At 31.9% G+C, this 72,089-nt stretch overlaps 4 long non-coding RNA genes across 4 annotated transcripts in view; all 4 read left to right on the top strand.

Annotated features, from left to right (window-relative positions):
* The window catches only part of LOC117691767 (uncharacterized), a 9,108-nt gene extending 6,257 nt beyond the window's left edge, over nt 1-2,851 (top strand). Inside the window, exons 2-3 of the long non-coding RNA XR_010709856.1 lie at nt 1,327-1,385; nt 1,882-2,851. This is a non-coding gene — a long non-coding RNA (uncharacterized lncRNA). The remainder of the gene's footprint in view (nt 1-1,326; nt 1,386-1,881) is intronic.
* A 2,542-nt stretch (nt 2,852-5,393) lies between these two features.
* LOC136271167 (uncharacterized) lies at nt 5,394-6,692 on the top strand. The gene is made up of 3 exons (XR_010709027.1): nt 5,394-5,577; nt 5,690-5,768; nt 5,870-6,692. It is a non-coding gene; the product is annotated as an uncharacterized lncRNA (long non-coding RNA).
* Nucleotides 6,693-34,532: 27,840 nt separating this feature from the next.
* LOC117691768 (uncharacterized) lies at nt 34,533-38,230 on the top strand. The gene is made up of 3 exons (XR_004603418.2): nt 34,533-34,929; nt 37,188-37,246; nt 37,748-38,230. It is a non-coding gene; the product is annotated as an uncharacterized lncRNA (long non-coding RNA).
* A 7,695-nt stretch (nt 38,231-45,925) lies between these two features.
* Nucleotides 45,926-46,584, top strand: LOC136271302 (uncharacterized). Its single transcript, XR_010709218.1, has 3 exons — nt 45,926-46,165; nt 46,267-46,325; nt 46,443-46,584. It is a non-coding gene; the product is annotated as an uncharacterized lncRNA (long non-coding RNA).
* The last annotated feature ends 25,505 nt before the right edge of the window (nt 46,585-72,089 follow it).

Below are 72,089 nucleotides of genomic sequence, written 5' to 3' on the forward strand. Positions count from 1 at the left end.
ATATGTAAGCATTTATACTTATTTTTCAATTCGCCGAGAAATATATTAAATGCGTAAAAGCATAATTTTTGAAGAGCTTCCGGTGACGAACGGAAGTTACGACGAACAAAACAAAATAGTTTAAACACATCTACAACTATAGGTCTATCATCCCTCAAAGTTTGGAGGTTCAAGTCTTTATCGTTTCTGAGATCTCATTGTCCATAGCTTTTTGTCGCGGGACAGGAAACGGACGACAGGAAGTGAATTTTGAAAAAATGAAAAAAACGCCTAGAGATATTATCATTTTCTATCAGTCCTAAAAATTTCAAGAGAATCTATCTAGCCATCTCTGAGAAATCTTGTGGACAAAAAACGGACAAAAAAAAAAAAAAAATAATAATAATAATAAGAAACATTACAATCACTATAAGGTCTTCCGTTTCCAACGGAAGACCTTAATAAGAAACATTACAATCACTATAAGGTCTTCCGTTGGAAACGGTAGACCTTAATAAAATGCATATTAAGAATGCATTAAAGACTGCATATACTGCCAAATAAATACAGTAAAACACGGTTATAGCGAACACGCTTATAATGAATTGACGCTTACAGCGAAGTGAACTTCATTCCCCAAGTCTCTATTTCATGTTGTAAACTTGACGGATATAACGAATTACGCTTATAACGAAGTTAAATTGGCCGTCCCTGGGACTTCGTTATAAGCGTGTTTTACTGTATCTAAGTAGATTCCATCTTAACTGAGGCAGTAGTTTTAATTGTAGGTTGGAACTCTAACCGTCATTTATAGAGAATAAATAAATGTCGATTCTTTAGAATACATTTATAAGTTATCATCTCACCAAGGGTACCCTTTCCATACCTTTTGGTTTCTTTTCTTTTTACATAAACACACCTGCAACTTCATTAAAAAAACAAGTTAAATCAACATGCATATGTAGCTTAAACTTAGATATATCTTCCTTTAACACATTTTATCTTTATACTAGAAAAAATTAACAAGAGAAAAATGATTTCTCAATTAAACCAGCTAAAAATCTGACGAGTTACATATCCGGGGATTCTCGGGACTCCATGTAACAATAAAAACTTTGAACAATGTATAGTGATGCTTTAGCAAACGATGGTAGAGAATGTAAAAAACAACAAACTTATAGGGTGCACGTTAGTTCTTTATTAACTCTTTGTAATGTATACTTCTTTAAATGAACACTAGGTATACAATTACCCCTGGTCTACGACTATTCGAAAAGAGACAAGGAGAGGAGGTGTTTCGTCGTGTTCCTTTTGTTTGCATATAAACTTTACATTGAGCTTTTGCAGATATCCTTTTGAGTGTTGTCCTGGCTACATGTGGAATTATAACAGCAATGTATGCGAACGTAAGTCTAGTATGAATAAACTCAATTTATTTACTGCAGACAAAATAAGTAACGATTCTGAAATCATTTAACAACAAAACTTGGTTGTATGTGCTTATTATTCATTATTGGGTGAATTGTTTTACTATAGTAATCCAACTACAGCGATGTCGTCCATGACATAGAATTCCATATCAAGATTATGTTTAGATCATTTTTCATTACACAGAAATTTACAAAAGTATACAATTACTGATATTCATGTTTACATTAATGTAATCTGACTCCAGTAGCCTGAATGGATGCATGTTCGTATGAGTTGTTCAAATTTACGCAAACTGTTGAAGCTGTATTTTATTTATGGAATTAATAAAAGAAAAAAGACAGTTTTAGAGAAGACGGCATTATGCAGTAGAAAAGCTTTTCAAAAAAATATTCAGACCTACCCTAAATTGTTACTTATTGTGTACGTTTTATAAACAAGCAGTCATATTGGTATATTTTTATTGTTTTGCAGAATGCATGGCAGGTTATATTGGAAGAAACTGTACAAGTGAATGTCCTTTTCCTTTTTACGGAGTAGAATGTCAGCAGAAATGTAACTGTAACCAGTCCTTATGTAATATATCCACTGGATGTATAGCGGCTGCAATGCCTTCTGGTGTCGGTACATGTAAGTACTGTGATATTAGTAGATGTGTACTTACAGTGTTTTGTGTTCTTGTGCTTGCGCCAAGGGTGCATTTTTTCACCTGAGTGAAGTTTCAAAAAGAAAAACAAAACTGAAATAGGCTTATGGCGGCAAAATTAAATATCTTAATTCGAAAGTGAGACATATTAAAATTGTACGTGTTATGGTCTATATTTGACTTTCTAACAACATGGGACTTTAAGTGTGAAAATCCTGCACAGTACTTACTACATAATTGTTATGTTCTTTATTTTCATTATGTTCAACAATAAACAATTTTAGACAACTTACTCTTTTCTTAAATACAGTTAGGGTTATGTTTATACAATGTTTATATTTAAATTTACAGTTAAAATGTTTTTAAAATGAATTTTCTACACGAAATCTAGACATGATGATACATATTGACACGGATATGGTTAAAGAAAAATCTGCATTTCATATATTTGTATGCACCATGTGCGGATTGTCGTTGAATGTAGAATTGAAAAGTCGCATTTTTAAATTGTGTTATGCAATAACTGGTCTTTACACCAGAAAGAACCTTCACTGCATACAATGCCGACAGTATATATGTGAAGCAGCAATGTTTGACCTTTCCTACAGTTATGTAGATGTCTGCTGAAGCATCAATTACTGAAGAAAAATCAAAATTGTTAAAATTCAGTTCACCTTTAAATGTACGTTTAGCTTGCACTTAACCGAAATGTTAGGCAGAAATCTTTGTTGAAAAAACGATAAATCACATGATATCATGTTTCATAACATACATAGTTATTAATACAGGTACATTATTTATGACATTACACGTTTAAATAGCAAATGAATATAAACGTAATTATATTTTGATATCACTTTAAAAAAATAAAATATCAATATGTGATTTTCGTTCCTTGTCTGCGTTGGCAAACAACACATCAAACAAATTAATGGCTAGGGTTATAACTGGAAAGGAACCTTAATCGTGTTTTTTTTTATTGTTGACCGATGCAAGGTAGGTTGCCAGTTTTTAAAACTTTTTTTTAATTAGCTTGCATGGTTTTATTTTTTTTAGATCGAAGGAAAACATTGCTAGTATAATTATATTTGATTAGTTGTATTTTATTTTGCGAGTTATGTTACAGTTTTTTATTAACCGTGTATTCATTAACTTTAATTAATAGATCCTGTACCTTTTGGTTAACTCTTAAAGTTTTATTTGGAGATCTATATATGTAAAAAGTGCAGATAAAGAACATACATGTACAAAGACAGAATTCAACATTGAATGGTAAGTTAGTGCGATTTTAGTACATCTGTAAAATTATCCTTAAACCTTTTTTACCACTGAATTTAAAGTGCTACAGAGCTATATTGGTCACCAATCCTAGTAAAAATAACGACAAAACTCTGTGACTAGATCGACTTCATTATATTAGAATTTTAAAGATACATATATACATGTACGACGCAGTTATATCGAAAAAATTACTTATTCAAATTCTGATCTATTTATCTACAACGCGCAGTTTTATTCTTACATCTTCTATTGATCCTACCTGGTCAGTGCTAGTGCAATTATCCTACCTGGTCAGTGCTAGTGAAATAATCCTACCTGGTCAGTGCTAGTGCAATAATCCTACCTGGTCAGAGCTAGTGAAATAATCCTACCTGGTCAGAGCTAGTGAAATAATCCTACCTGGTCAGTGCTAGTGAAATATTCCTACCCGGTCAGTGCAATAATCCGACCTGATCGATGCTAATGCAATAATCCTTCTTGGTCAGTGCAAGTGCAATAATCCAACCTGGTCAGTGCTAGTGAAATAGTCCTACCTGGTCATTGGTAGTGAAATAGTCCTACCTGGTCATTGCTAGTGCAATAATCCGACCTGATCAATGCTAATGCAATAATCCTTCCTGGTCAGTGCTAGTGCAATAACCCGACCTGATCAATGCTAATGCAATAATCCTTCCTGGTTAGTGCTAGTGCAATAATCCTACCTGGTCAGTGCTAGTGAAATAATCCTACCTGGTCAGTGCTAATGCAATAATCCTACCTGGTCAGTGCTTATGCAATAATCCTTCCGGGTTAGTGCTAGTGCAATAATCCTACCTTGTCAGTGCTAGAGCAATAATCCTACCTGGTCAGTGTTAGTGAAATAATCCTACCTGGCCAGTGCTAGTGCAATAATCCTAACTGGTCAGTGCTTGTGCAATAACCCCACCTGTAGATTTGAATCATAACAAACATATGAACAGAACGGCTATGTCTGGTTGAGCATACGTTCACTATATTTCTTCAATAGAGTACTTTTGATCTTTCTATTTCATATTTTGTTTTTTTTTTAAATTTGTCCGATTTTGTCTGTAAAAAATGACGTTTATTTATTAATATTTTTTTTTTAAATGCAATGTTAATTTTCTGTATGCGTCTTGGACTCTTCACAACTTTTTCTATTCATGTATTGCCATTTATATTTGAAAAAAACTCAACCCCCGGCCCATAAAAAAAGTAAAATAAAAAAACAACCCCCCCCCCTTTATAAAAAAAGACAAAACAAACAAACAAGTACCTATTGTTTGAACGGTTGAAATGGAAAAAGGAAGTCTAACCAATCAGCTATATATTCAATTTTAAAAATCGGCATTAGGTTTAGATTGAACAGTACACGGGAAATCAAGTGATACATACTTTTTCAGTGCTTTGAACGTTTTATAGAGTTCTTTCAGTTATCTCAGCAGCTGAGTTTTTAGAATATCGTTCTTGGTAAGAATGCTATTCATTGTTTTTGTATGTTTGTTTTGTTGTTGTTTCTAATTTAAAAGCAGGGCTCGGTTTAAATGGGTTCTTTAAGTTGAAAAAAAATCTCCAATATGCTTTTCCCTCGTTTTGAATGACAAACGTTTTATTACATGTTTTAAAATATCCGAAATAATGATTGTTTGAAAAATATTCCTGATATTCACGTCCTTTTTAAAAGTAGTATACAGTGTTTTTACAATTTGTTTAAAAGAACAAATTGAAAGTTATGTAAATATTGATGAATTGTTTTTAATTTAATGTAAATAAGTCAACCTTTTGTGAAGACTGGAAACCTTAGTAATGACGGATGATATATTACAGTGCTATCATATTGAATTTTTAAAAATTATAACTTTTAGCTTTGAAATTTACATTAAGATAAAAATAGGAATGTCAATCTTGTATGATATTTTATTAATTAATCTACTTAATCAAACAGCTCTGTACAGTTAAATAAATTTAGAAATATTTTAGTGCATAAATTAACCAACATGACTTTGTTTAATTGCAACTTCTTTTTACTTTCTAAGAAGAGCCATTGGATTCTCAATACATAAGCATTCTTATTGGGTTTTTTTAATCTGTTTTAGTAACCTCTGATAAGTCTATTATAGAAAACGTAATACATGTACCATGTTTGGAATTGAATTGCAACAAAGATTCATCTCTATCTGGGTAATATCAACAATATCATTAATCACCTTAAGCAGGACTGCTGAATCGCGAGGAACTTGTACAGAGTAAGAAATTAATCAATAGGAAATTTAAAAAAGAAGCAGTTGGCACAATATCAATTTTGCTTTTTTATTATTAATATACTTGAAGGTTTTTACACTTTTTGTATATTTACAGGAAAATGGGCGGATGTTGTTTCGGTTATTGAAGGAGTTTAACGACCAACACGGACAAGAGCTCGTTAAAATCATTAAAAGTATAAATTCGAATTATTGAATGTCTAAAACGTTATATTTGGTACAGTTGTTGAGATATAATGCATATACTTATAGTGAAGTTATGTACATTATTTTACAGAATGTATGCCAGGGTACACCGGACTCAATTGTTTACAAAATGTCCTTATCCTACAGATGTCAGGGATAATGTGGTTGTAGCAATGACACATGCAATATGTTTTTTGGATGTATAGAGATAACAACAAGTGCATGCATGTTCCTAGATATAAAGTTCTTTAAGAAAAAAAGATTAAAGCAATTATATGAAAGCGAACACTAAAAAAACCGCTTCCAGATGTTCCTGCTTTTAGATTTTCAGAACCAGATTTGATTGGTAAAACTTCCCCTGCATAAAAAAAAAATAAATATGTAACGATTGCTTATTCAGACTAATTGCATAATATACTTGTATTATCTAATCTAAGTAAATCTACAAATGTTTAATTTTTGATATATTTCATACGGAATCAAATTGATTACGTTGACTTTAACGATAATTTTATTACATGAAATACAGATATCATCAACGGAATAATAAAACCACGTACAAATACATTAAGGAAATACTTTTAACTAAATCAAGAAGAGGTCTCAATGACAAATTTGCATTTTATTTAAAATTCGAGTTATACAACTTCACTTGGGTCATTAACTATATATAAGATTAGATCTAATCCAATATTACAATACAGATAAGAAATAAAATCCATACCATCTTCAACATCTATCATACTACAGACTCCGGGCTTCACACCTTTATCAAGTAGGATCCATTACTCATCTGAATCTATCTGAGGGAAACAGACCGCTGGAAAACCCCGGCTCTTAGGAGTATATCATTTATTTCTTTGTAGTGAGTCAGTCCTGGAGCAGTATCTATGTACACAAGAACATCACTATATTTTTACTCTTGAGACGATTATTTAACTTTTGTAAGAATGATGCATGTTAACACTTATTTTTCTTCGAATTCATTGTTTGTATGTTAATTATTTATTAGAATATGACCAAACGAAAGATAATTGCGTTGTTTTGTGTTGTAATGCGATATCACTTTGAATTTGAAAATAAAGTATTGCATAAAACACTTCATACATACTACAGTAGGTAAATGTAACCATTTATCTGTTGTATGATACCACATACATCAAAACATCAATTACATGTAAATGCAAACACTAAATAGTAATTGTTTTATTTTTTCGAAATTATTTTATAATATATTTTTTAAAAATAGGAAAATGATAACAAATAGCCCATATTTTTATTCTTAAAGTAAAAACAATTCTAAAAATGCATTGCATCTAAATAAGGAGAGGGTTAAATTCGTTTTCACCCCCGGGATACATAATCATTTACTCTGATTGTGTTTTGTTTAGCAAGCTCTAATCTGTAGTCATTACATATTCATTATCTCCGATTTTTAATGAAGATGTAATGATCAGTGTGCCTGATAGTTAATTATATGATAATTTGTTTACATATGTTTGTGTCAGTTACAAAATATAGACTATTAATGTACGCATATTTAAAACGTGCGAAACTTAATAATGATACATACATGGTAGATTATATATATCAGGATTACATTTGAGAATTGAGTGTATATTACTATGAATTCAGATTTGTACATTTTTTTTACCCAAAATATTTGATAATATTAATTTTCAGAGTCTTCAATGTGCAGGCATCATCATCAAACGCGCAATATCACTAAAACGACACTTTTGGATATGCTATTCTGTCCATTTTTTTTTTGAATTCAGCTTAAAAAGATGAATATATAGATGATAAAGTAATATCATTCTTATCATTCCTATGATTCAAAAGACAAAGACATTTCCATAGTGGTAAACTTTACATCAGATCTTTTATTTCATTCTTTCCAAGTCTTCCCTAGTCAATAGTTCCTGATCTTCTCTGCTCTACATTAACCATTGACCGAACAGAATAATTATATGCGGATCTACAATTGCACCATCTATTAAAAGTACACACTGTGGAACTTTCTGCCAAACCAAAAAAAAAAAAAAAAAAAAAAAGAGAAGAAGAATGTATCTTTAACAGAAAAACTACAACAATATGTTTGCGTCATAAACAATTTTTTTTTTCAGTTAAGGCTGTCAATAAATTCCGTTCAGACTTAAACTACGGGACATGTGGAGTATGACATCTCAGTATATTATAAACCTCGAAAGTGATTATCGATTTATTAATGAGCAAACTTAATTAATACTAATCTTTAAATTGAAAACAACAAATGCTATTACTTACAATATTGATGTCTGTTATATCGTACACACTGAAATATAAGCGTAATGTCGTTCTCGCTGTGCTACAAAATATGACGTCATATGCTTCAAATTGACGCATACAGTTAAGTCATTAAAGGCTATCATGCAGTTGTTAGAAAAGAAAAATAAATGTCATAGATTAACGGAATATTATAAATGAATATTTTTTTTAACATTATTATTACTAGAATCAGTAGAATGCTACCTATATAGTTTTTTTTCATTTTGTTATAAGCATGCATCGTATAAAGAGGCAACTTCGGTTTTGAAAAAAATAGAGTATATCTTAAAGCTGAGTACCTTAATAAGTCACTTAATTGCAAGGCCATACACTTACCTGATCCTGACAAAGTTTTACATGTGAATTTGAAATATGCTATGTAACTTAAAAACTTCTAAGATTCTTATAAAATCTTACAAATTAATTATTTTTTTCAATGAAATTAACCCTGTGACCTTCAAATTATTCAACATATGCCTTATACATTACGGTTTCTACTAACAAATAATCTCATCTTAAACAGTTCGCATCATTTTTCAAAATATACGATATAACATCAAGTTGTGAATTTTGACATGATTATACTCTTGCATTATTGAATTGTTAAATGACTTCAAAACAACAAATACATCTGCTTGTACGATGTGCCTGCCAGAACACGTGACCCCAATGAACATAAAATATTGTACTGTTATATGTGTTTATTAGAAATATATTACATTTGAGTGACTGTTCTTGATTTTAAAAATGATATGCCAATGGAATGGTGGCATAGATCTGCCACCACTTGTCAGATAATTATGTTAACTTCTCATATAATAATATCGACTTGTCAGATATTGATGTCATCTTGTCTGATCTTTATGTTGACTTGTCAGAAAATAACCATAGCGACTAGAGACTCAATATTTGTTGTCAAAGCGTGTTAGTGCCACCAACTGCCATTTACGTGTCATAATAAAATCATATAAGTCGACACAAATATCTGACAAGTCTAAATAATCATCTAGCAAGTCGACATAAAGATCTGACAAGTTAACATAATTATCTGTCAAGTCGACATAAAGATCTGACAAGTTAACATCATTATCTGACAGAAATACCCACTAGTTTAAAGAAAATTATCATTTATACTGTAAGTCGACTAGTCAGATAATGATGTCGACTTGTTAGATGCTATGTCAACTTGTCAAATAGTTATATCGACTTAAAAGATGATTATGTCGACTTGTCAGATCCTTATGTCGACTTGTCAGAAAATATTATTTCAAATGGAAGGCACAAGTTGGGCGTGGAAAGGTTAAAATGTTGAATTCTTAAACACGTGAATAAGTGAAAAGTCGACTTAAAGAACTGACAAGGGAACATAGCCATCTGACAAGTCGACATAATTATATGAAAAATGGTGGCAGATCGATGCCACCTTAGCAAATAGCTGAGATGAATATTATTAAACACACCACACGTATTATAGTTAACAGTTTATTTAAAAATTTGGTTAAAATCACAATACAATAATTCGAAAGAAAGTATTTTCAATCCAGATATTTTTCGCCTGTAAAGTGTGTTAAAAGCTACGGCAGTTATAACACTGTAATGCACACAGGGTACTCAAAGGTTAAAATGACAAGTTTTATTATGATGTCACAAACGTTGAACGCTGTTAACTGCAACGTCACAGGCGAAAATCAAAGTTTGCGGCTGTTACTGTGGCTCTTCAATTAATATGAACTTACCCTTAGAATAAGATAGGACTTTTAAGGTATAAATCATATTTTCAGACAAGGCCTAAAGTTTAAATAATGAATATATAAGCATTAAATCATGATTTTTTGAAGTATACAGTCTCATAACTGCAGCGATGCTTGCATACACATTTTCATAGCGCGCTAACCGCGTTACTCAATTTGAATGCACACACCGCTGCAGTTATGAGACTGTATACTTCAAAAAATCATAATTCAATGCAACATTGTAAATGTATGCTTTTTCATATTTCAACATTCATGTATATTTTTTTTGTTATTTTAATAGTATTCCTTGATGACAACAGTGTTTGTAGTAATGAATTAGAAGTGGAAAAAAACTATTTGATTTAAAGACACTCGATTTTTTTATTGATTAGATTTTTTTATTTCTTGCAAGTAAATATATAAAAAGCAAAGTGTTATGATTATTTCAAATACACTTTTACCCTATTTATATATTATTTGTACAAAGAAAACTTTTGGAATCATTACTAAGAGAGAATATTTCATTTATGCAAGATAAACGTTTTGACAAAACATGTCTGTCTAACTTTTAAAAACGCTCGTTTTCAAAACAAGGAGATATTTGATACTTCTGAATAAATGTTTAAAGGAACCTATCCCAGTGATCACGGAAATCTGAGTTGGATACTATTCATCAGCTTTATTAACATTCAACCTTTGCACGATGCCATTTCCTCATTACATCGATTATTTCAATTGAATAAGGGTAAGCATTTTTGATTGATTTTTATTGGTTTACTCATTTAGATAAATAATATAAACAAGGTATGAATTAACATACAGCGCGCAAACTTCTTGACATTAAAGTTCAATATATATGTTTTCTCCAAAAGTAGCCATTAATATAGTTTTGACATTATGACCAAGATTTAAAAGTAAATTCATTGTTTTATCAATGTCGAAAAAAATTGTATACACATTAATTTTTATGCATTTTAAATAATAAAACGGCAAGATATGCATACCCTGGTATAAACCTCTTCATGATAAAACTCTTTCGTTTGGTCAACTTAATGATAACTAAAAGGTGATTGAATGGCAAAGATCTGCCATTAAGTCACCATTCCATACTTTCATGTGATTGAATTGTAGAGTTTTATCCTATGAAATACAAAATAAACATTAAGAAACGTCACACTGCTCTAATTCAGTTTCTTTAAAAAAAAATTCGCGAACAAGCTTTTGAATCCAAAGAACATTGTTTACGGTGTAGTTGTTCTGTTTTTATATCTTGTTAAACTTAATCAACTTTTTGTAGTCTTTTACTACGTGTACATGTTCTTATAATACTAATTCTACAATGCTGATCGATATAATTGAATTCAAATATTTTTTTTTCATTTTATGCATAAAACATATGTTAACAATGATATCTTGTTAAATAATAACTAAAAAAGAAAATATCCTGTCAAAGCAATGTGCTCTGATTTATACTTTTATATATCAGTAATGAGCTACTTCTATTCCATAACAAATCATAACGAACTACAAATTAAAGCACTATTAGACGTACAAATTATAGTCTACAAACATCCAGTATTGATCAGACCCAACCTTACTGAAAGTAAACCCCAACTAAACGTTATGCTTACTTTTGTGTTTACTTGCGGTTTACTCAGGGTTTATTAGAGAGGACCCAGAGTAAACCCAGAGTGGACACAGAGAGTAAACCCCATTAAGAAGTATACTCCAGAAAGCAGACGCTATGTGTGCATTCGAAATATGCAAGGGACAAGAATAACAGGTATTATAATGGTAAAACATAGGGCAGGTCTTCTTCAAATTTCTGTGTTTAAAGTAGACCCCAAATGCAAACCCCAAATAAACCCAGAGTAGACCCCAAGTACATGCAAATGATCAAAACACAGACCCAGAGTAAACTTCAAGTAGACACAAATTTTCAAAAAGCAAAACCTGAGTGAACCCCGAGTAGACGAAAATTTTCAAAACACGGACACAGAATAAACTCCAAGTTAATCCAAAAATGTAAATCTGGGGTTTAGTCGGGGCTTACCATGGTGATTGGTTTGTTATGGTCGGTACTGACGTCTTACGTGTCATTCCGGCAGGTTAACACATACTTTCTGATAAGAGATTGTAACCTAATTTTACGTTTAAAGGTAATTTTTTCTGCAATTTTAAAACAGATTAAGTAGTAATTTTTTTCACAATGATCAACAAAAAGCCTAATATGTTCCATAAAACTCTTTGTCTTTCTAAGCTTCTTTTTGAATTATAACAATAAGAAAATAGTATGTGTGTTTGCATAGACATACCAGGAAATAAATCATCAGTGTACACGGAACTACAATGTACAATGTACCTCTTTAAAGATTCAAGTTAGAATTATGAAGTCATATGAAGTGTATGTTTCCTGTTATTGTTTATGCATGTAATAAGCAGAGAACAAAAATTTTAATGTAATTTTTGTTTAATTTTAGCAGACATAGCTACAATAAAATTCATAATATGTCTTAAATTTGTGATTTTTTATCGATTCATAACATTTTTAGATTTACAAAAGATAAAGACACATATCCGTTTCTTAAAAACTATTAATATTTAACCAGATGCCGACGCGAACCCCTTTAATTGAATTTGACTAATTCATACAAAACTGAAAAGTAAAAAACATATGTTTTGACGAATACTATTCTTTCTTTCAAATCGGCAACAAAGGAAGAGGGAAGTTTTACTTTCAGTACCACATTCATTACACTATGGTTTTCCAAACTGACTGTATTCATTAATACATTGCATTCGAGGAAAACGCAAACAATGTTGTTTTTTGTCAGTGATTTGTATTTCCAATCAAGATGCACATGTAGCTGGATGATATTAGCATTTAATTTTTCCAAATTCAACTTTGTCGTTGTATCGCAGTCAATATGCAATGAGTAAGCCAATAGTTTTTTTATTATTTTTTTTCTATAGATAATGGCGAGGTGCTTTTTTGCACTTCTTTTTTTATTTCTCTATTTCTCTTTCTCTTTGAGTTTAGCACTATCGATGGGTGTTGTATAGGTTACTTTAGGAATCCCAAGAACAACATATGCGAGAGTAAGTTATTTTATTTAAACTTTAAAATATATGAGGAATCATATTTAAACGAATATATAAATTGCAGTTGTTATCAACAAGTTTGATTTATTTATTACTTTGTATTTAAAATTTAAGAATGTATGCCTGGATATTATGGACTCAATTGTTCTGAGAAATGCCCTTTTCCGTTCTACGGAGATAAATGTAAGGAACGGTGTCATTGCAGCAATGAGACATGTGATGTTTCTACAGGCTGTAGATATCTCACAATACTCACAGCTGTCACAACGGGTAAGTGATTCCGAATTATTAGTTGAATGACTGTTACAGATGCGTAAAAATTATAGATAAGTATCTTTATTGCAATATTTTGTTTACAATGTTTTGACGTTTTAAAGATAGGAATATGTCCAACTTTAAAATAAGAAAATTATTAATAACTAGAACAAAATTATGTATCATAATTCATAATATGAAATTTTAATTTAGGGGCATGTTTAGGAACAAATAAACCAATTACAAAACAACCAAGAACAAATAAAATGTTGCTTCTCTTTATACGAATTATTGGATATACTGTATATCACATTTTTTCCGCGTGTATCCAATTTCCGCTTTCTTCGCGACGATTTTCGAATCGCGGATAGAGTTTTCGCTTTCCTTATAGCGTAAACGGGTATGGTGAACTGTGTTCATCTGGTTTATTTTTTCTGATACGATATCGCGGCCAGAATGCTACCCAAAATAAAAGTTAGAGAGAGAGAATAATTGTTCATGAGACGGCATTATGTACTGTAATTAGGCTATTTTTTAATTTTTTTTAAATATTTTTGTTTTGCTTTTGTTTATTTTTTTTTTATATATCTCAGTGAACTTGAAATAAAAGATATCACAGAGTCTGCGTCATCTGTTTCATATCTGGATATTTTACTGGAAATGGATATTGATGATAACGTGATGACTTCAATTTTCCTTACTTTTCAACTTCCTTACTTACGTAGCAATATACCTTTATTACCTGCATATGGTGTTTTTGTCTATCAAATTATTCGATACACAAGGGCATGCTCTTTGCATGAATAGTTTCTAGGGCGAGGCAAGCTAGAGACGAACAAGTTGATAAAACATGACTATCAACACTCACGTTTGAAATCATCTTTTTGTAAGTTCTATGGTCGATACAACGACCTTGTAAGCAAATACAATCTTCCACTGGGTCGCATGCTTACTGAAGTTTTTCATACTAATTGTTAAGCATTAATTAATCACCCAATTGACTACGGACTTTTCCAAGTTTTTTCCGGATTTCGACAAAGAGTGTGGCAGGTGTGACCGGTCATCAGAGGATGCTGAATCCTCCTAGGCACCTGATCCTACCTCTATATTTTTTAGAGGACCGTGTTGATCTGCTTTGAATAGATATATATATATATATATATATATATATATATATATATATATATATATATATATATATATATATATATATATATATATATATATATATATATACACGAACAATTGAAAATTGAGAGAAAGGTTGTCCCAACTGTTATTTATAAATGGAAGACAAAACTATCTGCAGGTGGTGGTGATGATATTTCAATAAAGGAGGTATTTTAATTTGTGATTAAAGAAACAAATGACTGTCTGTTTACTGGTTACATTTGAGAATTTTACACAAATTTTTTTCAGTTGGGAATATTAAGTCTTTTAACTTCGGGAACTCTGAGTTTAATAAATTGTCGATATCATGGTAATTTTTAATTTAAAAAAAAATCCCGATTACTATTGAATTTATTTATCTGAACTATATTGCTTATATACCGCACAGCTGTCTAGTTTTAACATAAACATTTTAGCTAAAATGAAATGATAATGTTAGTGTAGTAGCAGTTGTTGTTTGATTTTGTTTTCAATTGAACATTAGTTCCGACTACATAACGACACATTGAGAACTTAACATTGAAATTAATTGCTTCAGTAGAGAGAGGTAACAAATATATTCTAAAATCTTTGTTTTGTTTTACAATTAATGCTGCAATGTTTGAATCATCTAAAATTTATATCAAGCTAATATCACTACGTTTGTAAATGATTCTCATTACAATAAATGCAACATAGTGTATCAGATATGTATGAATATTGTTAAATGAAACTGAATGTTACATTTTAAATTAAACATAAATATTAAAATCTCATTAGCAACTTCAGCCCTTTGCCGCTTCCAACATTTACAGAACTGTCTAAAAAAGGGTTCTTTTTCTGTGCTGACAAGTACATATGGTATCTATGAACGTAGACATTAAAAAATTCACAACAGAGCAGCAAACACTATATCTGGTACAACAAACGGAAAGTTATACGGGTTAAGCAACTATATTATGTGTTTGCATTTTTATGAATCTCTTTTTATGAAAACGCAAAAAAGAAAGACGACGTTAATTTTGTCATGCCCAAGATGTTTGAAATTGAAATAGTTTGCATTTAAGTAAGAGTAATTCTTTAGTTATTATAAGTATTTCTTTATTATACGGATATATATCCTTAAACTCGAGATGTGCCATTTTGTTTACAAACTGAAGTAAAATTCAATGTTATATTATTAAGCTTTAACATGTTTTTTTTATATCCGACTACAAAGACAATATATATTCTGTCGTTGGTGTAAGTACTGAGACATTTACACATATGTATTGTATATACTCAATATGTTGAATCTAATCATATATTTTTTAAAATCCAGACATGCATACTTTCGAATATTTGACCGATATACTTCATATGCATCGTTCTTTCTTACACAATGAAGTCAAATAGTGATTTGAGAATCTATTTCAATGTGTAGTTAACCACTTTAAAATTTTAAATAACATTAAAAATTGTAAAACACTTATGTCCCCTCTCTTGAAAATAAATTATAGCCTAAGGGTAACAAACATTTATTTTAGACAGTATTCAATGTGGACAGTATACATGAAAATGAATCGATCTTTTCAACTTAAAATCACTGATGGTCATTGACCGGATCGGGCGGCACTATCCGATTTACATCAACCTATCAGATATGACATGTATAAGCCAAAAGGTTTTAGAATATGGTTTCTATATATTTTTCTGATAAATCTGCATAACATTTTAGTTTTTCATTAAGTTCAATCTTTGGATGGAAATAAATGAAAACTGCAAAATAATTGGAATTTTTCCAAGTCCACGGGACATAAGTCGGTCGAAAATTGCTGAATCACACCAAAAATCTAACTTCAGCTAGAAACTCTAATGAAAATCTGTATAATAAATTTCACTATTGCAACCTCTGCAAAGGAAATGAAGTAAAACTGTTGGTTGACCGACCGACCCACAGACGGACAACAGTAAAGCAATATGTTTCCGTTTCTTCGAAGAGGGCATACTTATTACATAAACAACGCGTATCTATATCTATACATAAATGAAACAGCTTTATGCAGTTTATATTTAAACAAATTATAAAACACTTATTGGTTCAACACGAAGAAAGATAGTTTTGATTTGCGTTTGAAAGGGTAGTTTTAAATAGAAGAAATCAATTTAAATTTTTTGACATGATATATGTTGGTTACTTTAAAAAAACACATCTTAATTAGTATGATATTAGTATGAGTAATGGTAAATAAAAATTATCAGCCCATACGAGAGTTAATAAATTCTTAAAACTTGAATTCTAGTAAATTTTAACTTCTTCCTTTCTTATCATATCATACGTGTATCTATCACGTTTAAATATTGCATATTTTCAAAATACTATCATGTCCTATCGTTAAGATGGGTAAACTTTTTTATTAATACAATATTAGACGTTTAAAATATAGACAATGGATTTTAAATATCAAACACATGTGGTTTAAAAGTGCCTATATTTTATTCACATTTCAATGCTCTTTAATATCATAGAAGTTAATATTATATTAATCGTATTAATTCAAATTAGTTTATTGGGTGATTGAAAGGCAAACTGATATTTGGTTTTAAGTGTTAAATCATCAAGTCTGCTTATAAACTAATTAGTTCACTTCTTGTTAAGTGGGCACTTTACTAAACAAGATTCAACGTTTCCCCCAATTAAATTTCGTTACGAGTATTAACCCCCCCCCCCATACATGATGTGAATTTCACATTTAGGGCGAAATGTTACTGTAGCAGTATATACAAAAAAACAAGTACTACGTGTATAATTTGTTATTGTATTGCGCCAGCAAACCATTGAGACTTTTCATTTCAACCCGAATACCTTGAACCTGAGGATCTATGAATATTCTACATGAAAAGAAAATGATTTTCAAATTAGAATTTTTAAAATAAAAATTAAGCGTTTAGCGTTTACGTTGAGCGCTTTATATATAGCATATTCCAAAACTTTTTCGCCTCCGAATTCTTTGTCAAATCGTTACTGATAGGGTTCTTACTCAAAAATGTTCTCTTTACGATTATTCTTGATAATCTCCAATTATGATAATTACAAACTTTCTTGATTAGAGAACCATTGTTAAATTATAAATTTAATGTAAACGTTATGGTACTTCTTTTAATATAATGTATTAGTATGTATAGTGCCTTAAGGGGTTCAGCATCAGGTGTTACCCTCAATGCTTTTTGTCCAATGAAATTTTTGGGTCAGTACACGTGACAAGTTTCAGCGTCACTTTAGCGGACTTTAGTAGAAAGTGTAAACGATTAGAGTTTTCTCGTCAGAATTACCCACCCTCATTCCCCCTAATCATTAAATTCATTCTGTTCATGCATTACTGCACATAGAGCGGCATCTGTTTTTGTAGGTGCTGACGTTTTTACATGTTGCGGGTGCTGTTTTTATGAGGTGGTTATGCTTACCCCATGTCAACCCCCCCCCCCCTGCAACCGGAGGACCGGTGGTTTTCTGTTAGGTTGTTCCTTCCCTTAGCCATATGTTTCAGTTTTTTAAAGAGGCTAAGGACTCGCCTTTCGCCACTGTCACTCAGCTACCGTAGCATTTCAAGGGTCACCAAAAACTAGGAAATGTGACAAGTGACTTCCTAGCAAAACTTATCGCTGAAACGGTTGGCATAAACTCAAACTTTTATTAATAATACTTAAAGGCATACGTATCGCCCCTCGAGACCCGCTCGCGCACCAGCGTTTGTCCCCGCATCCCTTGCATGCAACCTTATATTTCTGTCAGATATTTTTCGTTTTATATGACGTTAACATTTTTATGTATTATTGCATTAAAATCTCATATCATTTTTAGCATTACATGTAACAGGGGCGATAATTACCTGAAGTGTAACGTTTTTTGTCGTCAATTTTATGGAAGTTGATATATATATATCATATATATATTTATATAGGTTATTTTCTAATCATTAAATAAAATGACTAAATATGCCATACGTGTGTTGTCTCACCTTTTTATGCTCCTAGCCGAATCAGAAAGTTTATTTACTGACTGACATGGTTTTCATTGATAAGATTAAGGAAACTATAGACAGAGTAAAGAGCCAGTATGCATATAATGCTGATGTTCATACATGTTTTAGTAAGGATATAGATGACAGTATATTCCGAGAGGTGCTTCTAATGAAAATGAGGGGTCTTTTACGAAAGCAGAGAAGGATCATTCGAGATTCGAGAATCAAAATAAGAGATTCGACATACGAGATTCAAGATTCGAAATTCGAGATTCAATATCTAAATTAACCAATCAAATCATGGATCTTAAACCTGTATCCTAGCAACATCAAAATGTTCTAAATAAAGATCATTCGTACATGCTCCTTCCTACAAATACATGTCTTATTAGCTCTTATATATTGGTTATAAAACGGTTAAATTAACATTGATGAATTAACTCCACAAAGTATAAACAATTAAATTAGTGATAACACTGTGAGCTTTGCGAATCTATGTGATTTTGTTTGTCCTGTATGTATTTTTCCCCGATCCATTTTAACCCGTAGTGTATTCGCCCCAACTGTGTAAATATCGGCTCGCGAAAAAAGATCCGTTTAATATAAATAATAAAAACTCAGTGTGGTTTTAGCTAGCTAATGTAAGACATCACAAAAACCCCAAACCCTCTCACGGAAAAGGAAATGCTAGGTGGTGAGAGAGAGAGAGAGAGAGAGAGAGAGAGAGAGAGAGAGAGAGAGAGAGAGAGAGAGAGAGAGAGAGAGAGAGAGAGAGAGAGAGAGTTTTGTAGTGTCAAATTTAATTTTGATTAAGAATTTGAAATTGATTTGATTTGATACCAGCATATATAGACAATAATTAAGCCTCTTAAAAGAGAAAAGAGAGGAGGTAGCTAGGGTAGGGCAGACCAACTAGCAAGGTTTAATTTTAACGGCGTTAGCGCACCTGTGATTTACATCGACTCTCTCTCTCTCTCTTTCTCTCTCTCTCTCTCTCTCTCTCTCATCACCTAGCATTTCCTTTTCCGTAAGAGGGTTTGGGGTATTTGAGATGTCTTACATTAGATAGCACAAATGATTAAAAAAAACATGAAATTTTCTTTAAATTGTGTGTGGATGTTGAACTCAATAATCTAATAATCTGTTTTCAGTATAAAAATTTCAAGGGGGGGGGGGGGGGTGTGGAGGCGAGGGGGGGGGGGGGCTATAGTCCTAATCTAAATGTCACTTATCCTGTCCCCACTTCGTTTTCTCTTCGTTTTCCAGGCTTTTTTCTGATTTGGCTCGGCAAATTAATTTCAAACTTTCTGTGTAGATCCATAACGATGCACTACAGATAAATTATGAGTAGTTTTGCTTTTGATAAACAGGTATATATCCGTACTTGATTTTAAATTTGACTCTTATAATCGGATTATCGGATGTTCCAATAAATAAAGGGTAGGAAAGAGCACACGGGACTCTTTTGCACATATTCTACTGTACCATTCATTCAACACAGGTATTAGCACTCATCGAGTTCGACTTGCTTTCCTTTGTTTATTCACTGCTTTTAAAGCTATTAATTTTTGAAAATATTTCGAATTTATGGCCTGATTATATATAAACTAGAGCTGCGCTGATGTATCTATTTACCCAAATGGACCAAACTATAACCAAATAAATCTAAATATTTTGAAAAATTTAGTTTTAAACGACTCATTTTTCAATTCTAATCGTTATGTCCTTTAGAAAAATCTTGAACTACACACATGTTTAGCAAATAAAACAACAATTGTTTCATTTTTTTTTATGGGGAGGGGGGTGGTGCCGGTGTAATGAAGAATAATGACCCCCGTAGAATAATGGCCGGGGGTAATTTTTCGACGTAGAATAATGAGCCCCTCTAGCTGAAGAAAAATTGGATTTTTCTGAAGAAAAAATACCCAGGGGTTATTTTTCTTCATGTTAAACATGAAGAAAAATGACCCCCCCCCCCCCTTCCCGTAAACATGAATAGAAATTGGGTACCCCGTATCCAATATATGACTTTGAAATTACTGAATATTTCACTCTGTTCGCCTGATTTTGAAGTTTTAAACACCGAGTTTGTAAATAAATCGCTGTATATAGTTTTTCATATCCGTAGCAAGCACACACAAAACACTCTTATATTGCCACAAATTGATTGTTAACAGTTACGTCACTCCTCTCGTCGCTTACGGCGGGAAATGACGCAAATAAAGAAAGACTCATACGCAATGAGGATATTGTGTGATAATTAACGAACAATAATCATGAAAGAATAATTGTTGTAATAATATAAGCAATATTCATTGGTGAATGAATTGTTTATTTTAGATTGATGCATGTATATATCTTTATGGAAAAAGACTAAGGGGTAGGTAACGTAGGAATATGAATACTTCTTATTTACATTTCTTGAGGAAAGTGATTTTAAAAAATCATTTTGCGTTAGTTTTGTTTTCTTCTACGTAATACATGAACATCAATATTTTAAAAATTTGTTGTAATGTTAGTGATCATGAATAGACTTTATTCTTTTAGAGCAAATGTGTGAAGAGTACCTGACTATAGTAAATCTTAAAAGATAATAAACACTGATCGATTATAATAAGAAAAGATTGTTTTAAAAGCGTTGATAAGAGGTTAGGGCCCATGTTAGGGGTCTATATTCCCCTTGATTTTTATTGTATCCAAAGTTACCAATGTTCATACAAACTATTGATGCATTAATCATCTTGATATTAACTAAACTTACTAAAGTATGCCGACGATAAAGTAAAATATATTTTCTGTACGAGTACTCTCAATACTTTGACGATTTTCCTTATTGGCCGTTAACCTCTACTGGCGTAATAGCTGCTGTCAGTGCCTACCAACTTCAGCTTGGTTACAATGCCTAACAGTGGAGTAAACTTTTCAGAATTTTGGTTTCATCATTAATTTTGGGTGATGCACTTGCATACCCACCATTTGTAATAGTGGAAATCATCAATGCAAGTATAATTCATGAACAATATGAAGAATATAGAAGATGCGACGGTGAAGCGCGAAGATGCGAAGACGAAAGTGCTAAGTTGCGAAGGCGAAGAAGTACATGATACTACTATCGCTTCTTCGCCTTTGCAACTTCGCACTCTCGCCTTCAAATCTTCGCGCTTTCGCCTTTTAAGCTCACCGAGACGAAGTCAAGGGGAGTTTATGCTATACCCCCGGCGTCGGCTTCCGGAGCTTGTTAAAATCTTTGTTGCAGGTCCTGTATCTGAGCTATTACTTGTCCTATCTTCACCAAACTTGCTAACTTCACCTAACCTGAATGGATGGTGTGTCTTATGATACAGATGCACCTGACGGGCATGGATGCTGAATTAGAGCCATAGGTTAGGGATGCTGGAAGAGGTAAAGCTTTAATTGCAGGTGCCCTCTGATGATTATATCTTAGTAATTACTTGTCCTAACTTCACCAAACTTGCATGGATGGTGCGTCTTATGATACTGATGTACCTGACAGGCTTGAATGCTGAATCTGAGCCATGGGTGTATGACGCTTGATGAGGTTTAGTTTTTTGGAACAGGTCACATGTTTTATAGATGATAGCTTGCATAGTTGATTTAACTATATTATAAATGAAACGCTGAGGTTGCTTTAGATGCAGAGCCTGATTTCCATTATCAAGGATGCTAAAGAAATCTCCTACCTCACTCAAACCTGCTTGATATGTAGATGTGGTTGTTGTTAAATGATATAACATGATTCCTATGATATAGAATTGTATAAAATGAAACACTATTGTTTAATAGGATACAATATAATACCACATGTAATATTGTAAAACGTTATATGATACGATATAATATTTTATCATTTTTTTATATTTTATGATATGATATTGTATCATGATACTGTTATGTATAGTTTTGTATGTTATGATGCAATATTGTATAATATTATATTGTATTATTGATTAATTATTTAATCACATGATACTATTACATATGACATTGCAATATATAATATTGCATCCTCTGATATAATATTGTATATTTTATAATATTGTATCATACAGAATTGTATAATATGATATTTGTTTCTGTAATATAGACTTATATCAAATGAAATTGTATATATGACATTGTAATATTATAAAATATCGTATCATACTGGTTAATATGACATATTATCATATCACATGAAATTGTATTTTATGATGTTGATATATATATTATTGTATCATATGATACAATATGTATTATAGAATTGTATTATGTGATATTTTATTTTTATTTTATCCCATGATATTGTATCATTTGAAATGATACAATGTTGTATCAAATTATATTGTATCATATGATACAATATCATATAATTTATCAAATATGATACAGTATCATACTATACAGTATCATACTATATTATACAATATAATAACATATGTTTCAATGCAATGATGCATTATTGCAATAATATATTGTTTCATATAATACTATAATGTCTTATGTTTTATGATATTGTGTTTTTTGATTAAATACAATAGTGTATAACACTATATAAATAGTGCCTGTTTGGGAGGGTAACAGTTTAAATTGACAGCCCGAGAAAACCATTGTCAACCGACGCGAAGCGGAGGTTGACAATGGTTTTCGAGGGGTGTCAATTTCAACTGTTATCCTCCCAAACAGGCACTATTTATATAGTGTTATACTGAATGTCTTAATTTTTAAGAAAATTTTACTGCTTTTATATAGGAATAACATGAATTCTACAGCGAACCGTACGCGCATAATGTTCGCGCATTTAACATTTTTTAATGTTACCCGTTGCTAAGTGCGTTGATAACGCTGAGGGTAATAGAACGGATTATGAACTTCGTCTTAACCAATCAGATTTCAGTATTTAACATGAAAGTATAGCAAAATACAATGTCATATCATACGTTACAATATCATATCTCATAATTATTTTTTACGGTATTTTATGGTATTATATGATATATATTGTAAGTATGATAGGATGCAATTTTTTAATTTTATATTATTGTATTGATTAATATATGATCATATGATTATCATACCATTTTTTAACAGATGATATACGATATTGTGTCAAAACAGAGTCCATGAATATCCAAGATCATAAGGGATGGGTTTCATATACATGTAATATGATAAAGGTGGTCTCATAAAGGTGATGTCGCATAAAGGTGATGCCTCGTCTCGGTGAGCTTTGTGGTTACCTATGTTTTATAATTGCGGAGCTCTCTACCGTTTAAGGGTTCCAAGACATATTTTGGAAATTTTATTTTTATAAAACTAATGAAATTAAATTATCCAGGGGGATAGGGTCCGTACCCCCTCTCCCCTTTTACTGCGTGAAATTATTTATATTAAATTTTCCGGGGGGACGGACCCCCTCTCTCCCTCTAGATCCATGCATGAGCAAGGATTGTTGCATAATGAAATTAGAATGTTACTGTGTTTGGTCCACGGTAAATACACAGCTGGTAAGTGACAGGAGTCTGGAAGTACATATGTACAAATTATGGTGGACATTACATTTTGTGTGGAGTAGATAATGAGTAGGCATAGCTAGCACTGGTAAACATATATGTCACGTGTACACATAAAATATTTATAAACATTCATAGTAAGCGCAATGGCCTAGCGCATGCGTACCAATAATAGCCTGGATTAATCGGAAAACCTTGGCGAGTACCGTGCCTGCATTAAATTCTATGTAATCGACCGAGACTTGCTGAATGCAATCAAAAAAGGCGAAAGTGCTAAGATGCGAAGGCCAGAGTGCGAAGTTGGGAAGGCGCGATAGTAGTATCGCTCCTTTGCCTTCGCACTTTAGCATTACATCTTCGCGCTTCGTCGTGGCATCTTCGCACTATTGCTCCTTCACCTTCGCACTATCGCCTTTGCAACTTCGCATCTTCGCCCTAAGGTTGAAGTGGCTCTATCGGAACACCATAGATATATGTAAATGTAATTGTTAAAGGGGAATTGTCACGATTTTGGTCAAATTCTATTTTTCTGTTTTCATTATTTACAATGCTTAAGGAAAGCATTTCTACTGATCAAATGAAATTTGAGGGTCAGTTGTAAAGTTTTAAGCAAGATACAGGGCTCCCAATTCTTTGTCATGAAAACAAGGCTCGTGCCCTGTTGTTGTTTACATAGGTTCAATATACCTGTAAAAAATCTTTTTTCAAGCTGATTTGTCTATCTTCTTATTCATTTTAAGCATAAACAAACAGTTCCTTACGTTTAACTCATTCATTAGGTCTAAAATTAGAATTTTTACTTCAACATCAAAATGTAAACACAAGCTTTGTTTACATAGCAAAGAATTGCAAGCTATGTAACTTGCTTATAACTCAACGAATGACACTCAAATGTTGGTTGCCTATTGAAAATACCTTACTGAAGCATTGTAAACATTAAAATCGGAAAAATACTAAAATCGTGACCATGCCCCTTTAAGATGAAAACCATACCCCGAAGCAATACGTCAATGTCTTGTTTTAACGGAAGGATTTTTATTTTCTTAGATATACCCCTTCTTTCACTTTAAGTTAATTTGAATATGAATTATGATTTCTGTTACTTTCTGTAAACTGCAGCAGTAAAAATTACAAAAGTGTAAAGACTATTTCACAAATAATAAAAAAATATACTGAAAAACTTTAATCTACAAGGGGGTCATTATTCTACAGGGGTCAATTTTCTTCATGTGGAGTGTGCTCATTTTTATGAAAAAGACACTTATTTTTAAGGCAAAAGGGTCATTTTTTTACGTAGAAAAATGACCGGGGGGTCATTGTTCTGCGTAGAATAATGACCGGGGGTCATTTTTCTGCGTAGAATAATGACCAGGGGTCATTATTCTATGTCGAAAAATGACCCCCGGTCATTACTCTACGGAGGTCATTATTCTTCATTACATCGGTAAAGGACATGTTTTGCTTGTGGCAGTTGTGCTATACTCTCATTTGTTATTATAAGTAATACTACATTTTGATATAAAATGAAAGTTTCCAATTACACTGTACATAGCTTCTATCATGCATGTTGACCCATGGGATAGTTTAAATCAATTTTCAAAGCATTTAATATAATTCAACCGATCATTTTTAGAATTTATTTTTCAAGATCCCCGCCTGATACGTCCGCACCTTATATTATTATATGACCATATGTACACATTAACTTAATCGGCTATGTTTTGTGACGATAACATTTTTTATCAATGTATTTGCAGGATAGGTAACAAATAACAGCCTATTTGTTGGTTTTTGCACTGATTATTTAAGATAATTTGCCTCCATCTTTTATGCATTCCCCACACCACTCAAAGTTTCTTTATTTGGTGTTCTGTGTGTATGGCGACAAATTGGTAAAGAAGAAGGTACAGTTTCTTTCAATATCTGTCCTAAAATTCAAAAGTTGTTTAAATCTTATAGAAATACACGTGTACCATTTTGGACATGTGTGTATATAAAGTACCAAGTTAAAAACTTTTATCTTGTTTCAATAAATAGTTATGACTTAAACTTTTTGGCATATTCTAAGATTTGGTAAAAAATGATGAAAAATGGCACATTTTCTCATTGTTTTTTTTGAAGAGGAAAATGTGTCCGTAGCCGTCGGGTTTTCTGCAAAAGAAATCGGCAATGTGAACAAATTGGCACCCTATCATCCCTACCTTTAACTGTAGAGAGTATGTATTCTTCTATATTGAAAACAATGCCAAAAGTAAGACTCATTAATAAGTTGTATACTCAAGAAAAGGAAAACAAATTATATTAATTAATAATTCCGTATGATGTGATAATATCTCAATGATTAGTTTATACTCATAGTACTAGTATATGCCTATATACATATATAATCAAAGTACTGACGGGAGTTGATTTTATCGATTATTATTTATCTTAAAATCAACGATATGTAATTTTGCTTGGCAAGTAGTTTAAATCTCTATTAGAATTACGCCCATTTTTATAATATGGAGCCTCGGACTTTTCCGTCAGGAATATCGAGAAAACCTCTTATGAATCATGTTGTGTTATATTTAAAAAGACAATTGATTTCATCAAACTTTGTATTTGAAATATTTCAAAAAGTGTATGGATCCAACCAATAATGAACTCTAGTCTCGTTCAACCAGATACTCGGCTGTCTCCGTTAATCTCCAACAAGTAAGAGATACAAGGTCACGTGATAGCTTGATGATGCGACCTCTAGATATAGACTGACTCTCTGCTTGTCGGAGATGTACGGAGACAGCCGATGGTTGAACGAGACTATATTGAACTCTGGCGTAGGAATGCATATGACTTCTGAATTGTTCGTACTATTTAAAATCTGACTATTTCTTAGGTATTTATACTTTTTTTTTTTACTAAAGTACTGACGGGAGTTGATTATATCAATTATTATTCATAGTGATGGTTTTATTGTTGAATTCTTTAAATTCTTTTGGAAGGATCTAAAACTTTTCATCTCTAATGCAATCAACTTTATTTATTTTTTTGAAAGGAGCTTCCTATTTCCCAGAGATTGGGAATTATATCATGTTTACCAAAAGGTGACAAACCAAGACAATATTTGAAAAACTGGAGACCAATCACTCTTCTGAATGTTCTCTATAACCTTATATCAGGGTGTATTAGTTATCGAATTAAGTCTACACTAGATTATATTATATCTAATACACAAACGGGCTTTCGTAAAAGAAGATATGTTGGAGTAAATACTAGAATTGTTTTTGATTAATGTCGTTCACTGAAAAATGAAAACATACCAGGTCTCTAAGTTCTTATTGACTTCGATTCTGTTTCATGGTCCTTTATATACAAAGCTCTATAATACTTTGGATTTGAAAATAACATTATAAATTGGATAACAATTCTCAACAAAGATTTAAAGGCTTCTGTTTTCTAATGTGGCTTCCTGTCAGAACAGTTCAAAATCCAAAGAGGATGTAGACAGGGGGACCCAGTAGCTCCTTACTTATCCTTGATATGTGCAGAAAGTTTAGCTATTCTCATTAAACAAAACTTTGATATTAGAGGTATATTTGTCAGTGGCAATGAACATAAGATTTCTCAGTATAAAGATGATACTTCACTCATCTTAGATGGTTCACCAATGTCACGATTCGCAGCTCTTGATACTTAAGACTTTTTTCACACATTTCAGGTTTGAAAATAAACAGCTCTAAAACAAAAATTGTATGGATAGGTTCTAAAAAAATTTCTAACGAAGTTTTTCACCATTCACGTTGGAAACTTGATTGGTGCTCCACTTCTTTTAATATACTTGGAATAGAGTTTTCTGTTGATTTAGATGAAAATGACGTCAATAAATTACACAAACAATTACCAACAGTTTTTTCTTTATTTAAAAAATGGAGGAGGATAATTTTAACCCCCATTGGTCGCATCACAGTTGTAAAAAATTTCATTAGTCCAAAACTTAACCACTTGTTTATTTCACTTCAAAATCCAAAACAAGATGTCATTTTATCTCTTAGTGAGAGCCTGTTCGAATTTATTTGAAAATCAAATTTTTTAAAGTTAAGAGAGAAATTGTTACTCTTGATTACCTAAAAGGTTGTCTAAAAATGGTTAACATTTCTATGTGCATGACATCTATTAAATGTTCATGGATTCAGAAATTAACTCAAGGCTACAAACCATTGGTGGACTTTTTTATACCAAAAAAATTATTGATTTTGGGGATGATTTTCTCTCATGCATGGTTGTTGAAAGAAAAAAAATTTTTTTGGCAAGATGTTTTTAAAAAATGATCAAAAGCTCATTATATACCAAGAATGTTTTCAATATTCCTGTGTGGTACTTTAAACATTTTGTTTATAAATCTCAACTTTAATATAAAAACTGCACGTAAATATGTATTTATCAAAAATTGGTATATGAAAGGGGTCAAAATCATTGGAGATTTTTAAATGAAAATGAAAATATGCTATCAAGAATAGATTTTTCTGAAAGATTTCATTTTTCAAATATACCCCCAATGTTATATAATAGTGTAATATGTGCAATATCAAAATGCTTGACAGATTTGTTTATTGATAAGTCTACTTTAAAGAGAGACTGCACAACATTTATGCCATTCTATTATGAGTCTATATTTTTGAAAGAAAAAGTAACAAAGCATGTATAAATATGTTCAACCTCAAATGACTGTGTACCTACAGCTTTCAACAAATGAAATTCTGAACTATGTGGTATTTTGTTTACATATCGTTTTATATATCGTTTTCCTGTTTCATACTTTTAAAAACCAAACATGCTGTGAACATTTAATAACTAGATGCTGTCATTAGACAGTAATACCCGCACTAAGTGTTTGCCCCTAAATAACACTGTTTTGTACTAGTTTAATTAAAAATGAAGGCCACATGCAAGTTCCGGTAATACATTTAAAAATTATAATTTTCATAACTGAAGGATGAGATCCCTTCCCATATGATAATAACACATGAGCAGCACTTTATGTGCAATTTGGGGTTGAACTTTTTGCATGTGAATTTTAAGTTAATCAATAATTCTAACTTTTCATGTCATAGAATGTATACTGGTATATATAATTATTACAAACAAAATTGAATTATGTCCGCTCTCCGCGGCGATTGCCGGCTTAAGATTTTCTTCTGTGTGCCTACATGTACATAATCGTGTGCACAGATTTAGAAAAGGGGTGGGAGTGATGGGTCCAGACCCTCCCCCCCAATAAAAATTCATTTAAATCAAAAGTAAAATGACCAAAAATACACCTCAGACTCCAATGCCCTTACAGAAATGTAACTGCTCTAACCCGTAAGGTAACATTATTTTGGGGGGAAATATTATATTTATACTTTATTGTCTATTTCAATAAGAAGTATACATCACAATATGCAGGTGTCCTGCACCACCTTAAAGCTATTATTTTCCTCATAAAATAGTGCAAGGGGTTTTGAAGAATAGGTTATTAAAATACATGCATGTTACAAATAACTGATCTACTGATCTTTTTCTGGAGTTATGTACACAATAATTTAACACAGGTCTACAGGTCTCAATTGCAGATACTAGTTTTACCCAGCTCTTCAATTATATAGGTTTCAGGTGGTATACATACATGTATGTGTTTATCATATGCAAAAAAGGTTTTGAAGAATAGGTCATAAAAATACATGCATGTTACAAATAACTGATCGTTGTCTGAAGTTATGTACACAACACAGGTCTACAGGTCTCAATTGCTGGTACTAGTTTTACCCAGCTCTTCGATTAGATGTACATACATGTATGTGTTTTTCAAATGCAGAAGAAAAGGATTAGTTAACAAGCATAAACATTTTCTTTTTTGGTGATCAGCTAAAGGGATTCATATTGTGCTCTAATTGGATTATCATTATGATGTTGACCAATATAGGTATGCATAATACATGTATAGTGAGTATTATAGTAGCACAATATTCTGAGACACCGGTATGTACATAAGTATTACTTTCACTTTCTAAATAAGTGATCTCCCTTTGCTAGCATACCGTATCATCATCTTTAAATATTTAGATACGTTTATCTTCGTCACCTATCCTATCGCATTTGTAAAGTTTCTGTCATTTTAATTGCAAAAGTTATTTTTTCATTTGACAGACTTACAGTATTGAGTTGACCCCATATTGACCCTGTAACAATTTCGTATTAAATTTGTGTATTTCATGTATAAGTAAGTGTACAGACTTATCATTTTTATATGAGTTATAATCGGAAGGAATGGGTCTTTCTTTCTTAATGTATTACAATGCATCAAATACAATGTAGGCCATGACCCTATGGGGTTGTTCTAACCCCATGAAATAGGAAAATACAAAATATCTTCTTATGTCATTATGATGCATCAAATGGTGTAAAGTACATGACCCCAGGTGTTGTCTTTAACCCCCCCCCCCCTTCCCTTATGAAATAGGAAATGATGATACACTGTGTATTTTGATAACTTTTGAGATCCTCATCCCTAAACCATAAACCTTTATTCTAACTTGCTTTTTGTGTCATTGCACATCAAATTGTATATAGATTATGCCCTGACCCTGACATTCTAGAACTAGAAATAATAATGTATTTTATCTTATTCATATGTTAGTGTTTGATCCATGTGGGTAATTCCTAGCCGATGACACTGCTTTGTTTAGGAGACTTAACAATTGCCCCAAATAGGGGAATACCGGTACACACGCAAACAACATTTTGTTTATAAATCTCAAAAATTAAATTAAGCAATTTCAAAAATGTTAATGTGCATTAGGAGAGAAAATGCAAACTTTAAACTTTATTCTAACTTGCTTTTTGTGTCATTGCACATCAAATTGTATATAGATTTTGCCCTGACCCTGACATTCTAGAACTAGAAATAATAATGTATTTTATCTTATTCATATGTTAGTGTTTGATCCATGTGGGTAATTCCTAGCCGATGACACTGCTTTGTTTAGGAGACTTAACAATTGCCCCAAATAGGGGAATACCGGTACACACGCAAATAACATTTTGTTTATAAATCTCAAAAATTAAATTAAGCAATTTCAAAAATGTTAATGTGCATTAGGAGAGAAAATGCAATCCAGAAATGATTTAAAATTTACTACTGTACACATGTAAGAATGTAAGCAGATTAAATCTTTAGAACCAGGTTTGATTGGGGTGTGTGTGGATGTGGAGTATAAATATTTATAATTTGAATCATTTATTGTTATTAATTTTAACTTGTTGATGAATATTAGTTATTGATCCCAAGGTAGAAATATGACATCTGATCATATCTCAATAGATAATTTGTCAATTATGCAAGGTGAAATCTGTTGGTTTTTTAAGAATAACATTTTTTACCAGTTTATAAAACTTTTTAGACCCCAAATTATATTTTGATTTTAATAGATCATTCAAAAATGAAGAATAGTGTAAATGTAAGGTTATTTTCATTTTAAGCATAAATAAATGCAAGTTTTTTTTAGATTTCATTTTATCTATATATAGTTTGAGGAGGAATACATGCTCGGATCCAAAAAAAATTTCCAGGGGAAGGGGGGGGGGCAGTTTAAATTTGAGTTTGTTTGGGGGTGGGGGTTCCAAGTCATATCTTTGACAATTTTTTGTTGTAATTTAAAATACGTAGGCCATACTACAGTCATGAACATGGATAGTATAGAACAAAATACAAACTAATACATGTATATATACATATGAAGTATTAGAAAACATAGAGGATATATCTATATATCTGGGTTCTTAAATTGAATCATATATTATGTACATATATTATTGTTTCTTTGTTCAAGGCATTTCAGATGGTATGTAGGTCATGATCCCAAGTGCTCTTCCTGAAATTATCAAATATCATAAAAACCATAGATTCTCACCTTAATCAAAAATATTATTCCTCCTTTGGTCATGGTGCATCATATCATTATGGTATATAATTCATGACCCTAAGGGGTCATCCTGACCCCCTAGAATCAGAAATTGTCAATTATCTTAAAATTATTGATGTTTGATGATCCTATGTCTATTTAATCTTTATTATTAAGTCTCCCAAATGAAATTTGGAGACGTATTGTTTTTGTACGGTTCTTATTACACATATCATTATTCTTTTTCTTCTTTTCCGCTCTGAAATTGTTTCTCAGAGATGGCTGAACAGAATTGTACAAAACCCTAGGATACAATAGGCCTGCATATATAGTTGTGCACCTTAGTTTGATTTTTCTCTTTTGGGGTTAGACAACCACTTTTCGGTGCGGGGAAGGGGTCAAACGGGTGTGGGGTCTAATATTGAACCTTATGGGAAGAATCCTAGACTCTATTGAAAACGGACAAAGATATAGGGTTTTCATAATCTTATATTCCTGTTCCTTATATCAAGGGGCATCAAATGTTATGTAGGTCATGGGCCCTGTGCGTGGTCCTGATCCCCCTCGAACAGCAAGTCCCTTAATATCTTCAAAACAGTTGAGATCCCCACCCTTAAACCATATATATTCTTGTTCCTTGTGTCGAGGAGCATCAAACGGTATGTAGGTCATGGGCCCCGGGAATGGTCGTGACCCTCCTCGAACAGGAAGTGCACAAATATCTCGAAAACGGTTGAGATCCCCACCCCTTAAATTATATATATTCTTGATCCTTTAAGGTAAAGGTCATCAAACGGTATGTAGGTAATGGGCTTCAGGGTTAAATTTAATTTTTCAAAACCGAAATGCACTATAGAACAGTCCCTATCATATCCCAAAATAAGATGTGTCTATCCATTTATACATAAGAGGAGTTCTAGGATCTTCGGTTTTTTTGTGATAAACGTCAATTTTTTGCTACTATTTGACTCCCTGGGCGAAATTTAAATTTACTACACATCTATAGAACAGTCCCTATCATATTCCAAGATATGATGAGTCTATCCATTAAATCATAAGAGGAGTTCTGGGATCTATGGGTTTTTTTGAGGGATAAACGTCAATATTTTGCTACTATTTGACTCCCTGGATGAAATTTAAATTTTTAAAACCTTATTGCATATCTATAGGACAGCCCCAATTATATCCCAAGAGATGACGTAGCTACTCCAAAAGTTGTAAGAGGAGTTTTAGGAACCATACTTTCTTGGCAAAAAAACCCGCCATTTTTTGTTGCCCACTAATCCTTGAATAAAAAAAAAATTCTGGAACCTGATCACACTTCAAAATGACACTACCAATGATATTCTAGAAGATCATTTGGCTACTGCCAAAATAAAATGACGTTTTTGAAACCAGTTTTTTGTAAAAAAAAAAAAAAAAAAAAAAAAAAACAACAAAAAACACGTCATTTTTCAGCCATTAAATGACCCCCAGGACAAAATTAAAAATTCCGAAACCTTATTGCGCATCTATAGGATACCCTAAAACATTTTCCAAGAGGTGATTTGTCTACTGTTGAAAATGTAGGAGGAGTTCGAGGAAGAAGGATTTTTTGTGAAAAAAGTCATTTTTTTACAAATTATTTGACCCCCAGGACTACCAGAGAATTTTTGAAACCATTTTACGATACAACATGACACCCCAAATCAAACTCCAAGAGTTCAGTTTGCTGGTTTATAAGATGTAAGAGCAGTTTAAAAACACATATAGTAAAGCTTGTTTAGTCACAATATATCGGCTCTTTTTACCCACATTTTAAGACCCACTTGCGGCAGCTTTGGGTAAGTTTTATATTTTTTTTATTATGAATAAAATAAATTGAGTGGGTCGCCCTAAATATATTTAGACATATGTATGCAAAGAAACGGCAACGACTTGTTAACACACATGTACGTTTACTTCGCTCTCTCGGGGCAATATGTAAAGAAGACGGGAACAATAATAATTATTAATTTAGTGAATTTATGCATAATGATTTTGGTTGATAGAACTACTTTGAGAGTCGTTTGTTTGTAATCAATCTCAAAACATTGATATCATTTAATATTGTGCCTTACAACACTGTCGGAGAGGGGTACGTCGTATAGCTGTCATTTATCAAAACGGACAAGTTTGCGCATAGAATAAGGAAATAATTATACATCTGGATCGATGTCGAACGCTGGATTAATTGTGATTTTATCTTTTGCTTTTCATTTCCTTGTCCGTATTAAAATAATTCCAATCAATGAACAAAACTACATAAAGGGAAATAAACAATAACACTTATTTTTGCCTGAAGGCCCATATACGAACGAGATATATATGGCCTGAAGCACCTTTAACGTGTCTATTTCCAAAAAATATAAAATTAAGCTATATTAAGAATGTCGACCGGGAGTAAGATTGGAAGAGTTCTTAGAGGATTTACACACATTCTCAAATGTGGTTATCATAAACAACATTAATAAATACTGACAGTAATCTTATTAATGTTTTAAACCTAAAGATCCTCGTTAATGACCGTGGTAGAGTTTTTCTCTGTAGTTGACTTCTATAATTTGATGTACAGCAAGCTAGTAAATGCAGTATTTGCCAGAGTTAGGTATGAAAATATTAAATCCTTGAAAACTATAGTCCTTTTTATCATGCATATTGATGACCATTTCATTGTAAACCAACGCTGTCAGAATCCTATGTTTAAGGAAATTGGAGTTATAACTTCAATGCATCTTCCATAATGACGTGCGCGTGAATGTCCTTTGCCAGTGTACTTCCTCAAATCAAAAGTTATGTTATTGCTAACGCATTTCCTTAAAATGATATCCTTTATTACATCGCTTGAAAAACATGCACGTTTCATATCAGGAAATGCAAAAATAATGAGAAGGAAACAAAAGACATGCGAACTAAGTTCAAAATATATGACTTGTGAGAAAATGGCTTAGAGAAATGTTTTATTCTCTGATTCAATACTCTATAGTACAACATTTTAAAATGAACAATTCTGGGGAAAAAAAGTTAAATGTGTCTAAATAACGTCAGAGGCCATGTTTGAAAAGATCCACAATACAAGCTTCAGACTCATCGTCGTACAGATCCTGGCATTTGGAATACGACACTCATTTGAAGACATTCCTAGATGTGTAGGGTGAGGGTTGTTTGTTTCCTTTTGTTCAGTTTTGTCTTTGTTTTGTTTATTTTTGTTTATTATATATTTCCTTGTTTTGTTTTTTGATAACCATAAAAGTCTTTAACCTGCCATTTGCTATTAATGTTGTTTTTGTCTCAAAAGGATTAAAACAAATATTCTTTTTATTTAATAAAAACTTTTGAAGCAATCCAGACTTACTTTTATGTGTTGAATTTGTAAGGAGACCTCTACAGTGACACCAACAATGTAATATCATTTAAATCATCCCCAGTTAGTTTAAAGTTGTCAACTTAGCTAAATGAATCGTTAAACATGTACGTAGCTAAACAGCTTCATGTACGTCTTGATTTGTAATAGACATTGGAACGCCGTTGATGGATATAATAAGCAACGGTGCTTTTGAGTTTTTTTTAAGTGCAGATTATGATAATGGTGCCTATTCCTAAACTGTAAATTTAATTGTCCGAGGCAAACTATTCTAAACTGCTTCTCTATTCATTATTTAGTTTTCAAACTAATCTAAAAAAGAATAAATGTTTGATATTGGATATGTACATATGATAGATAAATAAAATGTATATTAAGAATGTATAAAAGACTGCATATGCTGTCAACTACATACCTGAGTAGATTCCATCTTACAAATGTAACTAAGTCAGCAGTTCTAATTGTAGGTTAGAACTCTTACCGTCATTTATAGAAAAAAATGTCGATTCTTTAGAATGCATCTCACCAAGGGTACCGTTTCCATACCATTTGGTTTCTTTTCTTTTTTCATAAACACACCTGCCACTTCGTTAAAAAGACTATGTATTTCAACATGCACATGAAGCTTATATTTAGATATATCTTCCTTTAACACACTTTACCTTTATACTAGAAAAAGTTACAAGAGAAAATAATTTCTCAATTAAACCAAGATTAAGGATTAAACCAGTTAAAAATCTGACGAGTTATATATCCGGGGATTCTCGGGACTTCTTGTACAATTATTTTTGGTATTATTATATGTGTATATTTCTTATCGTTTGATTTTCGAACAAAAATAAAAAGAATTTTTTTGTTTACTTAAGTCAAGATTTTGATTATAATTGACAGTTTGTTATTTTTATTTTGAATCATAGATTTACGCTACATTTAAAGTTTTGTAACTTCTTAAGAAATATAGAGACATATTATGAAAGAACCTATATTTCCCCTTTTCCATGTATTCAATCACGTCAAATAATATTGTGTACCAAGCTTTGACTTTAGTCAAATACTGCATCATAACTTGGGCCTGAAGCAATAGAAATGGCGTTTTTTAAGAAAACAACAAAAATAAATGCACTTTTGTCAAAGTTCAGGCATTTTTGGGACTTGATTTTAATCAACACTCCTATGCAGTTACTCTGGCAAACCGAAAGTGAACAGTGTCTGGACCTAAGCACAAATCATCACCGCTGACAAGACGTAGATCTTAAAAATAATAGATAAATTCGGTGTACTGTATACTGTATCATTGTTTTGCAAAAGAAAAGTATCTATAAATACCTTGAAAATAGTCAGATTTTATATAGTACGAACAATTCAAATGTGTTTTGTAGTTGCATGTATTCCTACGCTAGAGTTCAATATAGTCTCGTTCAACCAGACACTCGGCTGTCTCCGTAAATCTCCGACAAGCAGAGAGTCGCTCTTGGTAGTCGGAGATTAACGGAGACAGCTGAGCGTCTGGTTGAACGAGACTAGAGTTCAATATTGCTTGGATCCAGACGTGTACAATTTTTAGAAACATTTCAATTACTGATACACAGTTTGATGGAATTATTTCTTTCTTTGAATATTACACAACATGATTCATATGAGGTTTTCTCGAAATTCTTGTCGGAAAAGTTTGAGAATTCATATTATAAAAATTTGCATAACATATCGTTGATTTTAAGATTGATAATACTCAATAAAATCAACTCCCGACAGTACTTCAGTACTTTGATTATTATCTATAAGTATGTTTGAACGATTATTGGTGATGCCAATAACAACTTTAAACAGTGTATAATGATGCTTTAGCAAAAGATGGTAGAGAATTTTAAAAAAAACCTCATAGGATTCATGTAAATTCTTTATTTAATCTTCGTAACGTATACATCTTTTTATGTACGCTAGACATTCAATTACCCCTGTTCTACGACTATTTAATAAGAGACAAGAAGAGGGAGTGTTTTGTCGTGTTCTTTTTGTTTACATATTTAATTTACATTGAACTTTTGCAGATATCCGTTTGAGTGTTGTCCTGGCTACATGTGGAATTATAGAAACAATATATGCGAACGTAAGTCTGGTCTGAATTAACTCAATACATTTACTGCAAACCAAATAAGTAGCGATCCTGAAATCATTAAACAACAAAAATTGGTTGTATGTGTTATTATTCACCTATTGTGTGAACTGTTTTACCATAATAATCAACTACAGCGATGTCGTCCATGATATGCAGATCCATAGCAACATTCTTTTTTTTTGATCATTTTTAATTCGGTACACAGAAATTTACAGAAGTATACAATTACTGATATTTCATTTTTACATTAATGTAATCTGACTCCAGTAGCCTGAATGACTGCATGTTTGTTTGAGCTGTTCAAATTTACGCAAACCGTTCACGCTGTATTTATTTATTGAATTAAGAAAAGAAATAAGACAGTTTTAGAGAGGACGGCAATATGCAGTAGAACAATTTTTCAAAAAATATTCAGACCTACCCTAAATTGTTACTTATTGTGTACTTTTTATACACAAGCACCAATATTGGTATATTTTTATTGTTTTGCAGAATGCATGGCAGGTTACATCGGAAGAAACTGTACAAGTAAATGTCCCTTTCCTTATTACGGAGTAGAATGTCAACAGAAATGTAACTGTAACCAGTCGTTATGTAATATATCCACTGGATGTATAGCGGCTGCAATGCCTTCTGGTGTCGGTACATGTAAGTACTGTGATCTTAGTAGATGTGTACTTACAATGTTTTGTGTTCTTGTGCTTGCGCCAAGGGTGCATTTTTTCACCTGAGTGAAGTTTCAAAAAGAAAAAACAAAATTGAAATAGGCTTATGGCGGCAAAATTAAATATCTTAACTCTAAAGTGAGACAAATTAAAATTGTACGTGTTATGGTCTATATTTGACTATTTAAAAACATGAGACTTCAAGTGTGAAACTCCTGCACAGTGCATACTACATAATTGTTTTGTTCTTTATTTTCATTATGTTCAACAATAAACAATTTTAGACAACTAACTTTTTTCTTACATACAGTTAGGATTATGTTTATACAATGCTAATATTTAATTTTACAGTTAAAATGTTTTTAAAATGAATTTTCTACACGAAATCTGGACATGCTTTTCCATATTGACACGGATTTGATTTAAAAAAAAAAAAGAACTGAATTTCATTTGTATGCACCATGTGCGGATTGTCGTTAAATGTAGAATTAAGAAGTCGCATTTATAAATTTTGGAATTCCATAACTGGTCTTAACACTATATAGAACCTTCACTGCAAACAATGCCGATAGCAGATATGTGAAGCAGCCAAGTTAGACCTTTCCTACAGTTATGTAGATGTCTATCGAAGCATCAATTACTGAAAAATCAAAAATATTAAAATTCAGTTCATCTTTAAATGTACGTTTAGCTTGCACTTAACCGAAATGTAAGGCAGAAATCGTTGTTGAAAAACGATAAATCACATGATTTCATATTTCATAACATAGATAGTTATTGATACAGGTACATGATTTATGACATTACACATTTAAATAGCAAATGAATATAAACGTAATCATATTTTGATACCACTTTTTTTTTTTTAAATATCAGTATGTGATTTTCGTTCCTTGTCTGTGTTGGCAAACAAAACATCAAACAAATTAATGGCTAGGGTTATAACTTGAGAGGAACCTTAATCGTGTTTTTTGTTATTGTTGACCGATGCAAGGTAGGTTGCCACTTTTAAAAAAAAAATATTATTAGCTTACAAGTTGTTTTTTTAGATTGAAGGAAAACATTGCTCGTACAATTATATTTGATTAGTTGTATTTTATTTTGCGAGTTATGTTACAGTTTTTATGAACCATGTATTCATTAGCTTTAATTATTAGATCGTGTACCGTTTGGTCAACTCCAAAAAGTTTGATTTGGAGATCTATATAGGTAAAATGAGCAGATAAAGAACATACATGTAAAAAGACAGAATTCAACATTGAATGGTAAGTGAGTACGATTTAAGTACATATCTTAAATTATCCTTTAACCTTTTTTACCACCGAATTAAAAGTGCTATAGAGCTATATTGGTCACCAATCCTAGTAAACATAACGACGAAACTCTGTGACTAGATTGACTTCATTATATAAGAATTTTAAAGATACATATATACATGTACGAAGCAGTTATATCGTAAAAAACTTATTCAGATTCTTATCTAATTATTTATCAGTTTTATTCTTGCATCTTCTATCGATCCTACCTGATCAGTGCTAGTTCAATAATCCTACCTGGTCAGTGCTAGTGCAATAATCCTACCTGATCAGTGCTAGTGCAATAATCCTACCTGATCAGTGCTAGTGCAATAATCCTACCGTGTCAGTGCAAGTGGAATAATCCTACCCGGTCAGTGCTAGTGCAATAATCCTACCTGATCAGTGCTAGTGCAATAATCCTACAGTCATTTCATGCATATCTTTTACAATTTAATGCTATGCTATGGTATGCGATTTTAATGATATGCTATGAGATTTGTATGCTATGCTATGAGATTTGTATCCTATGCTATGAGAAATTGAAATGAAGTGCTTAATGATATGGTATGCTATACCATGCTATGGTATGCTATGAGATTTGAACAAAAACGCCTCCATACACAGAAGAGTTCCACAGATTACGAAGTGAAATAATAAGAAGCCAAAGTTTACCACAAATCTATCATGTAAACATTATTTTTTTAAAATAAAAACATTTAAAACCGAGTTAAAATAATGTTGTATGCTATGCTATGGTATTCTATGGTATGATATGACGAATGCGATTCTATGAGATTGTATGCTATGGTATGAGATTCCAATGCTATGCTATGAGATTCCAATGCTATGCTATGAGATTTCAATGCTATGCTATGCTATGGTGTATGTTGTAAAAGATATCCTTGAACTGACTGTACCTGGTCAGTGCTAGTGCAATAATCCTACCTTGTCAGTGCAAGTGGAATAATCCTACCTGGTCTGTGCTAGTGCAATAATCCTACCTGGTCAGTGCTAGTGCAATTATCCGACCTGATCAGTTGTGCTCATAAAATAATCCTTCCTGGTCTGTGCTAGTGAAATAATCCTACCTGGTCTGTGCTAGTAAAAAAATCCTACCCGGTCAGTGCTAGTGAAAAAATCCTAACTGGTCAGTGCTAGTGATAAAAATCCTACCTGGTCAGTGCTAGTGCAATAATCCTAACTGGTCTGTGCTAGTAAAATAATCCTACCTGGTATGTGCTAGTGCAATAATCCTACCTGATCAGTGTTAGTGCAATAATCCTACCTGGTCAGTGCAAGTGGAATAATCCTACCTTGTCAGTGCAAGTGGAATAATCCTACCTGGTCAGTGCTAGTGCAATAATCCTACCTTGTCAGTGCAAGTGGAATAATCCTACCTGGTCAGTGCTAGTGCAATAATCCTACCTGATCAGTGCTAGTGCAATAATCCTACCTGGTCAGTGCTAGTGCAATAATCCTACCTTGTCAGTGCTAGTGGAATAATCCTACCTGGTCAGTGCTAGTGCAATAATCCTACCTGATCAGTGGTGCTCATGAAATAATCCTTCCTGGTCTGTGCTAGTTCAATAATCCTTCCTGGTCTGTGCTAGTTCAATAATCCTACCTGGTCAGTGCTAGTGAAAAAATCCTACCTGATCAGTGCTAGTGAAATTATCCTACCTGGTCAGTGCAAGTGCAATAATCCTACCTGGTCAGTGCTAGTGCAATAATCCTACCTGGTCAGTGCTTGTGCAATAATCCTAACTGGTCAGTGCTTGTGCAATAATCCTACCTGTAGATTTGATTCATAACAATCATATGAACAGAACGGTTATGTTTGGTCGAGTATACATTCACCATATTTCTTTAACAGAGTACTTTTGATCTTTTTATTTCATATTTTGTTAATTTTTCAAAATTTGTCCAATTGTGTCTGTAAAAAATGACGTTTATTCGTTAATATTTTTTTGTGAATGCAATGTTAATTTTCTGCATGCGTCATTGACTTTTCACAACTTTTTCTATTTATATATTGCCATTTATTTTGAAAAAAACTCAACCCCCATAAAAAAGTAAAAAAAAAAACACAACCCCAACCCCTAACCCCCCCCCCCCTTTCCAAAAAAAGACAAAACAAAACAAACAAACAAACAAGTACCTATCGTTTTAACGGTCGAAATGGAAAAAGGAAGTCTAACCAATCAGCTATATATTCAATTGTAAAATCGGCATTAGGTTTAGATTGAACAGTACACAGGAAATCAAGTGATACATACTTTTTCAGTGCTTTGAACGTTCTTTCAGTTATCTCAGCAGCTGAGTTTTTAGAATATCGTTCTTGGTAAGAATGCTATTCATTGTTTTTGTATGTTTGTTTTGTTGTTGTTTCTAGTTTAAAAGCAGGGCTTGGTTTAAATGGGTTCTTAAAGTTGGAAAAAAATCTCCAATATGCTTTTCCCTCGTTTTGAATGACAAACTTTTTATTACATGTTTTAAAATATCCGAAATAATGATTGTTTGAAAAATATTCCGGATATTCACGTCCTTTTAAAAAGTAGTACATAGTGTTTTTACAATTTGTTTCAAAGAACAAATTGAAAACTAAGTAGATATTGATTAATTGTTTTTGATCTATTGTAAATAAGTCAACCTTTTGTGAAGTCTGGAAACCTTAGTAATGACGGATGATATATTACAGTGCTATCATATTGAATTTTTAAAAATCATAAGTTTTAGATTTGAAATTTACATTAAGATAAAAATAGGAATGTCAATCTTGTATGATATTTTATTAATTTATCTACTTAATCAAACAGCTATGTACAGTTTTATAAATTTAGAAATATTTTAGTGCAACCAAAATGACTTTGTTTAATTGCAACTTCTTTTTACTTTTTAAGAGGAGCCAGTGGAATCTCAATACATAAGCATTCTTAACGGTTTTTTTTTTACCTGTTTTAGTAATTTCTGATAAGTCTATTATAGAAAACGTAATACATGTACCATGTTTGGAATTGAATTGCAACAAAGATTCATCTCTATCTGGGTAATATCAACAAAATCATTAATCACCTTAAGCAGGACTACTGAATCGCGAGGAACTTGTACAGAGTAAGAAATTAATCAATAGGAAATTTAAAAAAGAAGCAGTTGGCACAATATCAATTTTGCTTTTTTATTGTTAATATACTTGAAGGTTTTTACACTGTTTGTCTATTAACAGGAACATTGGCGGATGTTGTTTCGGTTATTTTAGGAGTTCAATGACCAACACGTGCAAGAGCTCGTTAAAATCATTTAAAGTATAAATTAGAATAATTGAATGTCTAAAACTTTATATTTGGTACAGTTGTTGAGATATAATGCATATACTTATAGTGAAGTTATGTACATTATTTTACAGAATGTATGCCAGGGTACACCGGACTCAATTGTTTACAAAATGTCCTTATCATACAGATGTCAGGGATATTGTGGCTGTAGCAATGACACATGCAATATGTTTTGGGATGTATAGAGATAACAACGAGTGCATGTATGTTCCTAGATATAAAGTTCTTTAATAAAAAAAAGATTAAAGCACTTATATGAAAGCGAACACTAAAAAAACCGCTTACAGAATGTTCCTGCTTTTTAGATTTTCAGAACCAGATTTGATTGGTAAAACTTCACCTGCATAAAAAAAAAAATAAGTAGCATTTGCTTGTTCAGCCTAATTGCATAATATACTTGTATAATCTAATCTAAGTAACTCTACAAATGTTTAATTTTTGATATATTTCATACGGCAGCAAATTGATTACGTTGACTTAAACGATAATTTTATTACATGAAATACAGATATCATCAACGGAATAATACAACCACGTACAAATATATTAAGGACATACTTTTAACCAATTAAGTAGAGGTCTCAATGACAAATTTGTTTTATATTTGCCTACAAATAAAATTCGAGTTATACAATTTCACTTGGGTCATTTACTAAATATAATATTAGATCCAATCCAATATTACAATACAGATAAGAAACAAAATCCATACCATCTTCAACATCTATCATACTACAGACTCCAGGCTTCACACCTTTATTAAGTAGGATCCATTACTCACCTGAATTTATCTGAGGGAAACAGACCGCTGGAGAACCCCGGCTTTTAGGAGTATACAATTTATTTCTTTGTACCTTTAGTGAGTCAGTACTGGAGCAGTATCTATGTATACAAGAACATCACTAAATTTTTACTCTTGAGACGATTTTTTAACTTTTGTATGAATGATGCATTTAACACATATTTTTCTTCGAATTCATTGTTTGTGTGTTAATTATTTATAAGAATAAGACCAAACGAAAAATAATTGCCTTGTTTTGTGTTGTAATGAGATATCACTTTGAATTTGAAAATAAAATATTGCATAAAACTCTTCATCCATACTACAGTAGGTAAATGTAACCATTTATCTCTTGTATGACACCACATACACCAAAACATTAATTACATATATTTACATTTTCCAGTGTCTTTGCCTGTGATAACACTACGTATCGATTTTGTACTATTAAACCCATAATACAAATGACGCCGAATTGAGGTGCCAGCTTGGTTTGCTTATTTACATTTTTATATTTAATCGTACGATGGCTTAAAATTATATAAATATAAGTAATAAGGAATCATTCTTTGAATATTATGAGGTGATAATTCCGGTCAGGGCGTGATCAAATCTATCATAAAGCCCTTCAATTTAATAAGGATAAGCATTTCTGATTGATTTTTATTGGTTTACTCATATAAATAAATGATATGAATAAGGTATAAATTAACATACAGCGCGCAGAATTCTTGACATTAAAGTTCAATATATATGTTTTCTCACAAGTTGCCATTAATATAGTTTTGACATTATGACCAAGATTTAAAAGTAAATTTATTGTTTTATCAAATGTCGAAAAAAATTGTATACACATTTATTTCAAAGCATTTTTAATAATAAAACGGCAAGATATGCATACCCTGGTTTGGTCAACTAAATGATAACTAAAAGGTGACTGACTTGCAAAGATCTGCCATTAAGTCACCATTCCATACTTTCATGTGATTGAATTGTAGAGTTTTATCCTATGAAATACAAAATAAACATTAAGAAATGTCACACTGCTCTTATTCAGATTCTTTAAAAACAATAAATCGCGAACAACCTTTTGAATCCAAAGATCAATGTTTACGTTGTAGCTGTTCTGCTTTTATATCTTGTTAAACTTAATCAACTTTTTGTAGTCTTTTATTAGTTATACATGTTCTTATAATACTAATTCTACAATGCTGATCGATGTAATTAAATTCAAATAATTTTTTTTATTTAATGCATAAAACATATGTTAACAATATTTTGTTTAATAATAACTAAAAAAGAAACTACTTGTCAAAGCAATGCGCTTTGATTTATACTTTTATATATCAGTTATGAGCTACCTCTATTCCATTACAAATCATAACGAACTACAAAAGCGCCGTTAGACGTACACATTATAGTCTATAAACATCCAGTATTAATCAGACCCAACCTAACTGAAAGTAAACCCCAACTAAACCTTATGTTTACTTTTGCGTTTACTTGCCGTTTACTCAGAGTTTATTAGAGAGGACCCAGAGTAAATCCAGAGTGGACACAGAGAGTAAACCCCATTTAGAAGTATGCCCCAGAAAGCAGACGCTATGTGTGCATTTGAAATATGCAAGGGACAAGAATAACAGGTAGTATGATGGTAAACCAACACATTTCTGTGTATAAAGTAGACCCCAAAAGCAAACCCAAAATAAACCCAGAGTAGACCCCGAGTACACGCAAATGTTCAAAACACAGACCCAGAGTTAACTTCAAGTAGACACTTTTCAAATTTTCAAAAAGCAAGACCGGAGTGAACCCAGAGTAGAAGCAAATTTTCAAAAAGTAGGCCCAGAATGAATCCCGAGTGGACGAAAATTTTCAAAACACGGACACATAATAAACTAGCTCCAAGTTAGTCCAAAAATGTAAATCTGGGGTTTAGTCGGGGCTTACTATGGTGATTGGTTTGTTTTGGTCGGTAATGACGTCTTACGTGTCATTCCGGAAGGTTTACATATACTTTCTAATTATAGATTGTAACCTAATTTTACGTTTTAAGGTAATTTTTTCAGCAATTTTAAAACAGTTTAAGAAGTAATTTTTGTTCACAATGATCAACAAAAAGCCTAATATGTTCCATAAATACTCTTTGTCTTTTTAAGTTTCTTTTTGAATTATAATAATAAGAAAATAGTATGTGTGTTTGCATAGACATACCAGGAAATAAAACATCAGTGTAAACGGAACTACAATGTATAATGTACCTCTTTAAGGTTCAAGTTAGAATTATGAAGTCATATGAAGTGTATTTTTCCTGTTATTGTTTATGCATGTAATAAGCAGAGAACAAAAACTTTAATGTAATTTTTGTTTAATTTTAGCAGATAACGCTACAATAAAATTCATAATATGTCTTAATTTTGTGATTTTTTATCGATTCATAACATTTTGTGATTGGCAAAAGATTAAGACACACCTCCGTTTCTTGAAACTATTAATATTTAACCAGATGCCGACGCAAACCCCTTTTATTGGATTTGACGAATTCATACAAAACTGAAAAGTAAAAAACATCCGTTTTGACGAATACAATTCTTTCTTTCAAATCGGCAATAAAGGAAGAGGGAAGTTTTACCTTCAGTACCACATTCATTACACTCCTGGTTTTCCAAACTGACTGTATTCATTAATACATTGCATTCGAGGAAAACGCAAATGATGTTGTTTTTTGTCAGTGATTTGTATTTCCAATCAAGATGCACATGTAGCTGGATGATATTATCATTTATTTTTTCCAAATTCAACTTTGTCGTTGTATCGCAGTCAATATGCAATGAGTAAGCCAATAGCTTTTTATTATTTTTTCTATAGATAATGACGAGGTGCTTTTTTACACTTCTTTTTTTATTTCTCTTTTTCTCTTTCTCTTTGAGTTTAGCACTATCGATGGGTGTTGTATAGGTTACTTTAGGAATCCCAAGAACAACATATGCGAGAGTAAGTTATTTTATCTAAACTTTAAAATATATCAGATATCATTTTTAAACGAATATATAAATTGCAGTTATTATCAACAAGTTTGATTTATTTATTACTTTGTATTTAAAATTTAAGAATGTATGCCTGGATACATTGGACTCAATTGTTCCGACAAATGCCCTTTTCCGTTCTACGGAGATAAATGTAAGGAACGGTGTCATTGCAGCAATGAGACATGTGATGTGTCTACAGGTTGTAGATATCTCACAACACTCACAGCTGTCACAACGGGTAAGTGATTCCGAATTATTAGTTGAATGACTGTTACAGATACGTAAAAATTATAGATAAGTATCTTTATTGCAATATTTTTTTACAATGTTTTGACGTTTTAAAGATAGGAATATGTCCAACTTTAAAATAAGATAATTATTAATAACTACAGTGGTAACAACGTTATTGTTGACAAGCCAATCGTGTTAAATAGTTCGTGTAACGTGGGTGATCGTTCGTGTAACGTGCGGGATCGTGCGTGTATCAGGAAAAATAGTTTGAGTTTTTTACCGTGCGTGTACGTGCGTGATCGTGCGGTTTTTTCGTTTTGTAACCTTTTTTACGGAATGTCAGGATTTATTCTTAAAACAACGACAAGTAGTTTTTGTAAAACAATGTGAATTTTACACTTTTTTTATAGAAGAACATTGACAGTTGTTAACATTCATCCTCTCTTTCGTAGTTAAATACATTTATCAAGTATTTCCACAGCTCATTCAATCCTTTGTTCGGTCGAGTTAGTTTTGCATAATGTTATAGTCAGCCTATATCAAGCATTCATTGTGTCTTGACACATAATTTTAATCATATTAGCAAGAGCGACACGTTGAATGAAAGCGGTCAAGCTTACCCACTCCCCGTTTTAAACTAAACGATTATCCCCAACGTTTTTCTTTCAAATGAGAATACTATACGCATTCCTATCTGGTTCATTGTGTAAACATTTGTTTGAAATAATTTTTTATAGACGCTTTGAAATTTAGAATAAATAGAAATAAAGCAATTATGTACTGTAAATAATGAAAATATTCAATGTGTAAAATCGAAATTCTATGGAACAAGGTAACAAATTTACCTCTATCCCGCATACTCAAATCGTACGTAAGGGAACTGGATTACATAAACAGTCAACTCGTATGTAAATATTTTCAAATAGGTAATGCATTATCCTCAATTCATTTACACTTAAGTTATTATTCGTTATGGAGACAAAAAATTAATTTGCGTATGAATCATATATTTTTTTTCTGTATGGATGTGTTTGTTTACTCGTAAAATATAAAACAGTGCATTGGTACTGTACATGCCGCTTTTCAATAAAACACAAACATAAAGCAATACAGATTAAAGCAATACGTTTTCTTAATTCTAATCCTAAAAATTAATTTTGATTTTGCGTGTTTAATGGTGTAGAATCGTTCGGTTGCGTGTTTTATCGTTTTTGTTCGTGTATCGTGAAAATTCAGTAAGTTAGTGATCGTCCGTGTATCGTGCGTGATCGTTCGTGTATCGTGCGTGATCGTTCGTGTATCAGAATCGTGCGTGTCGTTTGTCAACAATAACGTTGCTATCACTGTAGCACAAAATTATATATCATAATTCATAATATAAAAGTTTATTTTAGGGGCATGTTTAGGAACAAATAAACCAATTACAAAACAACCAAGAACAAATAAAATGTTGCTTCTCTTTATACGAATTATTGAATATACCGTATATCATATATTTTCCGCGTGTATCCCATTTCCGCTTTCTCCGCGACGATTTTCGAATCGCGGATAGAGTTTTAGCTTTCCTTATAGCGTAAACGGGTATGGTGAACTGCGTTCATCTGGTTTATTTTTTCTTATACGATATCGCAGCCAGAATGCTACCCAACATAAAGGTTAGAGAGAGAGAATAATTGTTAATGAGATGGCATTTTATACTGTAATTGGGCTATTTTTTTTTTTTTTTTATTTTTTTTTTTTTGCTTTTTTTTATTTTTTTTTTTATATATCTCAGAGAACTTGAAATAAAAGATATCACAGAGTCTGCGTCATCTGTTTTATATCTGGATATTTTACTGGAAATGGATATTGATGATAACATGATGACTTCAATTTTCCTTACTTTTCAACTTCCTTACTTACGTAGCAATATACCTTTATTATTTGCATATGGTGTTTTTGTCTCTCAAATAATTCGATACACAAGGACATGCTCTTGGCATGAATAGTTTCTAGGGCGAGGCAAGCTAGAGACGAACAAGTTGATAAAACATGACTATCAACACTCACGTTTGAATTCATCTTTTTGTAAGCTCTATGGTCGATACAACGACCTTGTAAGGAAATACAATCTTCCACTGGGTCGCATGCTGACTGAAGTTTTTCATACTAATTGTTAAACATTAATTAATCACCTAATTGACTACGGACTTTTCAAAGTTTTTTTCCGGATTTCGACAAAGAGTGTGGCAAATGTGACCGGTCATCAGAGGATGCGGAATCCTCCTAGGCACCGGATCCTACCTCTATATTTTTTAGAGGACCGTGTTGCTCTGCTTTGAATATATATATATATATATATATATATATATATATATATATATATATATATATATATATATATATATATATATATATATATATATATATTAAAGAAACAATTGAAAATTGAGAGAAAGGTTGTCCCAACTGTTATTTATAAATGGAAGACAAAACTATCTGCAGGTGGTGGTGATGATATTTCAATAAAGGAGGTATTTTAATTTGTGATTAAAGAAACAAATGAGTTTCTGTTTACTGGTTACATTTGAGAATTTTACACAACATTTTTTCAGTTGGGAATATTAAGTCTTTTAACATCGGGAAAGTTTAATAAATTGTCGATATCATGGTCATTTTTAATTTAAAAAAAATCCCGATTACTATTGAATTTATTTATCTGAACTATATTGCTTATATACCGCACAGCTGTCTAGTTTTAAAATAAATTTTTTCGTTAAAATGAAATGATAATGTTAGTGTAGTAGCAGTTGTTGTTTGATTTTGTTTTCAATTGAACATTAGTTCCGACTACATAACGGCACATTGAGAACTTAACATTAACATTAATTGCCTCAGTAGAGAGAGGAAACAAATATACTCTAAAATCTTTGTTTGGTTTCACAATTAATGCTGCAATGTTTGAATTATCTAAAATTTATATCAAGCTAACATCACTACTTTTGTAAATGATTTTTATTACAATAAATGCAACATAGTGTATCAGATATTAATGAATATTGTTAAATGAAACAGAATGTTACATTTTAAATTAAACATAAATATTAAATATCTCATTAGCAACTTCAGCCCTTTTGCCGCTTCCAACATTTACAGAACTGTCTAAAAAAAGGTCCTTTTTCTGTGCTTACAAGTACATATCGTATCTATGAACGTAGACATTTAAAAATTCACAACAGGGCAGCAAACACTATATCTGGTACAACAAACGGAAAGTTATACGGGTTAAGCAACTATATTATGTGTTTGCATTTTTATGAATCTCTTTTTATGAAAACGCAAAAAAGAAAGACGACGTTAATTTTGTCATGCCCAAGATGTTTGAAATTGAAATAGTTTGCATTTAAGTTAGAGTAATTCTTTAGTTAGTATAAGTATTTCTTTAATATACGGATATATATCCTTAAACTCGAGATGTGCCATTTTGTTTACAAACTGAAGTAAAATTACATGTTAGATTATTAAGCTTTAATATGTTTTTTTTTTATATCTGACTACAAAGACAATATATATTCTGTCGTTGGTGTAAGTACCGAGAAATTTACACATATGTATTGTATATACTCAATATGTTGATTCTAATCATTTATTTTTTAACATCCAGACATGCATACTTTCGAATATTTGACCGATATACTTGATATGCATCGTTCTTTCTTACACAATGAAGTCAAATAGTGATTTGAGAATCTATTGCAATGTGTAGTTAACCACTTTAAAATTTTAAATAACAAAAAACAAATAATTGTTAAACACCTATGTCCCCTCTCTTGAAAATAAATTATTGCCTAAGGTTAACAAACATTTATTTTGGACAGTATACAATGAGGACAGTATACGTGAAAATAAGATCGATCTTTTCAACTTAAAATCAATGATGGTCATTGACCGGATCGGGCGGTACTATCCGAGATACATCAACCTATCAAGTATGACATGTCTAAGCCAAAAGGTTTTAGAATAAGGTTTTTATATGTTGTTATGATAAATCTGCATAACATTTTAGTTAAATTTCATTAAGTTCAATTTTTGGATGGAAATAAATGAAAACTGCAAATAATTGGAATTTTTTCAAGTCCACGTGACATAAGTCGGTCAAAAATTGCTGAATCACACCAAAAATCCAACTTCAGCTAGAAACTCTGAAAATCTGTATATTAAATTTCTCTATTGCAACCTCTGCAAAGGAAATGAAGGAAAACTGTTGGTTGACCGACCGATCCACAGACAGACAGCAGTAAAGCAATATGCTTTCGTTTCTTCGAAGGGGGCATACTTATTACATAAACAACGCGTGTCTATATCTACACATAAATGAAACAGCCTTATGTAGTTTATATTTAAACAAATTATAAAACACTTGTTGGTTCAACACGAAACCTTTCAAAAATTATAGTTTTGATTTGCGTTTGAAAGGGTAGCTTTAAACTAAACAAATCGATTTCAATTGATTGACCTGATATATGTTGGTTACTTTAAAAAATAAAAATCTTAATTAGTATGATATTAGTATAAATAACGGTAAATACAAATTATCAGCCCATACGAGAGTTAATAAATTCTTAAAACTTTAATTCTAGTAAATTTCAACTTCTTCCTTTCTTATTATATCATACGTGTATCTATCACATTTAAATATTGCATATTTTCAAAATACTATCATGTCCTATCGTTAAGATGGGTAAACCTTTTACCAATACAATATTAGACGTTTACAATATAGACAATGAATTTTAAATATCAAACACATGTGGTTTAAAAGTGTCTATATTCTATTCATATTGCAATGCTCTTAAACATCATAAACGTTCATATTATATTAATCGTATTAATTCAAATTAGTTAATTGGGTGATTGAAAAGCAAACTGATATTTGGTTTTAAGTGTTAAATCATCAAGTCTGCTTATAAACTAATTAGTTCACTTCTTGTTAAGTGGGCACTTTACTACTCAAAATTCAACGTTTCCCCCATTAAATTTCGTTACGAGTATTAACCCCCCCCCCCCCATATATGATGTGAATTTTACATTTTAGGGCGAAATGTAACTGTAGTAGTATAAACAGAAAAAAAGTATTACGTGTATAATGTGTTATTGTATTGCGCCAGCAAACCATTGAGACTTTTCATGTCAACCCGAATACTTTAAACCTGAGAATCTATGAATATTCTACATGAAAAAAATGATTTTCAAATTAGAATTTTTTAAATAAAAATTAAGCGTTTAGCGTTTACGCTGAGCGCTTTATATATAGCATATCCCAAAACTTTTTTTCCTCCGAATTCTTTGTCAATTCGTTACTGATAGGGTTCTTACTCAAAAATGTTCTCTATACGATTGTCTTTGATAATCTCCAATTATGATAATTACCTACTTTCTTGATTACGGAACCATTGTTAAATTATATAATTAATGTAAACTTTATGATATTTCTTTTCATATAATGTATTAGTATGTAAAGTGCCTTTAGGGGTTCAACATAAGGTGTTACTCTTAATGCTTTTTGTCCAATGACATATTTGTGTCAGTACACGTGACAAGTTTCAGCGTCACTTTAGCGGACTTTAGTAGAAAGTGTAAACGATTAGAATTTTCTCGTCAGAATTACCAACCCCCATTCCCCCTATTCATTTATTCATTCTGTTTATGCATTTCTGCACATAGAGCGGCATATGTTTTTGTAGTTGCTGACTGTTTACATGTTGTGGGTGCTGTTTTTATGAGGTGGATATGCTTACCCCATGTCAAATCCCCTGCACCCGGAGGACCGGTGGTTTTCTGTTAGGTTGTTCCTTCCCTTAGCCATATGTTTCAGTTTTTTAAAGAAGCTAAGGACTCGCCTTTCGCCACTGTCACTCAGCTACCGTAGCATTTCAAGGGTCACCAAAAACTAGGAAATGTGACATGTGACTTCCTAGCAAAACTTATCGCTGAAACGGTTGGCATAAACTCAAAGTTTTATTTATGATACTTAAAGGCATACGTATCGCCCCTCGAAACCCGCTCGCGCACCAGCGTTTGTCCCCCATCCCTTGCGTGCAACCTTATATTTCTGTCAGATATTTTTCGTTTTAAATGACACCAACATTTTTATATATTAATGCATTAAAATCTCATATCATTTTTAGCATTACATGTAACAGGGGCGAACATGACCTGAAGTGTAAAGTGTAAAGATTTTTGTCGTAAAATTTATGAAAGTTGATATATATATATTATCCCCTGGTATTGGTTGTTTTTTAATCATTAAATAAAATGACTAAATATGCCATACGTGTGTTGTCTCACCTTTTTATGCTTCTAGCCGAATCAGAAAGTTCATTTACTGACTGACATGGTTTTCATTAATAAGTTAAGGAAACTATAGACAGAGTAAAGTACGAAAGCCGAGAAAGATCATTCGAGATTCGAGAATCAAAATACGAGATTCGACATACGAGATTCAAGATTCGACATTTGAGATTCAATATCTAAATTAACCAATCAAATCATGGATCTGAAACCTGAATCCTAGCAACATCAAACTGTTCTAAATCAAGATCATTCGTACATGCTCTTTCCTACAAATAAATGTCTTAATAGCACTTATATAATGGTTATAAAATGGTTAAATTTACATTGATGAATTGACCCAACACAGTATAAACAATTAAATTAGTGATAACACTGTGGGCTTTGCGAATCTACATGTATGTGATTTTGTTTGTCCTGTATGTAACCCCCCCCCCCCCCGAACCATTTTAACCCGTTGTGTATTCACCCAGCTGTGTTCAAATCGGCTCGCGAAGAAAGATCTGTTTAATCTAGATAATAAAAACTGAGTGTGGTTTTAGCTATGAAACGAGATTCAATGAAATAATCGACATGTCAAAATATAGGTTATGATAAAGTTTTAAACCATAGAAGATATAATGATTTACAACCTCAAAGACAACAGTCCAGATAGGAATAGTATATTGTAGGGTATCAAAGCCATCGTCGATATGAGAGATAGAGAGAGAGAGAGAGAGAGAGAGAGAGAGAGAGAGAGAGAGAGAGAGAGAGAGAGAGAGAGAGAGAGAGAGAGAGAGGGGGAGATAGAGGGAGAGAGAGTCTTGTAGTGTAAAATTCAATTTTGATTTAGAATTTGAAATTGATTTGATTTGATGCAAGCATATATAGACAATAATTAAGCCTCTTAAGGAGAAAAGAGAGGAGGTAGTTAGGGTAGGGCAGACCAACTAGCAAGCTTTTATTTTAACGGTGTTAGCGCACCTGTGATTAACATCGACTCTCTCTCTCTCTCTATCTCTCTCTCTCTCTCTCTCTCTCTCTCTCTCTCTCTCTCTCTCTCTCTCTCTCTCTCTCTCTCTCTCTCTCTCTCTCTAGCATTTCCTTTTCCGTGAGGGGGTTTGGGGTATTTGTGATGTCTTACATTAGCTAGCGAAAATGCAAACTGGCTCTTTACTACGAAAGCCGAGAAGGATCATTCGAGATTCAAAATACGAGATTCGAAATACGAGATTCAAGATTCGAAATTCGAGATTCAACATCTAAATTAACAAATCAAATCAAGGATCTGAAAATATGTATCCTAGCGACATCAAACTGTTCTAAATAAAGATCATTCGTACATGTTCCTTTATACAAATTGAAATAAATGTTATGTTCACTTCTCCCTAGGTAACAAAATTAATTATTTGTATTCATTTTTCCACAGAATATTTAAGTAGACTAGTAATAATGCAGAGTGCTTCGCGGATCTAAGTGATTTTAATTGCCCTGGTGCATTTCCATCTAATACGTTTAAACCCTGGGGTATTTCACCACCAATAATAGTTTTAACCCCAGGTTTATTCACCCCTTTTGTGTAAAAATGCGGTTATGGTAGAGAACTTCATACGCCGAGCTAATTTTTTCGGTAGGAGGGTCCTAGGTCAATTTCAAATAATTTTACTATGTAAATTTAATAAGCTCCAATTTTCCCGAGGAGGGGGTCCAGACCCCCTGACCCCTCCTCTCTAGATCCGCGCATGAAAATTAGTATCTAAATAATCTAAATATAAATAATCAGTCCGGTTCACCAATTAATATAAGCATTACTTATCGTTTTTGTGTATGTATACAAGCATACACTATTACTCTGATTATAAACTAATCATTGAGATATTATCACATCATACGGAATTATTAATTAATACATTTTTTTCCTTTCCTTGAGTAAACAACTTATTATGAGTCTTACTTTTGGCATTGTTTTCAATATAGAAGGATACATACTCCTTACTCTACAATTAATGGTAGGGATGATAGGGTGCCAATTTGTTCACATTGCCGATTTCTTGTGCAGAGAACAGTAAAACTTTTTTAAAGATTTGATTGTTGTATTTTTTTCTCAATTTATTCATTGACATATCAACAAGAAGGAATAGAAGCTATAGACAGGCATATGTATCACAGCCAAGTTAAGTTTCTCTGTAGTTTCCTACCCTACCCCCCACCCCACCCCCTGCACCAAAATTGACAATAATTACATATAAATCATACACATGTTTACTTTGTATGTAAGTAATTATCTAAAGATGTAAATAAGCACTGAAAAGATGTGTGTACTTAAAATACTACTACATTACACTTAGCCAGATAAAATGTAATCAGAGTGAAGCTACAAGGGGCGAATGGTGCAAATTTACCAATTTGTCGCCATACACACAGAACACCAAATAAAGAAACTGTGAGTGGTGTGGGGAATGCATAAAAGATGGCGGTAAATTATCTCAAATAATTAGTGCAAAAACCAACAAATAGGGTGTTATTTGTTACCTATCCTGCAAATACATTGATAAAAAATGGTATCGGTACATAACATAGCCGATTAAATTAACGTGTACATATGGTCAACGTACATGTAATTCTAATATACAAGGAGGTGGACGTATCAGGCGGGGATCTTGAAAAATAAATTTCAAAAATGATCGGTTTATTTACATCAAATGCTTTGAGAATTGTTTTAAACTATCGCACGGGTCAAAATGCATGATAGAAGCTCTGTACAGTGTAATTGGAAACTTTCATTTTATATCAATATGAAGTATTACCTATTATAACAAATGAGAGTATAACACAACTGACACAAGCAATACATATCCTTTACCGGCACCACCCCCTCCCCATGAAAAAATGAAACAAATTAATTTCAAACTTTCTGTGTAGCTCCATAACGATGCCCTACAGATAAAGTATGAGTAGTTTTACTTTTGATAAGTAGGTATATATCCGTACTTGATTTTAAATTTAACTCTTATAATCGGATTTAATGTTCTAATAAATATAGGGTAGGAAAGAGTAGACGGGACTTTTTTGCACATATCCTACTGTACCATTCATTCAACACAGGTATAAGCACTCATCGAGTACGACTTGCTTTCGTTTGTTTATCCACTGATTTTAAAGCTATTAATTTTTGAAAATATTTCGAATTTATGGCCTGATTATATATAAACTAGAGCTGCGCTGGTGCATCTATTTACCCAAATGGACCAAAATATAACCAAATAAATCTAAAACTTTTGACAAAATTAGTTTTAAACGACTCATTTTTCAATTCTAATCGGGTATGTCCTTTAGAAAAATCTTGAACTATACACATGTTCCGCAAATAAAACAATAATTTTTTTTATTTTTTATGGGGAGGGGGGTGGTGCCGGTAAAGGACATGTATTGCTTGTGGCAGTTGTGCTATACTCTCATTTGTTATAATAGGTAATACTACATATTGATATAAAATGAAAGTTTCCAATTACACTGTACAGAGCTTCTATCATGCATTTTGACCCGTGCGATAGTTTAAAACAATTCTCAAAGCATTTTATATAATTCAACCGATCATTTTTGAAATTTATTTTTCAAGATCCCCGCCTGATACGCCCACCTCCTTGTATATTAGAATTACATGTACGATGACTATATGTACGCATTAACTTAATCGGCTATGTTTTGTGACGATAACATTTTTTATCAATGTATTTGCAGGATACGTAACAAATAACAGCCTTTTTGTTGGTTTTTGCACTGATTATTTGAGATAATTTGCCGCCATCTTTTATGCATTCCCCACACCACTCACAGTTTCTTTATTTGGTGTTCTGTGTGTATGGCGATAAATTGGTAAAGAAGAAGGTACAGTTTCTTTCAATACTTGCCATAAAATTCAAAAGTTGTTTAAATCTTATACAAATACATGTTCATGTGTACCATTTTGGACATGTGTGTATATAAAGTACAAAGTTAACCACTTTTATCTTGTTTCAATAAATAGTTATGACTTAAACATTTTGGCATATTCTAAGATTTGGTAAAAAAGATGAAAAATGGCACATTTTCTCATAGTTTTTTGAAGAGGAAAATGTGTCCGTAGCCGTCGCCCACAATGAAATCAATATATTTTATGTGATATCACATGATAAAGTTAAAATGCGAGTTTCATTGTGGGCGACAGCTGCGGACATTTTTTTCTATTAAAAAAACTACTAGGAAATTGGTGTCTTCTGCTCAGTTTAATGAAAATTACGTGAAAATGCACTGTTTGTGACGTCACAATTAATCTTAAGGAAGTTTAATCGGGTAATTCTTAATCTATGGGTATTCTTTTGTAAATAAACGATACATTTCAATTTCTTGTGATATCTTTAAAATCACTCTAAAACAGGGCAAAATATGATTGACACTGTACCTAGTTCTTTGCACCACTCGCCCCTTGTAGCTCCACCCTAATTACATTTTATCTAGCTATGTGTAATGTAGTAGTATATTAAGTACACACATCTTTGCAGTGCTATTTACATCTTTAGAGAGTTACTTACATACAAAGTAAACATCTGTATGATTTATATGTAATTATTGTCAATTTTGTTGAGAGGGGGGGGGGGGGGGGTAGGAAACTTAACTTGGCTGTGATACATATGCCTGTCTATACCTTCTATTCTTTCTTGTTGATATATCAATTAATGAATTATAACAAAATACAACAATTATTTTTGAAAAATTCATGCACAATCAATTTAAAAAAAAAAGAGTTACTGTTTTCTACACAAGAAATCGGCAATGTGAACAAATTGGCACCCTATCACCCTTACCTTTAATTGTAAGGAGTGTGTATCTTTCTATAATGAAAACAATGCCAAAAGTTAGACTCATTAATAAGTTGTTTACTCAAAAAAAGGAAAACAAATTGTATTCATTAATAATACCGTATAATGTAATAATATCTTAATGATTAGTTTATAATCATAGTACTTGTATATGCCTGTATACATACATAATCAAAGTACTGGAGTACTGACGGGAGTTGATTTTATCGATTATTATTTATCTTAAAATCAACTATATGTTATTTTGCTTGGCAAGTAGTTTAAAATCTCTATTTGAATTACGCACATTTTTATAATATGGATCCTCGGACTTTTCCGTCAAGAATTTCGAGAAAACCTCTTATGAATCATGTTGTGTAATATTTAAAAAGAGAATTGATTTCATCTAACTATGTATCGGTATTCGAAATATTTCAAAAAGTGTATGGATCCAACCAATAATGAACTCTAGTCTCGTTCAACCAGACTCTCCCACAAGCATGAGAATGTGTACACTAGGTCACGCGATAGCTTGATGACCCGACCTCTAAATATAGAATGACTCTCTGCTTGTCGGAGATTTACGAAGACAGCCGATGGTTGAAGGAGACTATATTGAACTTTGGCGTATGAATACATACGATTGCAAAAGATATCTAAATTGTTCGTACTATTTAACATCTGACTATTTTCAAGGTGTTCATAAATACATTTCTTAAAACACAATGCTTCAAGATACATTACATCGAATTTATGGATTATTTTCAAGAACTAAATCTTGTCAGCGGTGATGATTTGTGCTTAGGTTCAAACACTGTTTCAGTTTCGGTTTGCCAGAGTGACTGCATAGGAGAGTTGATTAAAAATCAACTCCCAAAAACGATAAGCAATGCTTATATTTATTGTTGAAACCGGACTGATTATTTATATTTAGATTATTTAGATACTAATCTTCATGCGCGGATCTAGAAAGGAGGGGGTCAGGGGATCTGGACCCTCTCCTCGGGAAAATTGGAGCTTATTAAATATACATAGAAAAATCATTTAAAATTAACCCAGGACCCCCCTCAGAAAAAATTAGCTCTGCTTATGAAGTTCTCTACCATAACCGCATTTTTACACAAAAGGGATGAATAAACCCGGGGTTTAAAGTATTATTAGTGGTGAAATACCCCAGGGTTCAACCGCATCAGGTAGAAATGCACCAGGTCAAACAAAACCACTTAGATCCGCGAAGCACACTGCATTATTACTTGTTTACTTAAATATTATGTGGAAAAATAAATACAAATAATTATTTAGTAAGCTAGGGAGAAGTGAACATAACATTTATTTCAATTTGTATATAAGAGCATGTACGAATGATCTTTATTTAGAACAGTTTGATGTCACTAGGATACATATTTTCAGATCCTTGATTTGATTTGCTAATTTAGATATTGAATATTGAATTTCGAATCTTGATTCTCGTATTTCGAAACTCGTATTTCGAATCTCGATTCTTGAATGGTCCTTCTCGGCTTTCGTAGTCTTTCTATTTCATATTCATCTCAAAGAAAAGGAAAAGGAAAAGATTGAAATCTCCCTAGTTAGGGAAATAACATACTTAGAATCTCAAGAACATATTAATTTTGAACTAATAGAACAAAAAAAAGTCTTGAAATTTTAAGAAAATATAAACTTCAATGCCATTGCAAGATGGATCGAACAGGGAGAAAAACCAACAAAATGTTTTCTTAATTTAGAGTCTCGGACTTTTCTGAACAAAACTATCAAAAAAGTAGAACTTGAAGAAGGGGAAATTATACACAAGCAATCGAACATATTGAATCTTGTCAGAAAATCTATGAAATCTATATACATGTGCTGAATCAGATAAATATTAACCATGAAAAAATTATTAAAGTAGAAATTCCTAAGTTAGAACCAGATACAAAAAATAACAATTCACCAGGTAGTGATGGTTTTATTGTTGAATTCTTTAAATTCTTTTGGAAAGATCTAAAACTTTTCATCTTAAATGCAATCAACTTAATTTTTTTTAAAAAGGAGCTTTCTACATGTGTATTTCCCAGAGATTGGGAATTACATCATGTTTACCAAAAGGTGACAAACCAAGACAACATTTGAAAAACTGGAGACCCATCACTCTTCTGAATGTTCTCTATAAGCTTATATTAGGATGTATTTGTTATCGAATTAAGTCTACACTAGATTATATTATATCTAATACACAAACAGGCTTTCTTAAAAGACGATATATTGGAGTAAATACTAGAATTGTTTTTGATTCAATGCCGTTCACTGAAAATGAAAACATACCAGGTCTCTAAGTTCTTATTGACTTTGAGAGAAACCTTCGATTCTGTTTCATGGTCCTTTATATACAAAGCTCTAGAATACTTTGAATTTGGAAATAATACTATAAATTGGATAACAATTCTCAACAAAGATTTAAAGGCTTCTGTTTTATAATGTGGCTTCCTGTCAGAACAGTTCAAAATCCAAAGAGGATGTAGACAGGGGGACCCAGTAGCTCCTTACTTATTCTTGATATGTGCAGAAAGTTTAGCTATTCTCATAAAACAAAACTTTGATATAAGAGGTATAATTGTCAGTTGCAATGGAGATAAGATTTCTCAGTATAAAGATGATACTTCACTCATCTTAGATGGTTCACAAATGTCACGTTTCGCGGCTCTTGATACTTTAGACTTTTTTTTGGTACACATTTCAGGTTTGAAGATAAACAGCTCTAAAACAAAAATTGTATGGATAGGTTCTAAAAAAAATTCTAACGAAGTCTTCACCATTCACGTTGGAAACTTGATTGGTGCTCCACTTCTTTTAATTTACTTGGAATAGCATTTTCTGTTGATTTAGATAAAATGACGTCAATAAATTACAACAAACAATTACCAACAGTTTTTTCTCTATCTGAACAAAGGAGGAGGAGAATTTTAACTCCCATTGGTCGCATCACAGTTGTAAAGAGTTTGATTATTCCCAAACTTAACCACTTGTTTATTTCACTTCCAAAACAAGATGTCATTTTATCTCTTAGTGAGAGCCTGTTCGAATTTATTTGAAAATCAAATTGTGATAAAGTGAAGAGAGAAATTGTTACTCTTGATTACCTAAAAGTTGGTTTAAAAATGGTTAACATTTCTAAGTTCATGGCATTTCTTAAATGTTTATGGATTCAGAAATTACCTCAAGGCTACAAACCATGGATGGACTTTTTTTTTTTATCAATAAATGGTAATGACTTTGCAAAAAAACTTTTTGGTGATGATTTTCTCTCATGCATGGTTGTTGAAAGAAATAAAATGTTTTGGCAAGATGTTTTTAATTCTTGGCTCTGCTATACTAAGAAAATGATTAAAAGCTCATTAAATACCAAGAATGTTTTCTATATTCCTGTGTGGTACAACTTAAATATAAAAACTGCATGTAAATATGTATTTATCAAAGATTGGTATATGAAAGGGGTCAAAATCATTGGAGATTTTTGAATGAAAATGAAAATATGTTATCAAGAATAGATTTATCTGAAATATTCCATTTTTCATATATACCCCAATGTTATATAATAGTGTAATATGTGCAATATCAAAATACTTGACACATTTGTCTATTGAACAGTTTACTTTGAAGAGAGACTGCACTACATTTATGCCATTTTATTATGAGTCTATATTTTTGAAAGAAAAAGTAACAAAGCATATAAAAATAGGTTTAACATCAAATAACTGTGTACCTACAGCTATCAACAAATGAAATTCTGAGCTATGTGATATTGTGTTTATATATAGTTTTATATATCGTTTTCCTGTTTCATACTTTGAAAAACCAAACATGCTGTGAACATTTAATAATTAACGTGAAAACACATATAGTAAAACTTGTTTATTCACAATATATCGGCTCTTTTTACCCATTTTTTAGACCCACTTGCGGCAGTTTTGCTCAGGTTTGTAAATTTATTTTTATAAATAAAATAAATTGAGCAGGTCGCCCTAAATATATTTAGACATATGTATGCAAAGAAACGGCAACGACTTGTTTACAAACACGTACGTTTACTTCGCTCTCTCCGAGCAATATGTAAAGAAAACGGGCACAATAATAATTATTAATTAAGTGAATTTATGCATAATGATTTTGGTTGATAGAACTACTTTGAGAGTCGTTTGTTTGTAATCAATCTCAAAACATTGATATCATTTAAGCTGTTGCCCTACAACACTGTCGGAGAGGAGTACATAGTATAGAGTTCATTTATCAAAACGGACAAGTTCGCGCATAGAATAAGGAATTAATTATACATCTGGATCGATGTCGAACGCTGGATTAATTGTGATTTTATCTTTTGCTCTTCATTTCCTTGTCTGTATTAAAATAATTCCAATCAATGAACAAAACTACATAAAGGGAAATAAACAATAACACTTATTTTTTCCTGAAGGCCTTTATACGACCGAGATATATATGGTCTGAAGCACCTTAAAGGTGTCTTTTTCCAAAAAATCTAAAATTAAGCTTTATCTAAAAATGTCGACCGGGAGTACATGTAGGATTCGAAGAGTTCTTAAAGGATTTACAGACATTCTCAAATATGGTTATCATTAGCAACAGAATTCCACTAACAGTAATATTTTTAATATTTTTAAACCTAAAGTTCCTTGTTAATGGCCGTGGTATAGGATTTTTTGTATATGACTTCCATAATTTGATGTACAGCAAGCTAGTAAATGCAGTATTTGCCAAAGTTAAGTATAAAAGTATTAACTCCTTGCAAACTATTGTCCTTTTTGTACTAAATGACCTTTTCATTGTAAAACCACCGCTGTCAGAAAACTATGTTTGAGGAAATTGGATTTATAACTTAAATGCATCTTCCATAAGGACGTGCGCGTGAATGTTCTTTGCCAGTGTACTTCCTCAAATCAAAAGTTATGTTATTTCGAACGCATTTCCTTAAAATGATATCCTTTATTACATCGATTGAAATAAATGAACGTTTCTTATCAGGAATTGCAAAAATGATGAGAAGGAAACAAAAGACATGCGAACTAAGCTCAAAGTACATAACTTGTAAGAAAATGGCCTTGAGAAATGTTTTATTCTGTGATTTAATACTCTGTAGTACAAAATTTTAAAATGAACGATTCTGGGAAAGAAAAACTATAAGTTGAATGTGTCTAAATAACGTCGAAGGACATGTTTGAAAAGATCCACAATACAGGCTTCAGACTCATCGTCGTACAGATACTGACATTTGGAATACAACACTCATTTGAAGACATTTCTAGATGTGTAGGGTGAGGGTTGTTTGTTTCCTTTTGTTTAGTTTTTTCTTTGTTTTGTTTATTTTTGTTTATTATTTATTTCCTTGTTTCGTTTTTTTTTGTTTTTGATAACCTGACATGTGCTATTGAAGTTGTGTTTGTCTCAAAACGATTAAAAAAACTATTCCTTTTATTTAATAAAAACTGATGAGGCAATGCTGACTATTTTTTATTTGTCGCATTTGTAAGGAGAGCTCTACAGTGACACCCACAATGTGATATCAATTAAATCATCCCCAGACAGTTTAAAATTGTCAACTTAGCTAGATAAAGTGTTCGTAGCTATACAACTTCCTGTGCGTCTTGATGTCTTGATTTGTAATAGACAATGGATCGATCGCCGTTGATGGATATAATGAGCAAGGGTGCTTTGAAGTTTTTTTTATAAGCGCAGATTGTGATAAGGGGTGTCATTTCCTAAACTGTAGAAATAATGGTCCGAGGCAAACTGTTTTATAATTAGAAAAATATGCTCTATTTATTATCACAGTTTTTAAAAAAATAATTATGAGATTAAATGTCTGATATTAGATAAGTGATTATGATAAATAAAAATGTATATTATATAAGGATGTATACACGACTGTATATACTGTCAACTACATATCTGAGTAAATTCTATCACAACTAAGCAGCAGTTCTAATTGCAACTTCGAATTCCTACTGTCATCTAGAGAAAAAAAATGTCGTGCTTTAAAATACATTTCTAACTTTTTATCTACCCAGGGTACCGTTTCTATACCTTTTGGTGTTGTTTCTTTATAAATACACACACCTGCCACTTTATAAAAATCAACATACATACATACACATGTAACAAAAATTAAGAAATATCTTCCTTCAATAGTTTAGGTTTTCCTGCCTTTGGTTTACATGTTATTATGCCTAACTTGTTTGGACTTGAGAATTGTAGTTGTTTATATTATTCATTGATTGCTTTTGTAACAAGAGTTCCAATATCCTTCCACAAAAAACTTTAAAAACTCACAACTAACGCCATCGGACCCTGGACTCTTGTCGTTCTTCATTTTTTAAGAAATTTTAGTACTTCAGCACTAGTTATCTTTCCTTCTAAAGCATTTGACTCTCCATTACTTAATTTTGGAACATCATAGATATTAAATTTTTCTTGAATAGTAATACATTTATAAGATTTTCTATGTTAATATAGTTTTTCATAAAAAGTCTTTGTTTCATTCAAAATTCCTACTTGTGAGCTAGTATGAGAACCATTCTCTCGTTCAACCATTGGTACATTTTTTGCATGTATTATTTCTAGATTCTAAGTTAATAAAATATATTGATTGACTTTCACCTTCTTCAATTCATTTTACTCTTGACCTAATATATTGTCCTTTAAATATATTTCCTCTTATATTTCCATATTTCTTTTGCTTCTCCGTTAATATAATCAAAGACTGTTCTGAAAGATTTTGTTCCAGTTCAAGAATCTCTTTTTCCAAATTTTGTTCTTTTTGTAGCATTTTTTTTAAAAAGAGGAATATGATATCGTTTTACTCCGAATTTCCATAGGTAAGGTACCCAGAAAGAGTCGATCGTTGATATTAAATTGAATATCATCAAGTTTGATAGTTTTTATATTTTTCTGTTATAAATAAGACAAGAGTATTAAGTTTTAACATAGTTGATTTTCTTTTTAACAATATCTACATGTTCTTTGTCATATAGTAGGGAGTTATTGAATTTCAAGAATCCTCTACCCCATACAAATTCATTTAATTTAATTGTAGCGTTACTGGGGAGAGGTCTGAGCGATAAATATATTATTATTGGTTATTATTGGGTTCATGGTTGATTGTGTGTCAGGTATCAACAAGAAATCTAACCTTGCTTGTTTGATAGGATTTTTTCCCCTCCATGTGTATATAGTTTTTTTCTGGATTTGCTTGTCTGAATATATCTTTAATATGAAATAAATCTATTAATTTTATAACTTCCTGTCTAGCTTTTTTTATTAGTAAGGTTGTTATAATTTTTTTACTCTAGGTTCATATTCATTATAAGGTTGAAATCACCTCCAAGTATAATATGTTGGTCATCATGTAATTCTTCAAAACAAAAATAAATGCAGTTTTGTCAAAACTTATTTATAAGTATGCTTAAGCGATTATTGGTGAACACAATAAAAATGTTGAACATAGTATAATGATGCTTTAGCAAAAAATGGTGAAGAATGTAAAAAAACTTATAGGTTGCATGTAGGTTCTTTATTCAATCTTTGTAATGTATACTTATTTTATGTACATTAGATACACTATTACCCATGTTCTAAGACTATTCAAAAAGAGACAAGGAAAGGGGGTGTTTTATCATGTTCTTTTTGTTTGCTCCCCTGATTTACATTGAGCTTTTGCAGGTATCCCTTTGAGTGTTGTCCTGGATACATGTGGAATTATAATAGCAATATATGCAAACTTAAGTCTAGTCTGAATTAACTCAATTTATTTACTGCAAACTAAATAAGTAGCGATTCTGAAATCATTTAACAACAAAAATAGATTATATGTGCTTATTCTTCATCTATTGGGTGAACTGTTTTAGTAATTAACTAACTACAGCGATGTCGTCCATGATATACAATTCCATAGCAACATTCTTATTTGAGAGCATCTTTCATTCGGTATCCAGAAGTTTAGAAAAGTATACAATCACTGATATTTTTTTTACATTGATGCAATCTGACTCAAGTAGCCTGAATGACTGCATGTTCGTATGAGCTGTTCAAATTTACGCAAACCGTTCACGCTCTATTTTTTTTTTAGGAATTGATAAAGTAAATAAGACATTTGAGGATAGGACGTCATTAGGCAGTAGAAAAACATTATTCAAAAATATTAAGACTCACCTTAAATTGCTAATAATTGTGTACATTTTATAAACAAGCACACATATTGGTATACTGAATATTGATTTGCAGAATGCATGGCAGGTTACATCGGAAGAAACTGTACAAGTAAATGTCCCTTTCCTTATTACGGTATAGAATGTCAGCAGATATGTAACTGTAACCAGTCGTTATGTAATATATCCACCGGATGTATAGCGGCTACAATGCCTTCTGGTGTCGGTACATGTAAGAACTGTGTACTTACAGTGTTTTTTATTCTTGCGTTAACGCTAAGTGTGCATTTCTTCACCTGAGTAAAAAAAACCCGAAATAGGCTTATGACGGCAAAATTAAATACCTTAACTCTAAAGTGACACAAATCAAAACTGTACGTGTAATGGTCTATATTTAACTATTGATAATCATGATACTTAGAGTGTGAGTATCCGAAAAAGTGTTTACTAAATAACTGGTTTGTTCTTTATGGTTTCAGTATGTGGCCATTTTCAACAATAAACGATTATCTCATTTTCTTCATTACAGTTAGGATTATGTTTATACATTGTTTTTATGTTATTTCACAGTTGAAATGTTTTAAAAATGAATTCTCTACACACAATCTAGACATTCTGTTACATATTGACTTGGATATGATTTAAAAACAAAGAACTAAATTTCATTTGTATGCACCATGTGCGCATTATCATTGAATGTAGAATTAAAAGTCGCTTTAAGAAATAGTCTTATTCCATAACTGGTCTTTACACTATATAGAACCTTCACTGCATACAATGCCGATCGTTGATATGTCACGCAGCATGTTAGGCCTTTCCTACAGTCATATAGATGTCTGCCGAAGCATCAATTAGGGAAAAATCAAAACTATTAAAATTAAGTTCATCTTTAAAGGACATATCGCATGTTTCTAAAGAATGGGACATTTTACATTTTTTGGCTTCCTTGTGTACCAATTAATTACTTCTAACAGTTTGTTAACGGTAGAAAAGCGGTAATTAGCCATAATATCATTTTAAATTATAGCCCCGATCGTTTAAAAACTCGTTAATTAGATAGTACAGTGACGTCACATGCGACCTTCTTCGAATAGCTGATTGTAAAGAAATTGTAGGAATAGCATTAGCTGTGACATTTAATCACCATGTACGTTGTTTTTTTTTTACATGCTGACTATATTAAAAGAATCTTATTATTGAGTCGTTCATTTTTGAGCCACCAGTACTGATAAAAAACAATGATATAACCGAAGAAGCGACGATGAAGTCGGCAATAACGATCAAATTGATCGACGTGTAAACATTGTAAACACAACTTATAAAGGATTTTAGCTCAAATAAATTGGCTTAAGTGTTTATTATATCAAAATCTACATAAGTCTTGCTTTATGGCGTTCTTAACGACTCAGAAGGAATGTTCATTATTGTAAAACTGTGCTGCGCAAGAAGTTTTTTCTTCGGCCGTAACTGGTCACAACTTTCTCAGGTTGTTTACTTTATATTACTGTATAAATATAAATATATTATAAAAGCAGGCAGAGCGATTTCCTTTATTATTGTTTTTTGTAAAAAAAATTGTAGGAATAGCATTAGCTGTGACATTAAATCACCATGTACGTTGTTTTTTTTACATGCTGACTAAATTAAAAGAATCTTATTATTCAGTCGTACATATTTGAGCCACCAGTACTGATACAAAAACAATGATATAACCGAAAAAGCGACGATGAAGTCGGCAATAACGATCAAATTGATCGACGTGTAAACATTGTAAACACAACTTATAAAGGATTTTAGCTCAAACAAATTGGTTTAAGTGTTTATTATATCAAAATCTACATAAGTCTTGCTTTATGGCGTTCCTAACGACTCAGAATGAATGTTCATTATTGTAAAACTGTGCTGCGCAAGAAGTTTTTTCTTCGGCTGTAACTGCACAGGGTGAAAAACCATCTTTAAGCAAGTCCTTAAAGGTGGCTTAAAGGTGACTTAAAGGAGCTAAAAGGCTATACAACCTTTAAGCCGCCTTTAAGTCACCTTTAAGCAAGTGCTTATATGTCGTTATGTCCAAACTTCTTTAAGCTACCTTTAAGCCACCTTTAAGCATCTTTAAGTGGCATTTACGCTCTCTTTACACTGCCTTTACACTGTCTTTAAGTGGCCTTTAAGTCAATATTGATTAAACTTAACAATAAAAACATATATTATATTAAATGCAAAAGCTCTTTTATAGGGATGAGAGGGGGTCACCCGAGTGATAATATAATTTCCAAGGAAGGGGGGTGTGTGTTCAAGGCGGTTTTAATTGTCGCTCCATTAAACACAGATCGCTATCATCAGCACCGCTCCGATGGACACAGATTGCCGTTATAAAATTCTTTATAATTTTTGGGGGGTTTCAAAATTATTGTAGGGATGAGCGCAGTCTCTGTATCGTAATATGTGCATAAAACTAATTAAAGTATGTTTGTTTCCTATCATAAATTAATCGGTAAAAAAAATCTCTCTCTCTCTCTCTCTCTCTCTCTCTCTCTCTCTCTCTCTCTCTCTCTCTCTCAGTTCATCCGGTTATTAAACAAAAAAAAGATAATGAACCAAAAATGCATGATCTATTTTGATAATCGGTTTAAGGTTTGTATTTTTTTTTCAGTTTTCATTATTTCTAACTCTAGATCTGCTAGATACATGTTAAAGATGAAAAGACTCTCAACTGCCTTTGTTATATCGGGCAGGATATTACTGCTTTGTTTGTCTAGACATAGTTTTGTTCGTTTGTGTATATCTACTTAGAGTCTATTGTTTGTCCAACTTAAGAAAACCCCTGGAACTAACACAGAATATACAAGATATACACAACAGTTGTGTCGTGTGCCCAGGTGCATGTTTGTGTATATCTAATTAAAGTCTATTGTTTGTCCAACTTAAGAAAACCCCTGGAACTAACACAGAATATACAAGATATACACAACAGGTGTGTCGTGTGCCCAGGTGCACGCCAGGGTTTCTAAAGGCGTTGAATCTTAGTATGTACGAGTATACGATAAGTCTAGTGAATAAAAGTTAATTTACATTTGTAATTCATTTTCAAAGTATTATTTCCTAGCTCTGGGTTTCAAAAATGTTACGTCTACAAATTAACGATACATGTATTTAAGAGTAAAATCTTGAGGCTAATTAATTAATGTACCGGTGATCATAAATAGGGGTTGATTATTTAAATATATGTATAAGGGTAAATATGTCAAATATACCCGGCCAGGCACATCATACAATTGTATGTACAAGTCATTTGCAATTGCCATATGCAGTAAATACGTCACCGGTAATTGGTAATTTTGTTTATTATAGAATTGATAGTTTAAAAATCATGTACATACAATTACATGTAAATATTTAAACATATTGGAACGGGGCCGCGATCATGAAAACCGGGAAATTGCGGGAAATTGAACAAATACCCTAATAGTATCAATGCATTTAATAAAAGAACTGATTTCATTATCTTTCTTACATTTTTATAGCTATAAATTAGATGAACGTATATCTACTCGGTTTGAATTTATTAACTAAGAAAGCCTACTATAGTGATATATTTTTTTATATATTTTACTATAGTGATATATATTTTTGTTCACTGAAGACCAAGTTCCGTATTTCATTCTAAATGCATGTAATTTATAAATTAGATATACCGGTAATTGATTGTTACAAACTGAATGGTTTGTCAAAATCTTTTCAAGTAAACACATTCAATACAGTGATTCAATATCCACTGATATATAGGATATAAAAACGATCATATACATGTAATTCACCGTGGCGCAGAGGTAGTGTGGTGATGCTAGTAAACTAAGGGTTCCAGGTTTAATTCTCGCCGTGGCCGGTTTTTTGTGTTTTTTTTTCATTTTTCTTTCTAGAACAAAAACCGTTTTAATACCTTTTCTTTCGTAAAGTTAATACATTTTGTTGGAAATTAAGCACAATATTGAATTAATTTTTTTTAATGGCTTAAAGGTGGCTTAAAGGTAGCTTAAAGGTGGCTTAAAGGGGGCTTAAAGAGGTTTGGACATTAAGGACCTATAAGTTGTCCTTAAAGGTGGCTTAAAGGTGGCTTAAAGATAGTCTTTAAGCTGCCTTTAAGCCATCTTTACGCTTTCTTTAAGCCACCTTTAAGCAACACATATAGCTTAAAGGTGGCTTAAAGATCGTCTTTAAGCTGCCTTTAAACACCTTTAAGCTATCTTTAAGGAGGACGTAAAGATGGTCATTCATCCTGTGCTGGTCACAACTTTCTCAGGTTGTTTACTTCATATTACTGTATAAATATAAATATATAATAAAAGCAGGCAAGAACGTTTTCCTTTATTATTGTTTTTTTCTGTAAGATCCAATCTCCGTATTTTTGATCCATTTACGTATAAATGTATATTAACAAACTGTCTATTTCTCGCGTAAACATTTATTATCGACAAATCGATCCTTGACTTCTCCCACAGAAAAATAAAACTCACAGAAATCTTACCACCTGTACTTCAATTATGATTTCTTCAGCGGTGAGCTATGAATGAAGAAATCATTTTTTCAAAACCAACGCATACATGAACGTAAAGTTTAACAATAACAATAAGAAAACAGCAAATGAAGCGAGGCGGTATCCAAAATGGCGTCGTCTCTTGGTATATTTTTTCTCCGATGAACTTGCGTTTTGTACACAGGTCCCTGTGCATAAACTTCTATTATTTTCTCTTTGAAAAATAAATACGATTTATTTATGAAACTTTACGTATTGGATGTTTATTTATATATCCTCTCGTCGACAGATAAACCCCTATTTGTCGCAAGATTTCCGCATACTTTCGTAAGAGAAACTAAAAAAAACAACAGTCCAAATCCAAATTTTTGACGACTAGAACACCTGCAGGAGGCACAAAACACCATCATGTCACGTTATCGCCAATTTAACAGGTGATAATTGTCGTTTAAATTAATCCAATTACAAAGATGGCTAACAGCACCTTCTTGCTCGAGGTCGCATATGACGTCACACATCATGGCGGGTAGATCGAGAGAGAAAATATGCCAATTGCGACATTTGAATTTCATCGCTTACAAACTCACAAATTAGCCAGATTATTTTATGAAAACGATAATAAACTTCATTTTTAATGAGTATAGAATGATTTTATTTAAAAAATTCCATATTGAAAACTTGCGATATGTCCTTTAAATGTACTTTTATCTTGCACTTAACCGAAATTTGTGGCAGGAATCGTTGTTGTGAATCGATAAAACACATGATTTCATGTTTCATAACATACATAGTTATTGATACATGTACATAATTTATGACATTACACGATAAAATAACATATGAATATAAATGTAATCATATTTAAATATCACTTATTTCTCTCAAAATTTCATTATGTGATTGTTGTTTCTTGACTGTGCTGGGAAACAAAACAACAAACAAATTAAGGCCAGAGTTTCAACTGGAGACGAACATTAATCGTGTTTTGCTGACCGATGTAAGGAAGGTTGCCATTTTTTAAAACTTTTTTTTTTATAGCTTACATGTTTTTCTTTTGATGGAATGAAAACATTGCTATTATAATTATATTTAATCAATTGCGTTTTATTCTGCGAGTAATGTAACAGGTTTTTTTTTTTTTAACCGTGTATTCATTGGCTTTGATTAATTGATCCTGTACCTTTTGGTCAACTCCAAAAAGTTTGATTTGGTGATATATGTCTGTGAAAAGGATAAAGAACATGCATGTAAAAGGACATAATCCAACCTAAAATGGTAAGTAAATGCAATTCAAGTACATCTGTAAAACTTTAATTATCCTTACACATTTTTTAGAACTGAATTTAAAGTGCTATAGAGCTATATTGTTCACCAATCTTAGTAAACATAACGACGAAACTTTGTGAATAGATCGACTTCATGAAGTTCGAATTTTAAAATTACATACATGCATATCCAGGTACGGTGCAGTTATATAGGAAAAGAACCTTACTTAAATTCATATCTAATTAACTAAAAAGCGCATTTTCATTCATAGATTTTCTATTGATCCTACCTGGTCAGTGCGAGTGCAATAATCCTATCTGATCAGTGCTAATGAAATAATC

The sequence above is a fragment of the Magallana gigas genome, chromosome 9 (assembly GCF_963853765.1).
Source record: "Magallana gigas chromosome 9, xbMagGiga1.1, whole genome shotgun sequence".
In the NCBI taxonomy this organism is placed as follows: domain Eukaryota; kingdom Metazoa; phylum Mollusca; class Bivalvia; order Ostreida; family Ostreidae; genus Magallana; species Magallana gigas.